The sequence below is a fragment of the Marmota monax genome, unplaced genomic scaffold, assembly GCF_021218885.2.
Source record: "Marmota monax isolate L192 unplaced genomic scaffold, Marmota_monax_Labrador192_F-V1.1 WCK01_AAM20220418_F8-fsc00001, whole genome shotgun sequence".
NCBI lineage: Eukaryota > Metazoa > Chordata > Mammalia > Rodentia > Sciuridae > Marmota > Marmota monax.
In genome coordinates, this window is record NW_026693777.1 from 47,151,897 (window position 1) to 47,223,985 (window position 72,089).

Genomic DNA, 72,089 nt, shown 5'->3' on the forward strand with positions numbered 1-72,089 from the left:
TGGATTTCCAGTTTCCAGCACAATTTGTTAAAGAGGTTATCTTTTTCTCCAATGTATGATTTTGGTGCCTTTATATGAGATAACTGTATTTATGTGGGTTTGTCTTTGTGTCTTCTATTCTGTACCATTGGTCTATGTATCTGTTTTGGTGCTAATACCATGCCAACAATTTTTTGTTATTATGGCTCTGGAGTGTAATCTAAGGTCTGGTATTTTGACGCCTCCTGCTTTACTTTTCTCGCTAGGAATTTCTTTGGCTATTCTGGGTCTCTTATTTTTCCAAATGAGTTTCATGATCACTTTTTCTATTTCTGTGAAGATTGTCATTGGGATATAGGAACTGCATTAAATCTGTACAGTGATTTTGGTAGTGTGGCCATTTTGACAATGTTAATTCTGCCTATCCACGAGTGTGATGCCCACAGATTCTTAACTGTGTTTTTAATCTGGGGGCTTAGTGAATGTCTGATTCACAGGAATGTGGAACATACAACCAGGGGATCTACATCAAGTGAAGGAGGTATGGTAATGGGTTATGATCATGGGAACCCTGGTTTTCATGAACTATACAATTACCCAGAGGTGACTGGTCATATATATTGTTGGAATGGACTTCTAAAATCATAACTCAAGCACTAGTCTGAGAAAGGATCTGAAAGAGTGGAGTGCTGTCTTTCAGTAGATGCTGTATTCATTGTCAAACCAATGAACTCTATCTATATGGTTCTGTGTCTCCATAAGGAAAAATACAAGTGTTTGGAAACCAAGTGTGTAGAAGCAGGAGTTGCTCTACATTTACCATCATTTCCAAGGACTACTGGTGAATTTTGTGTTTCCTTTCCCAGCAACTCTGAGTTCTGCATGGTTGGAAGTGCTGTTCCCCAAAGGGAATGCACTCTTTCCAGGGACACAAATAAAGGACTATAAGATATGGTGCTGACAATATGGGACACTTGTATTTTTTTTTGTCCAGGGCCAGTAGGCAAGGCAGGATTGCTATACTAGCAGGAGTAACTGATTATCAGGAGGAAGAAAGCTGTATAGAATTCAGGAGATTCACTTGGGCACCTCCTGTATCCCTTGTCCCATATAACTGTGCATATACACATATAGTAAACCCAATCTGAGAAGAGTATGATTAAAGTTTGAGTCACACCACTGGGTAGGTGACCTGCTAAGGGGATAGCTGAGGTTGAAGGAGATTTTAAGTGGGAGAATACTAACTGCATCTCTGGGATAAACTGTCTGTAATCTATTCAACAAACTTCCTCTTTTGAGTGGTTCCTCAGGAAGGAAGGGCCACAAGGACTATGGAGGTTCTGCTCCTTGAGTGTGTGTGGAGATTAGATTTTTGTGCCTCAAGAGGTGGACTGTGGTAGCCATGAGACCACATCTCTCAGACCAGCCACTGCAGGGAAACTAACTGACCAAAGCCCCCAGCTGCTTTACTGAAACCCATCAGCACATTTGTGCTGAGGCATGCTTACCCCTGGCTATCCCAGCCAAGGATTGAGCTCAGCAGGGGTTCTAAGGCAGGTCCATTCCTGATGGCGGGGCTGGCTGCATAGTTTGTCATATCCATTGCAAGGTGAAAATGCAGGGCCCCTTGTTCACATATTATGAAGCATATCAAGATGGAGTTGCAGAATGTTAAGCCAAGTATGGCCCAAGTGACTGTACAGGTCATATTCTCATTAAGCTGGTTCTGCCTGGGAAATATGGGGCTTGTTTAGTGGCTGGCTACAGCTCAAGGACTCCTTGATGGTTTTGCTGAAACTTCCTTGGACTACACAGCCATCTAGGAAACTTCCACTCAACCTTCCTTTCTTCCCTCCTTTGGAGTCAAGCTTGTATTGTAGTCTGATGACTATCCCAACCTTCTTGATCTCTTTCATTTTTTATCCTAAGAGTTTAACCACAAAATCCTTGCATGTTTAGTTCTGTCTTGCTGTCTGGTTCTCAGAGAAGCAGATCAACACGGCCCCTTAATTCTGTTATTCTATCACATGCATTATGTAACAAATGCAACAACATGCCTTTGAGTTTCTTCTTCCCAGTGAGAAAAAACAATTCCAGGTGCCTGTCTCCTGGGTCTTGACTAGATCCTGCTTATTCATATAATGATTTAATCAGTATGGCGGGTCCTCAAAAGACTAGGCATGGAACTACCATATGACCCAGCTATACCACTCCTCAGTATTTATCCTGAAGAATTAAAGTCAGCACCCTATAATGATACATGCACACCCATGTTTATAGCAGCACAATTCACAATAGCAAATTATAGAATCATCCTAGGTATCCATCAACAGATGAATATGTAAAAAATGTTTTACTTAGCTATAAAGAAAAGTGAAATTATGTTATTTGCAGGAGTGTGGATGGATCAAGAGACCATCATGTTAAGTGAAATAAGTCAAATTCAGAAAGTCAACGGTTGTATGTTTTCTCTCATATGTGGAAGCTAGAGGTGAAAAAGGAAAAGAAAGGTGGGTTGTGGAAGTGATGAAAACCAAAGGGAGAGGAAAGGGACCAAGAGGAGTGAGAGGGATAGAGGAGCAAAGTGCCCAGGAGTGATATTGGCCCAATTATATTGCTGATTGTGAATTGTGTGATCTAACAAATATGTAACAATGAATTCCATCAGTATGTACAACTATAATACACCATTAAAAATGTTTGTGTATGTGTGTGTAGTCTCAAATGGGAAAAAAGATGACCTGATTTAAAATGTAATGTGCAGATCACAAGGAGATTAAACTTCTTTTATAATTACATTTTTATCATAGCTTCTCCCCTGGCAAGGCTGACTGTATATGGGGCATGCAATCATAGTAGAGTTTCCTGGGAGAAGAAGAAATATCTGGGAAAACAAAGTGAGAAATTACTGAGAGGAAAGGTAACAGAATTAAAAAAAAAAGAGAAAAGTAAAGGGTATTTGAGAGGAAACAAAGAAGTGTAAAGTGGCGTTTGTTAGAGAAAGAATCTGGGTAGGAGGCCTTTCTGGACCTTCATGTGGGCAGCCCCAGGGTAAATTCTATTGATTGGCAAATTCTGACTAATTGTGTCCATTCATTTGTTGCTTTTTTTTTTTGGTTTCCAGTACTTCTTTTAGTGTTATGCCCATTGCCCAAATATAATAGAGATATCTAGACCCCATCCTAGTTCCTTCAATTCTTAATGTTCCACTTGGAGCCAACAGAGTCCTTGGGCCCTCCAGAGCAATGATTACTGCCCAGAACCTTGACCATGGGCTCACAGTTATCCTGGGTTCCCTTCCAGACTGACTTTCCCTGTGTTCAAAACATGCATAGAAAAGAGGTAGATGAACTAGCAGAAGAATTGCTGCTACCTCCTCCAGGGTACAGGAAAGCCTTACATCCCCTTACTTGCCCCCACTGCAGAATTTTTCATTGAATACTCACCCTCAAGGCACCTGTCCAATGTGAGTTATAAATTTACTGGATTTTAAACAGTCTGGTGAGGCACCCTGTTTTAACTCCTTTTTAGCCCTTTACTCCTATCTCAGGACTGTTCTGTGAACTCAACACACTTTTATCAGGTAAAGATACAGTGTCAAGCCCTTGGGGTCAAGGATGAAGAAGACACAGTTGTGGGAGGCCAACTAGGAAGTAACCGTGTTTGTCTCCTCTTCTAATTGGTGTGGCATCCTTGTCACTTTGTGATCTGGTTGCCTAGGTAACCCAGACGGGGCAATCTTTAGGGTCCAGTGACTGGGTCTTCATGAATGGGCATGCCTTCCTACAGCCCCAAGGGTGGAGCTATGTTCACCTGTTCCATTGTAATATTAGCCCTTGCCCTGTTTGGGATAGAATGTTCCATGGAAACGCCCTTTGTGTGTCCCCTTCTCTTGCTCTGCCTTTGGGTGTGGCCTTCCTAGATGCCAGTCAATCTGCTGACAGCAGACATCATGAAGCTAGACTCAGCCCCTTGAAACCTGACCCCTTCTCATTTTAATGGCTTCTCCCCAATAAAGGGGGTCAGCATGTGCACACTCTCTTTCTCTTTCTTAAGGTTATAGGAGCCATCACAGCACTCCCAAAGAAAAAGATATTTCTGTCTCTTGTGTGGTTATTTCACGCAGCCCAGTTCCCCTGGAGTGACCCCTGAGTGTTTTAGTCGCTTGCAACCCGGCAAATGGCATCCCTGGGTATGCAAAATGTCTGAGTGTTTATGTCACCAGGTTGTGACACACAGTTCCTGCTATTGATTGATGGCTTTAGATTTTCCTTGGAGAGTCAGGATTTGTCACATTATACATAACTATAAGTAACCATGATATAAAGAACTAAGAGAACTGAGACTGTGAATTCTGAAGCAGGTTGGGGAAGAAAGAAGTACCTTGAAGGGACCCACACAGATAAGGAACCAAACATCAGCTACAAAGGAACCCCTCCCAGTCAGTAGCTCTTGCTCTTGAAGCAAAGGAAATGCCTACTTGTGTTTATTTGCCTGAAGAAAGATGAAGGGTAGATTGGGGCTTCCTCTACTTTTTGCTTCATCTCTTATGAATATTGCTCCCACTCTTAGATTTACCTTTTTGTTCCCACTGTGATACTTGGGATTGAATCTAGGGATGTTCTACCACTCAGCTACATCCCCAATCCTTTTTATTTTTTTTCTTCTGTTCCTCAGATTTGATAATTTCCATTGTCCTATTTTTCAAGTTCACTGATTCTTTTGTCTGCTCAAATATGTCTTTGAATTTTTCTTTTCAGTTTAGTATACTTTTGAGCTCAGAATTTCTTTTTGGATTCTTTTCTATCTTGTCCATACATTGATGATTTTCTCCGCATCTTCCTTTAGTTTTGCTGAATATTTTTAAGAGAATTGTTTTACCATCTTTGCCCAGTAGGTCTTCTATCAGATTGTTTTCAGGGATGGTTTCTGTTGATTTTTTCCCCCCTTTGAATGGTCTACTTTACCATTTCTTTGTATGCCTTGTTATTTTTTGTTGAAAACTGGATTTTGTATCTAATAATGTGGTAACTCTAGAAATCAGATCATCTCCCTTCTCCAGACATTTTTTGTTTATTATTGTTTTCGTTCATTATATGTTTTCTTGACTGTTGTGACTTGAGCTTGAGGTGACACCTAAAGTCTTCTCAGTTTTTTTCTGGGATTTCCCTTTCCCTGATCATGTTCAGATACTTTCTAATTTTTCTCATACATATAGTTGCTTTTGAATGTTTTAATCTTTAATATTTGAATCCCAAAAGGTAAAAAGAGAAAAATGAGTAGTGTGGAGGAAGTACTGCTTTTTAAATAACGTGGCAGTCACTTCAGCTGGAGGGGAAGGTGCTTGCAACAATGGAAGGAAGTACAATCATGGCCACTTGCCACTTCATCCACACCTTTTTGATCAGAAACACCAATTGGTGACCAGAACACATATCCCTATGTTTGGACAGTGTCCTTTCTGCCCACCCTATTTCTGTTCCTACAAACTGTATGCAAAGTTGCTCTTGGCCCATATGCATAGCTGCTTATGGTGGGGTTGATAGGCAAGGGATGGATAGTTGCTACTGTTCTAAGAGTTGGAATTGACCAAAATTAACCCCAATTTATGGTCCAAGCCTTTCTTTGAGTTGCAGACCTTCAGTAGATTTCAGAATTCCAAAATGGTCATATGAGATAGATTCTGCCAATGGGAGTGTGCACTTGAAGAGACAGATTCCTACTCTCTGCCTTCTCATAATTCTACTCTCAAATCTACTTTTATTAAAATTATTGTTTGCAGCAGAGTTCATCTGTCTATACAATATTAAGTTATCTTTCCCACATCTCAATCGCCTTGTTTGAGAATCTAGACCCAATGCTCACAAGCAGCCCTGAGGTTCATACTATTCCATTCATCTTAAGGCAGGGAGGTTAAACTTCTTTCTTTTTTCTCTAGTGGAACACTTACTGGGACATTTAATAACAGCAACTTTAACTGCTTTTTTTCTATTCTAACAACATCTGAGTCTGGGTAATTTATAATGAACAGAAAATTTTTAAAGTGCAATTCTTAAGGCTGGGAAGTCCATTATCAAGGCACCTGGCGAGGGACTTCTTGCTGTGTCATCACATGGTAGAAGGCAAGAGGACAAGAGAAGACAAGAGGGGCTAAACTTGTCCTTTTATAATGGCATCAGTCTCACCCATGAGGCTGGAATGCTCGTGGCCTAATCACCTCTCAAAGGTCCTACCTCCTAATACTGTTACCATGGCAATGGTGTTTCAACATGAGTTTTGAAGAGAACAAATATTCAAACCAGAGCAGTAACCATAAATATAGTACTATCACCTACCACTCATAGAATACTTATTCTATGCCAGGTACAGTACCAATCACCTTTATGTATTAAATCATTTCATTTTTACAAGAATCCTATGAAGTAGCTATTTTTAAAATCACCAATGTATTGATGCATTTAATTGAGGTAAATCAGTCATCATCATTGAAAGTGGTGGTGTGCAAACACAAAAATAAACTTTGAACTTCATGGTCTCATAAACTTTGTGGTATTTATGGCACAAGAGATAGTGTTTATTCTTCTAGCATATCCTTGAGGTAGGAAGACAGATTTTATCTCTATTTTATAAATGAGAAAATTCAGATGAAAAGAATTGCCCCAAACTGAGTTTGCAACTAAATTTCTGATAAAGACTTGGTTCTGGGTCTGTATTCTCTTACACTGCATGAGATCCGTCTGGAAGGAGAGTCTAAATCATCCTGAGCCACACTTCTACTCTATAGCACTCTAAAATATCTGTATTTAATGGAACACTTTGGGACTCTAGGACTGAAGATTTTTCACTCTGATACTGCCTTCCTTATATATACAGAAAATGATATATGGTAATATGATATTGCATGTATGGAGCCCATAGTAGATATCTTGCACCCTCACGGCCTATATTCAAATCCCTTCCCCATTCTGGATGGAGCCCCCCTCATAATAGTCCTGGTGGAAGTCAGGGGGATCAGGTAAACTCTCTCCCTGCTCCAACATCTAGGATGCTGGCCTGTGACAGCAACTGAACACATTCCCTTTTGAGGACTTGAATTCTCACTCCCTTGGTATATCTGTCACTCACTCTAGAGTTATTTATGATGGCAGTGGGAGTATCCTGGGAGCAGTCAGTCTGTTCCTGCTAAAAGATGGTGTTGTGATTTCTGCTTTTTGATTCTCCAGGGCTCTCCCAATTCCGTTCCACTTTTCCTGCCACCATTACCTGATGGTTCTGGAAACCCAAGAGTCATTTAATATTCCTTTTCTACTTAAAGTAGAAAAGCTGGTTTCTTGTTTGCAACCAAGAATGTTAACTGATACAGAGTGCTTTGTATCTGTGAAACAGCTCCATGTATGTTAATACTTCTGGTCTAAAACACAACTTGATCTTCTATTACACAGGATATACAAAGAAACTCTGGCTTGTAGGATCACAGCGATTTTAGTTATTATTTGATAAGCAGATTGGCTCTGAGGAAAACAGCAATTTGGGAGGCACTGGAGCTGCCTTTTAAAAGGCAGGCATAAAATACAATCATTATCTTCTGTATGACTGCCCATTTTCTCCTGGTTCTGATACTACTTGATCCTGGTACAGAACAGAAGCTCATCCCCATCTTCTAAACAGCTGTCATCAGAAGCTGTCATAGTGCGTCACTGTGACAAAATAACTGAGACAATCAGGTTATAAGAAGGAAACATTTATTTTGGTTCATGGTTTCAGAGGTTTTAGTCCATGCCTTCTTGGTGCTGTTGCTTTGGGCCTGTGATGGCATAGTACATCATGGCAGGAGCACATAGAGGAAGAATCCTGTTTACCACATAGCAGCCAGGAGGCAAAGGAAGTGTGTGTGGGAGGGGCCAGGGCTTCATATCCCTTTCGAGGGCACAGATCCAATGACCTAAGTTCTTTCCTCTAGGCCCTACCTTCTAATAATGCCACTGACTGTTGATCAAGCCTTTAGCATGTAGACCTTTGGGGGACATTTAAGATCCACACTACAGATCCAGGCATGGTGGCACATTCCAGTCATCCTAATGACTTGGAAGGCTGAGGCAGGAGGATTGCAAGTTCGAGGCTAGCCTCAGCAACTCAGCGAGGTCTAAAGTAACTTAGTGAGACCCTGTCTCAAAATAAAACATAAAAAGGGCTGGGGATGTGGCTCAGTGGTTAAGTGCTCCCTAGGTTTAATACAGACCCAGAACCAAGTCTTTACAAAAAAAAAAAAAAAAAAAAAAAAAATCAAACTATGACACTGTGTTTTCTTGGCTGGGTTTCTGTCCCAGCTAGGGAGAGTTTGCTGAGGCCAGGGTATAAGCCACTTCTCTAGCTACTCACTTACCCAAGGAAGCTTTGACTGCAGTGAAGTGAGGCTTGCTGAATGTACAGGAAACAGGTACTGTTTAAAGCTACATGCTGGTAGAGTCAGCCTCTTTGTAGGATCAGCCTCTCTGCCATGCTCTTTCTCCCATACCTCTCATTTCTTGTTACATAGAGGCTTCTTTCTTTGTTCCATTCTTTATTCCTGACCCTTCCTGTTGCCAGGCCTTCCTACCCTGAATCTGCATGTCTTCCAAGAGCCTGTTGGTTTGCTTTTTCATCTCCTGAATGTTCTTGAATTAGAATGTGTTCCTCTTGCTAGGAAAATTGGAAATCCTTATGTAGTAGAATGAAATTGAAATTCTATCTCTCATCCTGCACAAAACTTAACTCAAAGTGGATCAAGGACCTAGGCATTAGACCAGAGACCCTTCACATAACAGAAGAAAAAGTAGGCCCAACTCTCCATCACGTCAGCTTAGGAACTGAATTCCTCAACAAGACTCCTAAAGTACAAGAAGTAAAATCAAGAATCAATAAGTGGGATGGTATCAAACTAAAAAACTTCTTCACAGAAAAGGAAACAATCAAGAACATGAAGATAGAGCCTATATAATGGGAGAAAATCTTTACCACATGCACCTCAAATAGAGCATTAATCTCCAGGATATTCAAAGAACTCAAAAAACTCAGCACCAAATACCCAAATAACCCAATCAATAAATGGGCTGAGGAACTAAACAGATACTTCATAGAAGAAGAAATACAATTAGTCAATGAATATATGAAAAAATGTTCAGCATCACTAGTAATTAGAGAAATGCAAATTAAAACCACACTGAAATTCCATCTCACTCCAGTCAGAATGGCAATCATCAAGAATACAAGTAACAATAACTGTTGGCAACGATGTGGGGAAAAATGTTCATTCATACATTGCTGGTGGGAATGTAAATTGGTGCAATCACTCTGGAAAGCAGTATGGAGTTTCCTCAGAAAACTTGGAATGGAATCACCATTTGACCCAGTTATCCCGATCCTTGGTTTATACCCAAAGGACTTAAAATCAGCATACTACAGTGATAGAGTGACATCAATGTTTATAGCAGTTCAATTCACAATAGCCAAGCTATGGAACCAACCTAGGCTCCCTTCTTCAACTGAATTCCTCAAAAAGACTCCTAAAGTGCAAGAGTAAAATATGTAGTAGAAATTTCATTCTACTACATATGGATTTCCAATTTTCCTAGCAAGAGGAACTCATTCTAATTCAAGAACAGATGAATGATAAAGAAATTGTGGTACGTATACACAAAGAAATATTTCTCAACCATAAAGAAGAATGTAACTAAAGCATTTGCTGGTAAATTGATAGAACTGGAGAATACCATGCTAAGTGAAGTAAGACAGTTCCCCCAAACCAAAGGCCAAATATTCTCTCTGACATGTGGATGCTAACCTCCAACAAGGGAGGGTGGGAAGGGGAATAACAGAAGTCCATTGGATTAGACAAAGGGGAATAGAGGGAAGAAAGGGGGAAAAGGAAAGATAGTAGAATGAATTGGACATAACTTTCCTATTCTTGTATATGAATACATGACCAGGGTAACTTCACATCATGTACATCCACAAGAATGGGATCCTAATTAGAATAAGTTTTACTCCATGTATGTATAATATGGCAAAGTACACTCTACTGTAATGTATATCTAAAAAGAACAAATTAAAAAAAAGAATGGGTTCCTCTTGTGTTCTACCTCCTATCATGTCCTCTTCCCACCCTTTAATGTTGCTTCTCTTAGTTTCCTACCTCCCTAAATGCACTTTCACTACTTTACAAATTTCATATAGGTAGAAATCAAGTCTGATTTTTTTCCAAGTGTATGCACAGATAGCAGACACAGTGCTTGTTTGATCCAGAGCCAGAAAGGACTCAGAGAATATCCATCAAATAAAAGAATGACTACTAAATGAGTAAATTCTCAATGGTCTTCCTCACTATCTGATGGGCAAATTACAGCCTCTGTTCTCTTTTGAAGTATTGCCTTTTGTAGAAGAAGGAGGTGTCTTGGGTAAAACGATAGAATGAATACATGTGAAATCCCTAACTAGTGGGATCAGCTCAGGACACATTTCTTAATTCTGAATCTGATTTGTAGTCACTATCTCAAAGTACCCAGTAAGCATACATTTCCTGAAATTCCTTTTATCTGCATCCTGCCCATCCCAATCAGAGCTTCCTAACTTAGATGGGGAGGATGGTGGAACTGGGAGGTGGGATAAAGCATTTTAGAAATGTAGGAAAGGGCATTTTCATTTGTCAGCAAATGGGGACACAATTTATTGACATTTAGAGGTTGGGAAGCCTGGAGACCAAGTGTCTGGGACAGTGCCATAAAAAGCCCTGAAGAAATTTTGGTCCCCATCCTTTGCCCCAACATTCAAGTATGCAAAAAATGCTTTTGTTTGTAAAAAGAAATTCAGTTTTAGTTCAAATAATTGCAAACATTAAGCATTTGTGTGGGGTTTTAATATACTGGAATTTCCAGGAGTGGATTTCTTGGAAAAACCCAGAGCTCCTTTACTAGAGTTGCTTAGCACTGCATAAAGTCATGCCACCCAAGCAATGCTTCCTGCAGGTGGAATTGAGTTGCTAATAAGAATCTACAGTCGTTTTTGTAGCTGTGGTGTTCATGTTGATTTTACCATGGATGTAATCAATTCTTCTGACTGAAGACAGAAAATTGTAGATTGAAATGAAATGTTTAAAAATTATTAAAATTCACAAAAAAGTGCAAAAGAAACATAATTAAACTTTCAAGGGGTCTTCAGAAGTGCTAAATGCTAAAAAGGAGTTGAGCATTTGGCACTTCTGAAGTTATTAAAATTTAAAACCGCAGTAAGACTTTTGGGACACTGTATGATAAAAAGTGTTCATTGGATTTGATATAGTGGAGAACCGCTCACCTACACTTTGCTTTCATCTAAAAAGAACAGTTCATTGGAAACGTTCAGTCAAGCTGGCGCCATAGTACACACTTGCAATCCCCGTGACTCCAGAGGCCGAGGCAGGAGGATTGCAAGTTGGAGAGGGTCACTGACCAAAAATTAAAAAATAAAAAGCGCTGGGTATATGGCTCAGTGGTAGGGCGCCCCTGGGTTCAAATCCCAGTACTACAAAACCAAAATAAACAAAAAAAGTAGAACAAAGCGAAAAGAAAATGTCTAGTCAAGAAAATGGAACTGAACGGGAAGTAGTGGCCAGTGGCTGGAAGCCATCTGACCCCAGACTTCACACTCTGACCGAAAGTCTAAAGTCGTTGAGCTGAGCAGGAAAAGCCGTTTCTCGCTCTCGTGGTGAAAATCAGGTGAGAAATGCAGCGCACACGGGATGATCCCACAGCACACTGCCAAGGCTCTATCCACAGTGCCATGCCTCTGCCTTTGCCAGTCCGGATCGCGCAACTCTGTTGGCACCCAGGGGCAGGAGTGTCAGGTGGCCTTAGTGTTCTCTGCTGACAAACGCAGACAGGGCCTCACTCCTGGGCACTCTGGGGGATAGGTGTCCCGAGGCCACCCTGCTGGCAGAATCTGGGGGGACTAGACCCCCCTGGTGGTTCTGTCCTCAGTTCTTCCTCAAAGCCTGGGTGTGGTCTCCCGGGGTGCCCAGCTGCGGTTCCAGGCGTGGCTGCGGAGAGCCCTTTCTTTTCCTGGGGGGAGCCTCCCTCTCCCCGCCTCCAGGCGGCCAGGCGGGGCTCCAGCCGAGGTGCTCAGTCCCAGCAGGGAGCGGCAGTTTTTGCAGCGCCAACGCTGTGGCCCGAGGCTTCGTTCACTTTTGGTAAGAGGCTTCCCACAACCTTCTGATCTCCAGATCTCAGGTTCTCCGTGGGGGGAAGGACAGAGGGCACTCCTGGAGCTGGTTGTTGGCCTTACTTCCCACTATCAGCTGGGAGTTCGCAGACCCGGCTGCCCCACCCTCCACACAGCTTCTCTCTTCCTTTCCCGATCCCCGGGACAGCAGCTCGCGCTGCGTTTGTCTGGAACTTAGCTCCTGGGACTCTGGCTTCTTTCTTGCAGTGTTGGAATCTCCGGGACACCGGAGAGGCTGAGGGACAGTTAAAACCGAGGTGTCACTCTTAGCCGAACCCTCTCCCTCCCCCGAGGTATCCGTGATCTCGGTGTATGGGAATTTCTGGTGCCTTCCACTGTTGACTCACTTCCGAGTTGGAAGTTGGTGCACAGCCTCAGGTGGTCCTGGATTGATGGATGTCCACAGTTCTGAGACATTTATCCACACTGGCAGTGAGACCAAGGGGCGCTCAAGGGGCAGCGGCCTGGGACCAGTGGGAAGAGGGAATTTAGATCATGCGCTGAACAGGAAATTAGTGCAAAGGGGGATAAAGGGTCTTTGGTGGAATTGGGGCTCATTCTTTTCCTCTTTATTTTCTTTTAATTAGCAAAATTCTAACCTAGCTTCTTTCTCAAAGACACAATGAGCAGAAAGCCTCTAGCAATGGGATATGCCCATTGCTATAATGCAGGGTTTTGACCCATTTTGTGTCACTATTCCTTGGGTAGTTCTGAGAAGAATAAGGACCTTTTCTTAGAACAATACTTTTAAAAATGTAAAATAAAAGGCAGAGGATTATAAAAGAAGCCAGTTGCAATATACTTGTCAAAATATTAAAAAGAATTTATGATATAATATGTGCTTTAAAATTAATGAATTATTAAATTATAAGGTCTATAAATTTTTGAATCTAATAGCTATCATAATTTAGAAATAGTAGAGAATGTAAACAATATTTCAAAATATAGGTGACACCTGTAATAAAAGAAAATATCAAATTTCTATTGCTGACAAGGTTATAGATAACTGCTAATACTGCTGTGGCTTCTGCATGCATACATAATTGAAGAAATATTAAATTTCAATTAGGTATTAGTTAAAATTAAGTTTTTTTTTTTTTTTTTTTTTTTTTAAATCCAGTCCATGGGTCCCAGGTTGAGATCCTGGGATAGTACAAAGCATTATTCAGAAAGTTAGGTAACTTAGCTTCTAGCCTTGATACTCCATTAACTAGCATCTTGATGTTAGTTTTGAACTTTTTTGAGCCTTAGCTTCTTCACTGTACAATACAAACTGGGTACCACCTGGCACAGAGGTGTGAAATAAGTACCGTTTATTAGAATCTGTCTGTCTCCTTCCCAAGCTTTGACTATCACCATTAAATCCAAACCTGATATTTGGAAGATATCTATCTATCTATCTATTTTTTTTTAATTTTTTATTGTTGGTTGTTCAAAACATTACAAATTTCTTGATATATCATATTTCACACTTTGATTCAAGTGGGTTATGAACTCCCATTTTTGCCCCATATACAGATTCTATCTATTTTTTTTGAGAGAGAGAGAGAGAGAGAGAGAGAGAGAATTTTTTTTTTTTTTTTTTTTTTTTTAGTATTTATTTTTCTGTTTTCGGTGGACCCAACATCTTTATTTTTATGTGGTGCTGAGGATCAAACCCAGCACCCTGCACATGCCAGGCGAGCGGGTTACTGCTTGAGCCACATCCCCAGCCCATCAATAAATATTTATTAAGTGAATAGGTGGGTTAGAGAAGGTTGCTTGTGACTACAGCTAAAAAGAAAATTCATCAAAGAGACAGCTGGTGGTTTGGGAATTGACCCTGTTTAAACTGTAAGATGCTGCTTTTTTAATTCACTGAACAAATATTTACATAAACACACCTGGAACTAGAGTGCTTGAAATGTCAGCCAGAGCCCATGGGTCTCTGTGTGGATTTGTGTGGCTGGTGTTCTGCCAGAGAAAATGAAATTGAGTGTTGATTGAAACCAGGATTCTTTTGCAGAAGTTTCTTCTCCATCTTGACTGCATCTAGGCTTGTTAATATGATGTGTTCAAATACAGGAAATGTCTTACAAGAAATGGAAACAGACTCATGAAGAGATGTTTCTGGACCTAGATATTATACATTCTTCTATCCTCTGTTCCTTTTCACCTTTCCTTGTTCACTACCAACTACAAATTTCCTCTCTGATTCTGAAGAGTTGGTAAATAGGAGCAGGATTGGTACCTTGCTAAAAGCTGCCTAGACTACACCTGAAACCAATTAGTCACTTTTTTTTTTGGTTGTTGGTACCGACACTTGAACCCAGGGTCACTCTACCACAGAGCTACATCCCCACTTTTTGTACTTCTAATTTTGAGACAGCTAAGTTGCTGAAGCTGGACTTCAACTTGGGATCCTCCTGCCTCAGCCTTCAAAGGTAGTGGGATTATAGGTATGTGCCACCACACCTGGCCCAACTAGTTGCTTCCTAATTCCTAGCCTTAAAAGTGTATATAATTCAATAAATATAGATGGTAATAATACTCCAGAAAAGTGGGTCCAGCCACCATCTCTGTGAAAGTACTAAATTAGAGTAGAGGGTGGGGAGACAACTTTGTGAAGAATAGGAACTTTAGAACACACTGGGGCTAGGTGCCTATAACTTTGTGAAGGGCAAATACTGATGTTATGTGCTGAATTGTGTCCCTCTCCCAAATGTATATGTTGATAATCCTAACCCCTAGTATTTTAGAATGTGACTGTATTTGTAGATAGGGCCTGCAGAGAGGTAATTTGGCTAAATGAAGTTATTAGGGTGGGGTCCTAATCCAATATAAATGGTGTTCATATAAGAATAAGAAGAGACATCAGGGGCATATATGTACTGATAAAAGGCCACATGGTAACACAAAAAAGGTAGCAAGTCAAGGAGAGGGGCCTTGGGAGAATCTTGTCTTTTTGGTACCTTGATCTTGGACTTTCAGCCTCTAGAACTGTGAGAGTTTAAACCACCCAGTCTGGGGTATTTTGTTACGAATTCCTAGCAAATTGTCACCCTCTCTTTTAAGTTATGACTCTGACACCTCTGTCACTTGCTCTAGGCTGCCTCGCCTACTTACTCACAAGAGTCTAGTACAATTGACTTTCTGTAGTTGTGTGTAGGTTATATGAAAGTTGTGTGTAGGTTATATGCAAATTTTATGCCATTTTATATAAGGGACTTGAGCATTAACCAGTTTTTGTATCAGTGGGGGTTCCTGGAACCAGTCCTGCATGGACACAAGAGACGACTTTACTCCACACAGACACTCTGAATGGTCCTTTGGATCCTGTCTGGTGTCATTAAAGCCTTACTCACCTTCATGATTCTGTTAGGAAAAGAAGAACTTGGCATCTTCAGTGAATGATTCAGGCTAGCTATCATGCTCTGTACATAATAGGTGCTTTATAAATACATGGTGGCTTCTGAGGTGATGGTGTTAATGACCATTTTTAACTACCGGAAGGAAACTCCCTCCTACTCATAATGAATTTCCAAGCCTAGCTCAGCACTCAGGGAGCTTTTATTTGGTCTATTTGGGAGCCAGCAGCCCCAGCTTTATCTACATCAATGGAGAGGAAATACCTGTAATTATCTTGAGAGCAAATCCTACCCTCTGGAAGGGATATGGTGATTGTATTCTATGGTACTTTCTTGTTCTTGGCTATTTGTTCCAAAGTGGCCCATGGTGTCTCCATAGGAAAACAATGCGTCTTAACAACTACGATGTGTAGAGTTGAGATTGTAAGTGTTCCCCAAGAAAGTACTGGGTCTTGGATATGTAAGTTTGTGCTTCTGTGAGCACCTTCATGATGCTTAAGGTGCACAAGGAGCCATCTCATTTTCTGGCCATCTGTTTTATATGATAATGATGGGATTTTCAAGGTCTAGGTGATCAAATCTAAGCTTGTTTTGAATCACAGAGCAAGAAGGGCCTTTAAAGTCAAGTAGACACATCCATTTATTTTAAACTCAGAGAAATGAGTCTCACAACCTCTATTTCCTCATTTATAAAATGTTGATGATAGCTGGGCATGGTGGCACACACCTGTAATTCCAGCATCTTGGGAGGCTGAGGCAGGAGGATTGCAAGTTCAAGGCCAGCCTGGGCAACTTAGGGAGACGTTGTCTAAAAATAAAAGCATATAAAGGATGTAGCTTAGTGATAGAATATCTCTGGGTTCATGCCCACTACCACACCAAAAAAAAAAAGTTGTTGTGAGAAATTAAATTGTGCACTATAAAATGCCAGCCATGTATCAAACCTTCTGTAAATGATTTTTTCCTATGTTTTTATTATGCCTGGGATCAAACACCTATCCATAGCAGTTGCCCACTGAATCATAGTGGATCATGATGCAGGTGTGGAATTTGGGCAAAGAGACTAGGAAGTATATTTTCTGTTCTGATTATGTTGCAGGTTTCGTAACCCCTGACATTCTTTGCCATAAAAATTCACAGCTCATTGGAACAATTATATTTGTTACTATAACAAGTATTTGAATGCCTGCCTATGAACCTCCATTTCCCTTTCTCTCCTTGAGAGGCACATCAAGTTTTAGAGAAGGAAGGGAATTTCAAAGCTATCAAACTCAGCTCTTTCTCCCATTGATAAAGATAGCATGGCCCAGAATGATGAAGGCCAAGCCCTTTCTGGAACTACCTGGAATGGGAACCTGGGACTCCTGACTCCTGACACACCCTCAGACAAAGCTGCACCACTAACAGGAAACTGTGTCATCTAGTTGGACATAGGAAAGGTGTGAGCTATTAGGAAACCTGACACACCTGTTACATCTGTACATCTGTCCTAACCAGTGAAGGAGTGAACTTAGCGTCTCTCCAACCAGGTTCAAATAGCAGATGTATAATTTGTAATTAAAGAGTCTTTCCTTATTGTGGTAAGACCTCACACACTGCATTCTAGGGAATGATATGCTTGAGTAGTTATCCTATTTCTGTTTACAATGACTCCACCCTTCAAAGCGTCCTTATGTGTGAGACTCTGAGAGGGAATCCTAATGTTCCTCAGGCTGATGAATAATTTTCTTGTGATAATTTAACAGATTCAGAAAACCAAGGTGCAAGCTGATTCTTGCTGTGTGACTGGGAGCAAATTAATTTCATAATAAGCCTGTCTGGTGAGACTGCACATGGGCACACATAGGCTTATGCAGACCTTGCAAAGAAATTGGAAATATACTTGGTTAAAAGCCAGCTGTGGGCTGGGGCTGCAGCTCAGTGGCAGAGCACTTTTTGCCTTGCAAGTGTGAGGCACTGGGTTGGATCCTTAGCACCACATAAAAATAAACAAATAAAATAAAGGCATTCTAAACAAACAAACAAATAATTATATATATATTTATATTTATATATATATTTATATTTATATATATATATTTATATTATTCAATAATAAATAGAAAATAAAAGCCAGCTGTGCATGATGGAAAGAGACCCAAGGTGTGCTTACTCCTACACTAGAACATGAGAAGTCAAGTTCCCACCGCAAGCAGAAAACAGGCTTTTAACAAAAATTTAATTCAGTCAAAACCCTTAACTTTCAAATAAAATAATCTAATTCACTAACTTATTTATGTATTTATTTTTGGAGTCTTAAATGTGAGTTTTCCTTATGAAAATATAATTTTTGTTATCTGCTTAGCAGTTGTATATTTGTTTGGTGAAATTGTCAATCCTTCCATTATAATGCTTTCTCTGATTATAAAATAGTGTAGTATAGGCTAAGGAAACTCAGCAGCAAAGGGAGTCACTGCATCATTGCAAAGTCCTCATTAGTAATTCTCAATCAGTAATTCTTTGAAGAAAACTCATAGTTTGTCCCTAAAGAGTTGGGGAACTAAAGAAGCCCAATGTAGCTCTAAGCCTTTAATCATCAGAGAGTTGTGTATGATTGTTTCTCTTTCCTGGATGATCTAGCACTGGTAAAGCTGGATGATCTAGCACTGGAGAAGCTTAATGTTTAAACAAATGTTTGGAGTGGTAATAGCTCCAGAGGAAGAGCTCCATGGTAGCATTGCAGGGCTAAGTGAAGATTGCTTAGTTTTCTTTATTTGCTAGTAATATAGTAATCCAGTTCCTGAACGCACAGGCAAGAACAGCATTGTTGTACGCAAGGGGAGTTGAGCCAAGAGGAAGGGTGCAGCTTGCATAATGCTTTCAAGATTTTCAGGGCAGGTCCTTTCCTTCTCTCTCACCATACTTTGGACCTTTACTTTGAGTAATCCAATATTGCTGCACCCTAAGCTCATTGTATCTACTTGTACAGGAAGGTAATGTGTCATAGTTCACATTCTTTCTTCTTTTTTATTTTTTTGCAGTACTGTCTTCAGCTGTTATTATTATTATTATTTCATTTCATTATTTCATTTTTAGACAGGGTCTTGCTGAGTTACCTAGGCTACCCTCAATCTTGAGATCCTCTTGCCTCAGCCCCTCAAATAGCTGGGATTATAGGTGTGTACCACCATACTGGGCTTTCTTCCTTCTTCTTTATTCCCAATAACTAATTGTTGCAAATTTCCTTCAACATGTGTGTCATATTTATTTTCATTTCTGTTCCCATTGTCTAGATCCACTACCTGCATTTCTGAAGCAGAAACTTAACAAATCTTCATATTCCTGATCATCTCTTTTAGACAGACTCTTCTTTATTCTTTTTTATTTTTGGGATACTGGGGTTTAAACCCAGGGGCACTTCACCACTATATCTAGTCTTTTAAAAAATTTACTATTTTGAGGCAGAGTGTCACTAATTGCTCAGGGCCTTGCTAAGTTGCTGAGACTGGCCTTGAACTTGCAATTCTCCTATCTCATCCTCCCAAGTTACTGAAATTTCAGGCATGTGCCATCACATCTGGTAGATAGATTCTTCTCACCATGGACTCTGCAGTGCCTAGCATAATGCCTGGTATATAAACACTCAAAATGCTGAACTCAACCAAATTTTTCCAGTTCATTCCCTCAGCTTTCCTCGGGGTATCTTTCTAAATTAGTTTCATTAAAAACTTCCAGGAATTCTCATTGTCACTAGAGGGATTACAGGTTCAAATCCACACCAGGCCTGGGCAGAAAACTTCCATGAGTCATTTAGGCAGGGTGTGAACAGGAACTTTGTGCAGGGCAAAGATGGCTAGTAACTACTCAGCTCCAGCCAAATATTTCCATGTGAGAATGTGGGCCTGATATTGTCAAAGAGGCCAAAATATGGAAATTTTGGGGTGACAACTCCCAAATATTTAATGCTAGCAACTAATCCAAGCTTTAAGAAAACACTGTGAGTCAAACAAAACACAACTTGGTCTGCAGGTTTGGTGGGCAGGTTGCTGCTCTGTGAGCCCTAGGTGGCAGTATGGTTGTCTAGGATTAAGCTCAAGCCTAATAACTGTTAATAACCTATGTCTATCCAAACTTCCTCTTCTCAGAATGCGCCTGCCCTAGGATGTCCTCTTACTCTTTGTTCACAGGCAATTTCCATACCAAATGATTCTACTTCCTAAATCTCTAACCCAAGTAGCAAAATTAGCCTAATGAGGGCCCTTATCTATTGCCCCTATTTCTGCTCACATAATTCTTCTTTTTTTTAATTATTATCTACATTTCTAATGCTGGCACACACTTATCACTCATGTTCACCACTGCAATAGACTCTTAACTGATTAAAAGAACTAGTTAACTGATTTTGTTTCTCGTCCTGAATAATTTTGCTTCGAGATTGGATTTGTCTTCTCCAAGCTACCTTCTGTTCTCTCCCTTTCAAGAACTTTGTCTTTTCCATGAAAAGTCTCAGTTCCCTAGTATATCTCTTTATAATCTGGTTAAGATATTTCTTTCTTGTCTAGTCGTCTCAGTTTCACTCAAATATGGTTGGCTTGCCATTGCTCAAACACATCTGGCCCTTCTCACTGTATCAGTTGAGGTCTCTGGGAAACAGTTGGCACACTCAGTGTTTAATGAAATAACTATTTACAAAGATGCTAGCAGGTTCAAGGGAAACCACCAAAGGCGGTGAAGCGGTTATATTGGTTTGGGGAGATGTTAAGTTAAGGGAGCAGTTAGTTGTTAGGACGGCAGCTGAGGAAAGGGCTACCCTACAGGAACCCAGGATTTCAGCTGAAGAATATATTCATTGCTCAGGCTTGGGTGGGGCTTGGCAGGCTGGGAAAGGGCTGGGAAATAAGTATCCTGACCTCTCTCTTTTTTCTGTCCTCTAATCTTCTACTGGTGCTTTCTCTTGGATGAACTCAGTGGGAAGCCAGAAGATGAGGGAGATCAGTCGAGGCATACCTTAGAGATCTGCTCTCAGGGCTCAGAGCACCCACAGAAGAGGGTGGAAAAGTTCTGACAGGCAGGTACTCCCTCTCTGATTCTTTTACTTATGCTACTCCCTTCTCTTGGGCAACTCTCCCACAGCATTTCCACTTATTGAATGCTTCCAGTCTTTTCTTTTCTGCTCAGATTTTACCTGTTTTGCCAAGTTTTTATTGATTACTCTTTTTCAAATCCTGAGCATTTGGCTCATATTGGTTGCATGGCACTTTGCTTCTTCCACTGGAGCTAAGGGTAGTTAGAGGTAGTTAGATGTGTGCACATCTTTCTCTAACTTGAGTGGGGAATGTGTCCTAGTGCTTTGTATTTTTCTCTGCACTTAGTATTTATTTGGAATGAAGTTCTACCTTCATTCAGTGTGTAGGATACATCTGATATATAAAGGTATTGAATAAACCAACCCATCATTATTATATATAATAATTATTATTATATAATAATAATTATTATTTTATTATACAATAAATAATATATTATATAATATATTATTATATAATATATAATAATAATTATTATTATTTTAGCAAATATCACTGAGCTCCTTCATTGTGCCAGGAGCTGTGCTAGGTACAGCATCAGGTCTCCTATCACCAAAGCTTGAATCCCAGTTGAAAGGAGTACATGTTGGTTCCCCTCCCCTTACAATTATACCTTCCTGAAATGTCTTTTGCTATTCCTCATCTTAGCCATGGTCCAGAGTCCAGCCGGGTCGCAACTTTTCTAATCCCCCCAGCTAACATTGATTCTGTAAGTCTTATTACCTATTTGTCTCTCTTGGAAATTCCTTGTGGTCACTCAGTTATTTGTTGACATTTTGATGCATCTAGTTTCCCTGAGAGATTGAAACTTCATCATGGTTGCAGACTCTGGTTCCAGAAACTCTGATTTCTTCTATCACTATGGTCACTTGTGGAGTATCTGGTCATTTGTGCAGTATCTGGTATTTTGGTCATTCCTGGGGTGGTTCGGACAGTTGGTGATATAGGCAGAAAACTTCTGTAGTCTACCAAGAGTGTAATAAGAGCTTTTTTGGTCACGTCTTCAGGAGTAGGTGCCCAAAATTTATGAACTTTGTTAAAACTTTAATAAATATTAATATTATAATTAAATTGATTATTTAATTATTTATTTTTCAACTCCTCCATCACCTTTAGACTAGTAGAAAAAGTATTGGGCTTGGTTTCCATAAATATAGATTTTCATTCCAGCTCTTAGATTTAGCTAGCATGCCATTTAACTTCTATGAACCTCATTGTCAGTATCTTTTTTGGGGGTGTATGTGTGTACCAGGGATTGAATTCAGGTGCACTTGGCCACTGAACCACATCTCCTGCCTGATTTTATATTTTATTTAGGGTCTCGTTGAGTTGCTTCGCGCTTTGCTTTTGCTGAGGCTGGCTTTGAACTCGCATCCTCCTGCCTCAGCCTCCCTAGCTGCTGGGATTACAGTGCCACCCCACCTGGTTTATTGTCAATACCTTTTTTGAAACTTTTTTTTTTAGTCATAGATGGACATAATACCTTTATTGTTGTAGATGGACACAATACCTTTATTTTGTTTATTTATTTTTATGTGGTGCTGAGGATCAAACCTAGTGCCTCATACATGCGAGGCAAGTGCTCTATTGCTGTGCCCTAGCCCTAGTCCCAGGCCTTGTCAATGTCTTTTAATAACAGTACTTAACTCATAAGACCATTATGAAAATTAAGATGATGTATATTTCCTATTGCTGTTGTAACAAATTACCACAATTCTTATGGCTTAAATAATATAATAATTTTTTTTTTTTTTTTTTTTTTTAGTGCTGGTGATTGAACCCAGGGCCTTTTGCATGCTAAGCAAGCACTCTACCACTGAAGTATAGTCCCAGATTCAACAATACAAATTTATTATCTTACAGTACTATATCAGAAGTGTAGCACAGGTTTCACTAGGCTAAAATCAAGGTGCTGGTAGAGCCATATAACTTCTGGAAGTTCTGTAGAGTTCTAAAGTTCTAAAGAATCTGTTTCATTGCTTCTAGAAGACTTTCCAGCTTCTAGAAGCTACCCACATCTTTGGTTTACTATCCTTTTCCTTCATCTTCAAAGCCAGCAACATTTCACTTTTCTGACCATCACCTCATGGTCACGTCTTCCTTTGTCTCCAGCTGGAAAAAGTTCTCCATTTTTAAGGATCCAGGTGATTAGATTGGGCTCACTTGGATAATTCAGGATATTCTTTATGCATCTTAAGGTCCTTAACCACATCTATAAAGTTGCTTTTGCCACATGAAGTAACATATTTATAGGTTCGGGAGATTAGGATATATTTGGAGGAGGTAATTATTTGGTTTATCATAGTCTATATACTGGTTCCCAAAGATTCATACCCATTCCACATGCAAAATTTGTTCACTCCAGTCCAAGTTCTTCCAAAGACTCCATTCATTACTGCATCCAAATTATAATCTAAGTCTCATTAGCTCAAAAGTCTCAATTTCGTCATCTAAATAATCTAAACCATGTGTGGGTGAGGTTCTGGACATGGTCTCTTCTGGGACACAATTCCTGTCCATCTGTGGATCTGTGAAACTAAGGATACAAGTTACCTGCTTTTAGAGTACAATGGTAGGTTAGTGTAGGATAAAAGTTATAGAGTTAAGAGTTATAGAGTTAAAAGTTATAGAGTTCTAGAGTTAAAAGTTCTGGTTAAAAAGGGGAGAAAATGGGAGTAAAATAGAAGTCACATGTCCCAAGAAGTTTCAAAATCTGGGTGGACAAGTTATATTAGGTTTTAAGGCCTCTGAATAATTCTCTGTGGTTTTAAGCTCTGCCCCCTGGGACGCCAGTCCTTTTTCATGAAATGTAGTGTGTGTTTGCAACAGAGCAGTTAATTTTTATTTAGCATTTATTCCCTCTGTTTATCTTTTTTCTCACATTTTCTAAAACCAGCTCGAAGAAATCAAGCTGTGTCTTTAATACGGAGCTTATAAATCTTCTCAGCTAGATGTTCAATGCCATCTTTTATAAGTTCTATTTTTTATATCACTGTGATTCTGTTAATCTTTCTGTCACTATATAACAAGGGTCCCTTTGTTCCACTGACCAATAGTATTTTTCTTAATTTATTCTGAGCCCTCGTTGAAAAGTAATATCCATATTTCAACTAATAGTGTGTTCATGTTGATTTAAGTATTCTCCAAGATTAATTTTGTTTTGTCTACCTCTTTATCAATTTTCACTAACAGTCATATTTTTACAGTATACTCAAGACAATCAACACCTTTTAAAAATTGTGCTTCTCAACATTCCCTTGGCCTCTGACTACTGTCTAATTCCAAATGTGGCCCAAAGTAGCAATGAAATAGGAGGAAATACCCGCAATGCACTTTTTACCCCCTCTGAGTTCCTGCTAACACCTCCCACTAGTTGGACCCAGGCAGAGGTCAGAGGACAAGGGAGACCAAGTGATGTAGTTATCAGGGACACAGCCTGATATCTGTGCAAACTAATTACACCCCTAAAAGAGAGTATATAAATATATATAAGTGTATATTTGGACCTATAAAAGTCTAAACCAATACACCCCTACGTGGGCTGGATGTAGGATGAGTGGGAAACAGAGAATAGCAAAAAAGTTCAAAATATGTTAAATATTCAAGTCATTGATCTTTTCCTTTCTGATTTATACCTTTAATGTTGTGCTAAGAAAATTTTTATCTTACTCAGGGATGACATAAATGTCTAGTTAAATTTTCTTCTAGCATTTTTATGGCTTATTTTTAACACTCAAAAATTTAAATTAGACCTACTAACATTAAAAAAAGAAAAACTTTCCTTGTAATTTGGCCTTTGTTAGCAGCAGCTGGCAAGCTCAGCTATTCTTTCCTCAGCTTCTAAAGCCAGAGATTAGGAGTGGGACCAGGACAAGGGTGAGGGAATTTCTGTCTATCAGCGTAGGTCCTTATTAGATGCACAATGAGTTTTTTGTAATACTTTGGAAACATAATTGTGACCATATATATTTCATGGAATTTATTCCTTTTTTTTTTATACTGGGGATTAAACCCAGTATAAAAAAGTAACCACTGAGATACCCCCCCCCCCGCCGCCCTTTTTATTTTTTATTTTGAGACAGGGTCATATTAAGTTGCTTAAGTCCTTGCAAAATTGCTGAGGCTCTGAACTTTCAATTCTCCTGCCTCAGCCTCCTGATTAAGGCATGCTCAATCCTTCCTGGGATTAAGGCATGCTCCATTGTGCCTGGCTTATTTTTTCATAAAGATACTCTTATGCATTTGGCATAGCTAAATGTTATTTAATTTGTATACTTTTGTTTATATTTATATTTCTTGATTTCAGTTCTGAAATTTTAGCCACTGTTTGATTAAGTTCAGTATGCATAGAAAGCTGAATTTGCACATATACCTATGTTTGCAGAAAATTTATTCCTTAAATACCTTTCTGAACACTTCTGGTGAATGGCACTTTTTAAAAAGTTATTATTAGTTTTTTAGTGATGAAAACAACAACTTTATTTATTTATTTTTATGTGGTGCTGAGGATTGAACCCAGTGCCTCACATGTGTAAGGTAAGCACTCTACCACTGAGCCATAATCCCAGTCCTGGATGCCACTTTTTAAAATCAAGGTTAAATGAATAAAAGAGATGTGAAGATTTTCATTGTTGGGAAAGATAGCTCAAGTTTCAATAGGGCAGATCTTAGGGTGTGACAAAGGCAAGGAAGGCCAGGTGCCACATTCTTTCAGAGTGATTATTGTATTAAAAAAAATCAAAGTGTAACTATGTTATTTATTTGCAAAAACTTGGCCCAATCACCCACAAAATTACAGCACTCTTCAGTAGCATGTAATTAAATTGCTTTCTAAATGCCACCTGACAGTTCAGCAGATACTTAAGGAGAATGAGCAGAGCAGAAATTTGTTAAACATGTAAAATCTTCCATCTGACTGAACAGTTGTCACATGCATTTTAACGTAAGTGTATTAAAATGCATCCAGAATTTGTTTTACTTGGTTATGGCAAGGCCAACAGATCAGGAGATGACTGCCATGAAGGAATGGATTTTTACTCAGAGTTCTTAAGAGACAGAAGGCCCAACATGCCATGTAAGGGCCATATGGGGAAACACCTGGGTAGGTCAGGAGGCAGGAAAAGTGAAGGGGAAGCATGGGCAAATGCCTATATGATGGCTTTTATGAGGCAGGGGGAAAAGGCTGACTAGCTTTGGAATTGGCTGGTTGGAATAATTTAGTGGATTCTAGGGGTTAAAGGGGCTGCCCCTAGTTGTTGGATACCTGGCCCTGGTGAGATTAGAGTTGAAGAATATTCCTCCTGGGATATAAGGGCCAGATAAAGGAGGTAGATCCCAGGATGGGCTCTGGATTGACTGGTTTACGTATCAAAGGTATGCTGCAGGCTAGTCTTCACTGTCTCCAGGAGTTAGCTAGGTCTGGGAGGGGCGATCCCTCTAGAATTATTAGCAAGGCCCCAAAATGTCAAACCAGCATAAATGAAGGAAAAGTCCAAACCAATACACCTGATTGTTAAATACCAGGACTCAAAATGTCTCCAGGAAGAGGAAGCACCAGCTTCTTCCTGGTTTCATGAGGTGTCAATGCAGTGCCCTTGACAAGTGCCATGAATAGTTCTGCACAAGCTACCTGCAGGCACATCAGATTAAAATGAAATCATGTGAAGAAAACATAGCCTTCGTGAGGTAATGTCTGACATTTTCTTGGCGCTCAATGTAGTGATAAATCAGTGACAGAAACAATTTCCTTCCTGAGATTTTTCTGGATTTAGATCTGCCCTTCTGTAAGTCAGGGGATGTGATTATATTTGTGTGTCAACCTGAGTGGGCCATCTAGTGCTCAGGCATTTTGTCAAACAGTATCTGGGTTTGTCTATGAGGGTGTTTCTAGATGACATGAATATTTTAATTGGTAGATGGGGTAAAGAAGATTGCCCTTCCCAGTGGGGATCATTCAATCAGTTGAACAAAGTAGAACAAAAAGGTTGACTGCCCATGAATCAGAGAGAATCCTTCTTGCCAGAGTGTCTTGAGCTAGAACATTGTTCTCCTGCCTTGGGACTCAGCTGGAATACTGACTTCTCCTGTGCCCGAGCTGGCCTTTAGACTGCAGCTATACCACAGGCTCTCCTAGGACTCTGGCTTGTAGACCACAGATACTGTTGGCCTCCATAACCATGTGAGGCAATTCCCAAAAGTGTCCTCCATATGTTAGGGAAGGTGATAATGTTTATTTTTGGTGTCCTCCCTCATTCTTTTCTGCCTTCTCCAATTGAACCTTGGTTTTAGTCTCTTTTGACTATGTGGCCTGGAGGATATACCTGGTTTCCTTCAGCCTCACTTTTTCCCCCAGTATAAAATGGGAATAATATCCACTGTGAGTTGTTTGCTGGCTGCTGCTGATGCCTGTACTGCTGCTGCAAAGGGCATTCAGAAAAATATGCTTTGTATAAAAAGAGCTCATTCTAGCTCTGGCCCTGCTGCTGATATTATGTGGCCTTTGGAAGATCATCTTGTGCTCTGAGCTTCAGTTTTTAAATGTTATCGAAAACTTCAGTGTGGGTCTGGGGTGGGCCCCGAGCAATTGGAATTCTCTTTTAAGATTCTCTGCACATGGGAGGGGTGATTTTTAAGTCTTGTTGCTATTCTTTGTGTTGCTTTTATCTTGTAATCACTTGAAATATATCCAGAACATTTCAATGACAGGAAAGCAAAGCTAATGTCCATTCTGATACTAGGGTTTTTTTTTTTTTTTTTTTGGTTGTTGTTGTTTGTTTTTTCATCATTCATTTTAGTTTTTTTTTTCTGTGTGTGTGAAAACTATGAAATATATACAAAAATAGACTACCACAAGGAACACCCATATATCCTTATCAGTTGGCTTCAAATTATTAACTCATGACCTATTTTTATCTCCACCAATTTCCAAATACTGTAATATTTTTGAGCAAACACCAAGGCATTTTAATCATAAGAATCTCAGTATATATTTCTAAAAGGTAAGGACTCTTAAAAATTGTATCAATAGCTGGGCATGGGAGCTCTAATACCAGCGGCTTGGGAGGCTGAGGCAGGAGGATCATGAGTTCAAAGCCAGCCTTAGCAAATTAATGAAGCCATAAGTAACTCAATGAGACCCTGTCTCAAAATAAAATATGAAAAAGGGCTGAGGATGTAGCCTCAATGGTTGAATGCCAGTGGGTTCAAAAACAAAACAAAAACAAAAAACAAACAAAAAACCAAAAAACCCAATACTATTATTACATTTCACCCCATCCTTTTAAAAACTTCTTTTTGATTTATTTAGTAGGCTAAAATTTCATACTATTTACTCCGTTTTACCTCATTACTTGGGATACAATTAAGCCAGTGGGCATTTTTCTGAATTGTTGAAGAATTAGTTTGAGTTAAACTAATGATGTAGTGATGTAGTTGTCCTAGTTTGTTTTGCACTGCTATAACAGAATTCCTGAGACTGGGAAACTTATAAAGAGCAGAGATAAGCCTTAGGGCTGACTGAATTAAATGAGCTGGCAGCCCCGTGTGGGAAGAACTAGTTCTGGAAGAGCAGTTTTCCAGAGTCTCATCACCTGGGCAACTAGGCAAGAGCCTGACTCATGCTGTGTAGACAAAGCTCACTTGTGTCTAGACTCTGGAGCCCACAGGGATCTAGGCCACTGGAACTCAACTAGTAGTTCAGTGCCCAGATCTGGTGAGATGACAAGGTAGATGATGAGAGCTGGAGGCTATTTGTCATCTGTTTTCCTCTTTGGTTTTGGAAGTGATCTACAAAGGTAATCTGTTAAAGGTTGACCCTGAGGAGGTATGTGCCTAAAGTTTCAGCTACTCAGGAGACTGAGGTAGGAGGGTCACTTGAGCCCATGAGTTTGAGACTAGCCCATGCAACACAGTGAGGCCTTGTCCCCCCACCCCTAATAAACAAACAAACAAACAAACACTCAACCCAAACCAAAACAAACACACCACCACCACTACCACCACCAAAGAGTTGGCTCTGGGGTTATTGAAACCTAAAGCAGAGCGGGGTCAGCCTGAGTAGGCCTAGAGATAAAACACTCTATAATGAATCACACACTCTCCTCAAAAGTAAAATAGCAAAAGAATTTTGACTACAAGCTTTCTGGTTGGTGAATCTGTATTTAATAGCATAATACAGAATTTACGAAAAAAAAGAAGAATGCTCTTAATAACCCTTGCTTAGATGCCAGCTATGTTGGAATTCAGCTGGGTGTTCTGGCTGCTTACAACCCAGCGGGTGGCCTGTCACATGACACAAAATTAGGGCGCTTTGGACACAGGCTGTCTGTATTGTTTATTCAGGAAGGGCCTGCTGTGGACTGCGGAGACCAGACCCTGGAGCCAGCAAGTGATGTAAGTGGGAGGGACCCAGGCAGCTGCCTAATCTTTCTATCAGCAAGAGTTGTACTTCACTTATGCTGTAGATATTTCAAAGCATTTACTTTGATCCTTTAAGAGAGGCACTAAATTGATTTAGGATTAATTGAGGGATTTTTGTCTAACTTAAAAGCATTACATTATTTAATTTTAAAATATATTGCATGTGCCACTTGTTAAATGAAAGTTAATTTTGGCGTATTTAGTAATTATTTAATGTGTGTTTCACATTTTAAGAATGTAGGGATAAAGTGGCTGGATCTTTCTGTGTCATTGGTAGTTAATTTTTTCTTTCTTTCTTTTTTTTTTTTTTTTTTGAGACAGAATTTCACTATGTTATGGAGGATAATTTGAACTATTGGGCCGAAGTGATCTTCTTGCCTCAGCCCTGGAGTAGTTGTGACTACAGGCATGTACCACAATGCCTGACTTTATTTCTTAAATAAACAAGAATGTAGGTTTCTGGGATGATGGAGAAGTCAAATTAGTTTCGTGCTTCTGCCTTGTTTTTGTTGACAGGGGTTTCTATTTCTTCTTGGCTGATTTCAGGGTTAGGTTTGGCCTTCCTTTCATTTATTGCCTTCTGGTTAAGATTGTGTGGCTGTCACTTCCATAAATTGTCTGTTTTTTGGGTTGTTGCTGTAGACTTGCTTTAGGTTAATGTCAGAAATTCTTGTTGGTTGCTGAGTGATGTTGTCTGATACCACTTCTAACAGCAGATGCCTGTTTTGTTTCCCTAACATCAACCATTTCTCCAGTACCAACAGTTCAGTTCAATTTTGACATTAACTCCAGGAGTTAGTATAGACCCCATGTGTTCAAGGCTTAGTCCCACAAGACTGCCCCTGCTTCAGACACTTGCCACAAATGAGGCCCCAGGACCACACTTGTGTCTGGTCAACACAAATTCAGGGTTTCCCATGATCCCCCTCGGGTTTGATAATTAGCTAAATTACTCCCGGAACACAAGAACACACATGTTTCCTGATTTATTATAAAGGACATGACTCAAGAATGGCCAAATGGTAGGAATATGAGGGGCACAGAGTTTCCATGTCCTCCCAGAGCACCCCGCTCTCCTGGTAGCTTTGAGTGTTCTGGAAGTTCATGGAATCTTATTTATTGTTCAAGAGTTTTAGTAGAACTGAGAATGCAGTACCTCTTCCCTCTTGAGGGTCAAGGGCGGGGCTCAAACTTTCAACCCTCTAATGACAACCTATGTTTGGTTTTTCTGACAACCATCTCCATTCTGAAGTTATCTAGAGGTCCTACCCTGAGCTACCTCAATAGCATAAAGTTAGGAAATTTCAAGGGTTTTAGGAACTTCATACTATAAATGGTGAATGAAGACCAAGTATATATTTTATTATACCACAGTTCCAAAATGGGATATTAAAATTGTGATTAGGCATTATTTCCCTGGATTATTCTTTTGTCTTTGATGTTATATCATACTCTGTCTTCTCCACAAACATTATATGGACCTGGGGTTTCTGATCTGGATTTTTAGATAATGTTACATTGTTAGAATGAGAGAGTAGTTGAGATTTAGGGCTATTTTGAAACTTGAGACATTTATTCTAAAGCATTTGTGGTTTTGAGATTGTTTATAGTTAAAAGGTGAAATACGACTGCAAAGGCTAGGACATTCTGCTTGATGGCTGATATTAATGAAGGCGATAAAACTGGTACAGAGTACTTTGTGTTTATGCTGAAGGAATAAGCTGAAAGAAATAGCCTTCTTGACTTAGGGAAATATTTGTGTACATTTTGAGAGAAGACGGAGGTCAAATAACCTCAGCTGGAGTGGCTGGAAACCAGAAACTCAGCCTGGCCTCCTCCTACATTGTCTTTTTTTTTTTTTTTTTCCTTGAACAAAACAAAATTCTTTCCATAGAGCTAAGTAGTGTTAGAGCCATGGAAAAATGTTTTCCTTTTTCTGAGAAGTGAGGAGTTTTGCTGTGATTCTGTCATTCTGTGAGTGTGCAGAAAGAAAGGCCGCATGTGCGGACTGTGTATTCACCGTGTACTCACCATTTTCTTCATTCCCTCACAAACAGCAATATCCTATTTGGTGATTCTCTCCATTCTTCAATCTAAAAGAAAAAATAATCTATTTGAATAATTTTGAAAATTTAAAATGTAGGGTTCATTAAAGAAAACTTGAAAAGTACACACCAAGAAAAGGAAAAGTGTATTTGTAGTTATACCAAAACCATTGCTAACATTTAGGTGTCAGTATCATGAAAAATGTTTTCTTTTTTTGGGGAAGTTGTGTATAATATCACCCCCCTCCACCATTTAATAGCATCACACAAGCATTGTTTTGTTGTTGCTTGTGTTAATACATTTTTTGTTGTTGTGACAAAATACCTGAGATAATCGATTTGAAGGAAGCAAGATTTATTTTGGCTTATGGTTTCAGGCCATGGTTGCTTGGCCTTTTTGCTTTGGGCCTGTGGTGAGCAGCACATCATGGTGGGAGCGGGTGGAGAAGGAAGTCTATTTACCTCTTGGCAGCCAGGAAGCAAAGGGAGTGTGGTTCCGACATCCCCATCAATATCCCCAATAACCTAATCCTTCCCTTTAAGCCTCCTTTCCTACAGGTTCCACCACCTCTCAACAATGCCAAGGCTGGAGACCAAGCTTTTAATACATGGGCCTTTAGGAGACATTTAAGATCCAAACTGTAACATTGTTGATGTATAATTGTCCTAAGATCATAGAAGCAGTATAATGTAGTGGTTTAAAGTTGAAGCTCTGATACTGAAGTACCCGGGCATAACTTGAGAAGGTTACTTAAGTGCTACCTGCCTTAGTTTTACATTTGTCAAATGGGATGATAATGGCAACACACTCCTAAGTAAAAAACTATGTAAATGTTACACTTCAATGATAGTTATTATCACTGAAATAAAGATTTTATTACCATAAATATACTTACAAAGTTGAAATTTTTATAACATACAGAAAAGCAGGAAAAATAAAAATCACCCATTATTGTAAAATTCAGAGAGAAACAGTGTTAAGATTTTGGAGTTTCTTTCTTTTTTCAGTGCATTTTCTTTTACACAGTTGAGATAATATTGCATTTCCATTTGTATCCTTATCATAAGCATTTTATATACTCTGTAAACATAATTTTAAAATATTACATGAATCATCTCATCATCATTACTTGACCTTTCCCCCAATATTTTGACATTTAGGTCACTCTTTGCCCCCCTGTTAAACTGAGATAATTATAGATTAACCTCAGTTAAAACAGCCAGGGACCAGAATTGTCCCTGACCAGAGTGGAGCCTGCAGTGGTTCTTTTAGTCCCAAGATATAACGAGGTCTAATCCACAAATCAGTTAACAGAAGGTTGACCATACTATAAATAAGTGAGAAACATTTTTATAACAGTTTTTTGTTCATTAGAATTAGAGGTTATTTTCTTAGACTAGATCCCCAGGATCAGAAATGCAGGGTCAAGGGATAATAAATGTTATTTTTTTGAAGATCATACTGATTTTAGATGTACAGCAACAGTGTATGAACCTGGCCCAATTTCTGGGGACCTCCAAATACTCCTCCCTCCATGCCTTCCTGCCCCAGCTCTGGGTCACTTCTTGGATCTGAAATATTGAGGAATAGTTGGCATCAGGGGTGCCCAAACTCTGAACTAGAGTTAATTCTAATTTAAATTAGCACCTTTGCCTCCTCCTCCTTACCCCTCCTCTTTCTTCCTCCCTAGCCCTTTCTTTGCTTCCTCTAATCCTCTTATACAGCTTTCCTCTTCTCCCATCAGAGAGGGTATGATGGAATTAAGTCATGGCCATTAAGAAGTTAGTGACCTTAGCAGCTAGAATCATTGTTCCTCAGTGGGGTATTTGCATTTTAATAAAGGGTTCATGAAGTAGTGTTGAACTCAAATGACTGAACATAATGTTGACATTTGGGCACCCAGAGAGGGTGATGTCTTGGGTTATACAAATTATGCCAGTCTGTGGTATCCTAGATGTAGGCCAGTGCTGTGGATAGGGTGAAGTGAAGGCCAATCTCTGAGAAGCCTCAATTTCCTCTTCGCCAAAGCATTTACTTCAGAATAGAAGTATGTTTTCCTAAAGGTAAAATGGGTCTCTCAGAGGAACTATTAAGGAAAAATTGTTTACTGAATTGGATATAATAAAAGACTGGTCAGCAGCATGTGCAGACTCTTTACATAAAATATAACTTTATGATACCAGGCAGGGCTCCTTTTATGGCTTTTTTTTTTTTTTTATCATCTGGTTGAAATTGCTAAAGGCGTGGAGGACTTTTGCTTGTGCATCTGTAGCCAGTGATTTGATTAAATTGCATGTCCCTGGGCAAGCAGAGCCAGGAGGTCTCTGCATGGGGCCGAGGCTCTGATTAGCATGCTCAGACCTCTGAGTGGCAGAAGGTGGGTTAATTGATGGACTATTTCTACTTCAGCAAGGTCACAGGTATCTTTTAAGGCAAGGAGTACTACAGTTCTCTATTTGTGGACTTTCACATTTGTTTTAATGGATTGAAAAGTCAAAGAAAGAGTGTGTGAGAAGAAAATGGGAGGCACATGGACACAATGAGGTAAACTCTAGTTTTTACAGATGGACAAGGATGAGTAGAGACAAGTTCTTAGGAAGCTCTTAGAGGGCAGATTATAGCCCGTGCAACTACAGCCCTAGTTGGTCTGAAAGTAGGAGGAAGGGGAGACAGGAAAGCTTAGTCAATTGTCTGTTTTCAGCCATGTGAGCTTGGAGGCTTCAGAATCCCAGTCAGCAGAGAAAGTGGTCTTGAGAGGAGATGGCGGGTATCACTGGGGGCTGGTCAGACATCAGCCTCCCCTTGCTCTATTCCAGACTGGTCCTTCTTTGTCCCTCACCACCTCATCTCTTTCCTTCTAGCCTGATCCAGCCTGATGATGGCCCCACTGGTCACTGTGGTGTCCAGCCCCCGTGCCCGGCTCTTTGCCTGCTTCCTCAGGCTAGGCACTCAGCAGACTGGCTCCCTCCAGCTGCATACAGGGGCCAGCTGTGCATCCAAGAACCACTATGAGGTGCTGGTACTAGGTGGGGGCAGTGGTGGTATCACCATGGCCGCCCGCATGAAGAGGAAAGTGGGTGCAGAGAATGTAGCCATCGTGGAGCCCAGCGAGGTAAGTCTCCCCTTTTGAGTACACCAGTGTGTGTGTGTGTGTGTGTGTGTGTGTGTGTGTGTGTGTTAGGGATGTGGGTGTGACTGTCAGGCACAGGTTTGCATGTCTTCACGTTAGGCTGCTTTTTTATAACCAGGAGGAGAAATACTATCTGAAAGGATTGGGAGAAAGTGGAGGGAGGGAGAGAATGAGGACAGATCTCTTGTCTTTTTGTGTTCCTTAGGGTTGTCATAACAAATGAGTACAAACCAGTTGGCTCACACAGCAGATATGTATTATCTCACAGCTCTCAGAAGTCTCAGACCAAATTATTGACAGGGTCACACTCCCTCTGAAGGCTGGGTGAGGGACCCAGGCAGGGGAATTCATCCCAGGCTTCCCTCCCAGCTTCTGGTGGTTGGTGATAGTTCTTACCACTCCGTGGCTTGTAGATGCACCACTCCATTCTCTTCCTTACCTTCACATGATGTTCTCTGTGTCCCTGTGTCTTCACTGCTTGTATTTTTGTTGTTCTTTCTTTTGTCTATTCAAGTATGACCTCACCTTAATGTGATTACATCTGTGAAAATTCTATTTCCAAATAAGGTCATGTTCACTGGAACTGGGGTTAGGACTTGAATGTATCTTTTTGGGAGACACAATTCAACCATGATGCCCTCCTACTCCAACTCACTGTTAAGAGGAAAATCAATTGCCATTGTACTTTTCTATCTCTGTTGCAGTCTGGAGAAGGGATAGTGATTTGAGGGGCAGATAGGCCTCTGGAAAGCTGTCAATGGGTTTGAGAAATTTAAGTGTAAGTGGATTATAAACAGATTATAAGTGAGAGAAGGAAGTCGATATTAGGAAGCAATGAAGTGAGGCAATGTTCCATGAAAAACATTTTAAGATTGTACAAAAGCTTGGGAAAACTATTCAAAAATTTTGGCTATTTGCACAACATTTCCCAAGGAACTGAGTGTGCACCAGCTGGAATCTCTGTTCTTGGGAGAAAAAAACAACATGAGTCCATGACCTGGTTTGACAGGGAGGGTAGGATGGAAAGACATACTTCTTAAGATGTCTCCCCAACCAGAAATAAGGCTATCCAGGCCCATAATGGGAGAGAAGACTTTGGAGTACTCTCTGCCACTTTCACTTTTAAAGTGACTTCAGTTAGGGACACCATTCCAAGTGACAGAAGTCTGGAAACTGTATCAGGTGGCTGTTCTCTGGTGCATGCTCTATTGTGGCTAATCCATGGATGGTCTCCCACTGGCTTCTCTTTGTAATTAGACTGGTTCTTCTGGGGACTGGACACACTCAGAAGCCAGAATCGTGTCTGTCCTGCCTCTCAAGGAAGTACAGTGCAGGAGCCTCTTGACGAAGCTGCTAGTGGTTAGGCTTTTAGCACCTTCCCTTCTGTGTCTGATTGAGTGATTGCTAGAGCTGATGTTTGTGGTCTAAAAAAATCTGAGCTTGCATTTTTGTTGTTCTTTCTGTTCATGATGGACTTGAAATTGATGCATTCTCACAGTTGGAGACTGCTGTCCTCCTTCTCCTTCATCACACTCATTGCTGGCTATAGGGAGATTGCAAATCATTCTGTGTCCTCTTCACCTCCTTGTGGGTTTTGGCTGCTCTGGCCAGCCAGTCTGAAGTATTTTAGCAATACTAAGAACTCTTTGTCCCCTGGTCCACCCTATGAATGCATCCTCAGAAGCCATTAAATCAATCTGCCCTTTGCCCCTGAATCTAGAACTTTCACAACTAACTTATAGCAAGACTGGACCATCTGAAACAAAAGGACTCCAGAAAATGGTGAAAATTTGGGCAGGCAGTGCACTGTGGGATAGGATTTGGCACCTATTGACTTTGAGTGGCTAATGTGAAGTGTCTTCAGTGCTCCATGGGCTTGGGGAACACAGTTTGAAGTTAGTGAAGTTTCAAGGCTCCCCAGAAGTGGCCCAGACTTAGCATTGTCTCCATATACTTCTCAGGAAGGATGTATAGGCTTCTGGGTTTAATTTTTCTTTAAATTTGTGCACATAAATATATTCATAATGTGTGTTCATATATATGTGTATATATACATATACATACATATATATGTACATGTATAATATATATATATATATATAGAACACCAAGTCAAACTTTAGCAATGAATAATACAGTGGTCATTAAAGATAGCTTATGCCTTTTTAATGATCTTGGATGAATTTTTGGGTTGGGTGGCTATCCTTCAGAGTTTAACATAATAGAATATAGAAACAGGGCAGAACTAACTTTCTGGACTAAGAAATTTACTTTTTAAAAAATATAGTGCTCTAACAATCAGGAGGGAGTAATTGAGAAAGTCTGGTTCAAACACTTTTAACTAAGACCCTTTAGGTCAGGCTCAAATTGAAATAACTCTCCGAATGCTTTGTTTCGCAGAGACATTTCTACCAGCCAATTTGGACCCTGGTGGGTGCTGGTGCCAAACAGTTGTCCTTCTCTGGTCGTCCTACAGCAAGTGTGATTCCATCTGGTGTAGAGTGGATCAAAGCTAGAGTTGTTGAGCTGAACCCAGACAAGAATTGTGTCCACACCGACAATGGCAAGGAGGTAACCTTCTGGGACCTTTGGATTATTTTGTTAATCTGGTGTCTTGTATTGATGCACAACCATTCTCAAACTGGACAGTTTTCTGGTGAAAGAATGGCATATGTGTGCGTGTATGCAGGTATGTATGGGTGTTAAACACTGCACAATATGTTAAGGTGCATGGCAAATGGAAAACAGATGGAGGGACTTACTGATGTTAAATTAATAAATAAACTACCAAGACAAGTATTTGTTGAACATCTGCTGTGTACCCTATTGATTAATATAGCATCTTGCATCTGAGTGCTTATTGGACAAATGCTATTGCTACATGTTAAAAGGACAGGCATCTCTTTCCTTTGGAAGCAGTTGTCTTTTCTACTTGACACCTGGCCTCCCAGAGGAAAGGGATGTAGGGAAATAGTCATTCCATGAACTTGTTGCCAGGGGAGTCCTGCCTGCTGCCAGAGCTGGAGACTCACAATCACTCAGCCCCATTTAGAAATCTCTTCCTTTGCCCACCACTCAGGAGTCAAAACTTTTCAGCAACTTTTGCTGAAGAGGGTAGTGAGATTACAGGCATCGAATCCATCTACAACTTCGTGTCTGTCATTCGCTGCTGAGCCCAGGATGCTCTCTTCCAGTCTCCTGGGGTCCTTGGGCTCCTAGGATGTTGTCGACCTTCATATCTGTACCTTCTCCCTTCACATTGGGGTCTGGCACTTTTGGAGTTTAGAATCTAAGAGCTGGTGAGAATCTGAAAGGTTTTGAGTCCAACTCCCCCTTCTTAGCAAGGATTCATTTGCTATACACGTTCTTAAGCTTTTCTTGGGCCATGCATGAATTTTTCTGAGTGCCTTATGAAAGCCCTTGCTAGAAAAACACATGTGTACCATAGTTTGCATTTAATTTCAACAAGTTCAGAGATTCTCTGGAGCCTTTCCTTGAACCTTGATTAGGAGTAGCTACCTTATGGCATTTATGATCCAAGGCTCTCTGGTTTCCATTCATCACTCTACAAATATTTATTAAACACACCTACAAGAAGCTAGGCACAGTTTTGGGCATTAGGAATACATGAGTGGCCAAAAAGACAAAAAATCCTGACTATCCTGGATTTTTTATCCTAGTGTAGGGAGGACATAATAAATAAATATAATGAATAATAGACAAAATAAGCAAATTATATACTATGTTAGAATGTGTTAAGCATTATTGAAAAAAAATGGAGCTGAGTTATTAGATTGGAGCCCATGGGAGTGGGGGTTGAATTTAAAACAAAAGAACCTCTTGGTGCCTTTAGGCAGGCAGATTTTAGGAAGTTCTGCTCTTGCCAGATCAGAATCTACCTTCCTTTAATCTTTTCCTTATTTTTTCTTGGGCCTCCATGGTATTATTGTTCTTAATATTTTACTACCTTTATAATCCCTTTCTTACTCCTTGGTCTGCCCACTAGTGTGTAAGAAAAAGCTTCTTTCTTTTCTGTGCAGAAACCCTTCAACTCTATTAAGATGGCTCTTATATTCTGTGTGAGTTTTTTTTTCTGCAGGTAGACTTATCTCCTGTCCTCATGTCCCTTGACTCTTCCTTACCTTTCATGGTTTCTGGTCCCCTCAGTCCCCTCTTTGTCCTCCTTGGGACATCATCTGGCTTGTTAATGGCCCTGTGAACCAGGAGTCTAGATGAGAAGGAAACTCCACAGAACAGCCCAGAATGGAGTGGGATTGTTCTCACCCACAATCAGATGCTTCCTAAGCTGCCTTTGCCCTTTCAGTGACAGTCACCACAGTGCTGATTCATGCTGAGCTTGAGGCCGGTTCACATCTCTGGGTCCTTTCCATGTGACCCACTGTCAAGTCAGGCCTCTCATGCCCTAGAAGAGTGCACTTGTCATTAATTTTACTTAAAAACAGGCAGGTTATACACATATAAGTAAATATATATGTGCATGTATTTTTTATACACTTATACACATATAAGTAAATATATTTGTGCATGTATTTTTTAGTTAAAAATATAAATGTATACAAAATTTAAATGTATAAAAATATTTTCCCCTGTCAATGGTTCAGAAATTCTTTATTTTTCTGTCACCAGGAGGCCAGACTGAATTACATAGATTCTTTTTAGTTCATGAGATTGAGCTCAGTTACTGGTTTACCTTTCTAGTCTTCTGTTCATAGAGAGGTCCTCTTGTGTAACATATGTCGCCCTTGGTCCAGCAGAGCCTGCCTCATTGAATAGACCCCTCAACATCCTCTGTGGTTGGGCTCACATTCCTCTTAGGACCATGAGCTTGTCTTATCTCTTGAGATTGAGAGCACTTGTCAGCATTCTCATAGTTGTGCCCTACTCATTACTCCTAAGGTTCAGACACTTAGGAAAGTTGTAGGGTCTTGGTTTAAGGTTGGGGAAGAAGGTGGTGGTGCAATGTGGTGAAACTTTTCTTTCAGGATTTTATTAAGCAAAAGTATTCATAGATAGATGGTCTCAGAAGTCATCACATAGCATCTCGTGTGAGATATCATCTTCTTGTTTGAGTTCATCCTCCCAACCGGTTGGGATCTTTTGGATTTATGAATCTGTCACCCAATTAGCAAATTTTCCTAGCTGTTATCCACAGATGGCTTCATTTGAAGTTTTAATTTTATAATATATCCCTAGAGAACTTATTTTAGATTGCATAAATTAATCAACATTCTTTAGCAAGTATTATTCAATTTACCAGTCATTCCATTCTTAGTTTGTACTTTTCTTATCTTATCCACTAGGTGAAAGACTGAATTGAAGGAACCATGGAAACCAGACTCTGTGTCTCTGACTCTTCCCCCACACAGTAATTTATTTGGAACAGTTCCTATAACGCAGTAGTAGGCTTGTTCCTTCTCTGGACTTTACCTGGTTTTATTCTCTACATTGTTCTTGCTGCACTGGCCTCTCATTTCCTCAAATGTCTTTGCCTCCTTCTTACCCCAGGGGATTGGGTTTTCTCCTCTACCCCTAGCTGACACCTACTCAGCTTTATCTTAGAAATGACCCCTTTGGGCAAGCCTTCCTTGACATATCATACTGGGTCAAGGTTCCTCTTATTGTGCTATCACAGCATTCTGTGATTTAGTAATTATCTGATAACTTTCTCTTTCCCACTAGACTTCTCTTTCCCTGGAGGGCAGATACTGTGTCTGTCTATTAGTCATTGTACACTCAGGACCTAGCATGCTATTTGGCACATGGAAGGTGCTCAGTAAATATTTGTGAGTAAATAGTGTTTCTGTTTCTTTATTTGTAAAATGGAAATAGTAATATCTACCTTACTGGCTTATTATCAGCTTTGAAAATATGAGTATTCTATGAATGGAAATATGGAAAGCACTTAGAACAGTATCATGCACAGGGGGAATGCTCAAGGACTTTTATTATTTTTATCTTTTTATTGGTTGTTCAAAACATTACAAAGCTCTTGACATATCATATTTCATACATTAGATTCAAGTGGGTTATGACTTTTATTATTTTTAAAAAGAATACAAGAAAAGAAGGAAAAGGAAATATTTCCTGCGTGTGCACTGTATGCAGCACAGTCTTGAATGCTGACTTAAAGCAGGTGGATCATCTCTGAGCACTTGTCGGTGCTCTTCTTTTTCTAAATTACCATGTGGCATCTATTTAGTAGATGAACTTGGAATTCTGCAAGGGATTAGCAGTCTAATTTACTAAATTATCAGTGTCAGGATTGTCCTTCCCCAGTCCTGAATGAGGTGAGTATAGTTGTCCATATTCAGCCTTCTAGTGAGGTCCAAACTGTTCTCTGTAATTGCTCCAAAGTCTTGACTGCCAGATTTTGCAATCCTTAGGGTTTAGGTCATCTGGCCCAGAAACTTAAACTCATTCAAAATACTTAAAGCTTTTATTTTATTTTTTTTTGTTCTCTTACTGTCCAGGGCTTATTCTCCCTAATGATTCCACATCTGCCCACTCCCCCATAATCTTAAGGTTGTCTGTTCATAGTCCTTGGAAATAATCACTGTTACACTCTAATAAATTTATGAAAGTATGCACAATTGACAGTGTTCCTGTATTTCATCTTTAGATCATCAACCCCAGATCCCAGGCCACCTCTCACCTCACATGCCCTGATGACGTCACACAGTTCAGTCAGCCATTCGATGGGCCTCTTTAGAATTAAGGAGTTCAAGGCACCAGTTGTCTATGGATAGGAAGAGCATATGAATGAAAATAGTTATATCATCTGTCTACTTTGATAAATTGTAATTTGTATAAGCAACTTAAATCATCCATTCATCTATCTAATAAACATTACTGATTTCCTCACTTTAATTTATTGACCCTGCTAGATTCTAGCAATACATGGAATAGGAAGTAAACTTTCATCTTCTACAAGTGTTCCATGTAGTGGGAAGGGGAGAACTCCTGTGTTTCAAAGTGAGTACTATAACATCTGGCATACCGCACTAAGGGAACCCCAGGAGGGTCTGGGGTCTGGTGGCAAGGGTGACTAAGTCATAGGAAAGCTTGGTGACCTCAGAGCTGAGTCTCCTGGATTCCAGGGCAGGACATTTTCAGCCACTTTTCCCCTCTGGCTTTCCAGATGAACCTGAGCATTCTTGAACCTTGGTGTCCTCTTTCTTTATCCAGGCATTCGCTCAGCCTGCCAACTTTGCTTCTCCACTTGGTATGAGATCATGGCCATCATAACCTATTGCTCCTTGCTGGGCTCCCAAGTCCCAGTTTAATCATTTTCCAACTCTGGTGTTTTAGTGTTCTTATACTTTTCATCCTTTTTACATACTTTTTGTCCAACCTTTTTTTTTTTTCCTGATCCTAAAAACCTGCATTTTCATCATAATATTTATGTATATTATTATCTTCCTAATGAATAATCACAACATCTCCATCTGAAGAGGGGACTTTTTCACATATAGATCATTAAGTAAGAACAAATACACTGTATCACATCCTTTTCAATGATTCTCAAATAGCAGTTTACCAATTATGATATTGGTCCAATTCATGTCGTTAGATTTAAATAAAGTTGATTAGGAAGTCATTCTCTCACCCCTAAATATAAAAAAAGCATCAATACAAGCATTGCACAAATAAGTGTAGCATTTATTATTTTTCAATCGTGTAAAACCTAGGTGGGCTTTCAGGGGTCAGGCAGGTTACGTAGTATTTGTGAAGCAGTCAGGTGAGAGGCCATAGATAAGGGGCAGGATGGCCAGTCAGAGTGAGCATCCCTCCCTGCCATTCCTACCCACTACCCTCTGCCCCAAGACATTCATAGTGACAAATGGAAACACAGTTCTGACCACACACATCTGGGGCCAGAGTCATTTGTTGGGCTGCTGCTTTTTGAGGCCTGGTCTAAAATAACATCTTTTTGTGTTGCAGATCTTCTACAAATATCTTATTATTGCTCTCGGAATCCAGCTGGACTATGAGAAGGTACTGTTTGAAATTGTTCCCGTGTTACAGTGGCCTACTTATGCCAAGATCAAACACTGCATTGGGTTGCTTTGTATTTATTTTTAACAAGAAAGAAGATCTAATGAAGCCTCTCCTAGTTTTATTTCCCAGTGGTCCTTTTATGGTGTAAAAAGTCTTTTCTAAGATTCTGTCAATGATAACAACGTGCTTTAGCTTTAAGCTTTAATCAGAGTTCAGCATGTGAGTGCCCTGATAGTAATTCTTGCCAAATAGCAGCCATGTCCACACTTGTGGGACTGAGTTTGCTGTATTAAAGATTACATTTTACTTTGGAAGTAAGATTTAGATTATGAATTCTTAAGCAGACTTTAAGGGCAGAATATCAGCTGCTGGAAGGACATCTGGGTTTTGTTGTGCAGAGGCTGGATTTTTTAATATGAAACCATAACATAGTAAAAACACTACCCTAGAAGGTCCTTAGCTCTTTTTTCAGTGAGCTTGGGAACTAGATTCTAACAACCAGATTCAAGTTTATTTTTCTAAAACACTATGTTATAAATCAGTAATTGCTATGATTTCCTGAAATTGTTGGGGACTGTGGGTAAATAGTTGAAACACATAAAGCATGGGTCACAAGCTGTGGGAATGTGATGTTGCAAGAGTCTCATCTGAGGTGGCCTAAGAAAGGTCTTTGAAGTAAAAAACCCAAATCATTCCATGTGGGGGGATGAGGGTGGCGAAAATGTCCTCAGGTGTTTCATGCAAAGATAAGTGTAGCATTGGCTACACTTATAAGTGTTTCATTGGCTTCTCATTGGAGAAGCCAATGGTGAGAATGTTGCAGGACGATTTTGAGTCATGGTGTCATGGGTCATGTCTAATATAATAACAGAAAAGTTGTGGAATAGACTGTATGGAGAAAGATGTCAATTGCAACTACTTTTGGGAGGTCCATGCCTCCCCTACAGCCCCACAGTGTTGACTTAGCAAAGGCTGCACATCTCTATAGTACTGGTTCCCCAGCGGCCCCCAGTGCCTTATGAGGAGGACTGAGAAACTGGTGCTGAGAATTCTTAGCATTTTGAAGCAGCTATTATTGTGGAATCTCTACAGTGTGCCAGGAACCATGCTGGAAGTGTGACACTGACTCTTTACAACTTCTCATGAGGGAGATGTTCTTATCATTATGTAAAAGATGAGGAAACTGGGGGTAAGAGAATGTGAGTAATTTAGCCATGGCTAGCTTGCTGCTTGGCACTCTTGGATGGTACTAGATAACTATTCAGATTAGCGTAAACCAGAAAAGAAGGGGGAGTTATTTGATAAAAATATTGAGATGTCTGTGGCACTCTAGGGCAGAAATGTGGTGGGCCCCTGGGCAGGGTGGAATCTTTGGTATGGGTTCTCTTGGACCTCGGCAGACTCTCTCTGCCCATCTGTCTCTGCGTCTTTCTCATGCCAGCTTCATAGGGTATCTGCACTGATCTTCGCTGTGTGACAGGACAGTCCTCAGCTTCCCAGAGCACAGCCTGTTACTGTTCAGCCAAAGGGCAGTTCTGACTCATCTCTTTGCTGACTCTCACTCCTTCCTTCTCCTCCCTTCTTGGCATCTCTCTGCTTCAAAGTCTCCAGGAAGCAACTCTGATGGATGAGGGGTCATAAACCTTCCTGAAAGGAACTTGGTTACCACTTTATGACATCTTTCCCCTTAATAACAGCTTCTTCAGACTAGAGAAAAATAATGAAGGTGATAAGAGGTTAGCTGTCTAATTATCTCTTGGAGAGTAGTTTTGCTTGGATTTGGGAGGTGTGGAAGTCCTGGGGGAAGACCCCTGGGAGGGTGGTCAGAGGGCTAGGTGTCTAGTTAGGTAAGATTCTGGGTTTGTCTCTTAGCCTTACTCTGCTTCAGTTTTCTTATATATTCTAAGGACTATTCCCTATCTCCCTCAGAGGTATAGTGTGTGGTGAATATCTGTGCCAGCATAGACGAGAAACTCTGTAAATGTTAAAACATGAGATGATTTCATAATCATGATAATGGTTATTATTATTGATACTGCTAATATTATTATCATATGAACTGTAACAGGAATGATCAGTAACAAAGGAATAGTTGTTCTTAACATTGAATGAAGATAAGTAAAGAATTCAGGACACTGCTGAATGACACGGTTTCCTTGAGATCCGAGGGTGTGTGGAGCGACCAGCCCATTTTGATGACTGTTTCTTGATGGTTGAGGTTGAACCTGCCCTTGCTGAGAACAGGTGCTTAAGTCTCCCTAACTCAATCTTCACTACAGTCTATGAACCCTCTAACATTTAGAGTACGCATCCAGTCAATCCTATTGGCAGTAATAAACCATTTATGGGGCACTGACTGTGTGCATGTTATTTTCCTAAGCCCTTTGCAAATGCATAGTCTCATTTACTTCTGCCAACAACCCTATGCAGCAGGTTTTTTTTTTTAAATCCCCATTTTATAGATGTTAAATATAAGCTTTTCAAACCTCAGTGTGCCTCAGAATCACCTAGAGGTTGATTTGGGGGCCTGCTATCAGAGTTTCTGATTTTAGTAGGTTTAGGGTAGGGCCTGATAATCTGCATATCTAGTAAGTTCCCAGGTGGTGCTGGTGCTGCTGATCTTTGAGGCCCATTGGCTTAGAAATATTAGATAATTTATTCAGGAGAATAATACTATTAATTGGAAACCTAGGACTCAGATCAGGTCTGTAGGATTCTAAAGTCCATGCTTTAAAAGTCAGTTACCTGACTTTATTGCCTTTACCTTTACCAAGAATTTGATCTGGTACAACTTAAGGGAGGGTAATTTAAGTTTCGTATTATCGGCAATATAAATAAATGGCTCTTGGTCCTGCCTATCCTCCTTCTTCCCAGTTAGGAAACTGCTTCTCTTTAAAGGAAGTATGGCTGCCATCCTGCCCTCACTCTGAAGGTGGGAAGAGCTACATTCAAATCATAGTCCCAGGCTAGGGAGATAGAGGGCTCCTGCAGGCTGGACCCAATCTGCAGTTGGACAGGTGGCTTCAGGTACCAAGATTCTGATCTGAGAACCCTCACTCACCTGGCTGCTCTGTGTGTGTGAATACTGGGGGTTAATAATAGTACTAGAATATTTGAAAATTTGTAAAAATAGCAGAGAATAAGGGCTCTAAAGGTATTTGTACTTTTGTTTAAAAACAATTTTTCTATGTGCTTGGTTGCAGATTAAAGGCCTACCTGAAGGTTTTGCTCATCCAAAAATAGGGTCCAATTATTCAGTTAAGACCGTAGAGAAGACATGGAAAGCTCTGCAGGACTTCAAGGAGGGCAATGCCATCTTTACCTTCCCAAATACTCCAGTGAAGTGTGCTGGAGCCCCCCAGAAGATCATGTATTTATCAGAAGCCTACTTCAGAAAGGTATGCTTCCTCTCCAGCACAGAGGGGAGGGGTAGACAGTGACAATACAGTGATCACCAGAAATCCATATTTGTTCCTATCATAGAATCTTTTTTATTTCTAAATTTTTATTATATATGTACAGAATTATATAATTGGAAGTTTACAAGAAAAAAGGGAACAGTCACTCATATTCCATTTGCTCTAATAAAGCTCCTGTCATCAATTTGACATGTCCTTTCAAAGATTTTACAATAGGCTTTTAAAGAATATGATTACCATTATACTGTACCCACCAGTTCAGTTGTATTACATATTATTAGTCTTTATGACATACTTTTTAGTATGTGTATAAAAATCCACTGAGGAACTATATTAGAGATTGTTTAAATACTTCCATATCTGTAATTAGACAATTAATTGCAAATCATTCACTTTTCTATATAATGCCATCCTCAACTGCTTCCAATCAGATTTAAGGTTTTGAATATTTTCTTGCTCTTGATATGCATTTTTGCAAATATAAAGGCAAAATGCCAATTTTAAAGGAAAAAAATGTTCATATGAAACTTTGAACTTTTGTGGAAAGAGATTTTGGGTGGGGGCGGCTTTCTCAGCTTTTTCCCAACACCCTTTGTGTAAGGGTGGATGTTTGCAGCTCAAGTTATGCCTGGCATGAGATTGTGAGGACAGCTCTTCTCACCCACTGTGCCCATGTCTGAGATGGACACTTGGGTCATCAAAGTGTGGTTTGACTAAAGACACTGATAGGACTCAAAGAAGGCTGTGGTTCTATAAAGAGACCCACGGGGAGAAGGGGTATGGAAGCTGGGACTGAAGATTTGTTGCATGTGCATTCGGAACTTGGCACTGCTCAGGACTCACCTGAGTTCTGTAAACTGCAACAACCCTGTAGGGTAGGGAATGAAGAGATAGCTCCAATTATAATTTCTGACTCTAAGAAAGTTTATTCTGGGTCATAAGGGGTTGACACAACCTTTTGAGGTTCTTACCCACCTATCTTCTTCATATGGTGAGATCCAGGTAAGTGAATCCTAAAAAGAGTGGAATAAATGAAAGGGCAGGAGACCAGCTGTTTCTTCCATCCTGGGAGTTCCCTTTTCAAAACTCTTTTCTCCTATGTCTTGGAAGTCCTGGGAGGAAGGTTCTCTCTCAGGTGCCATAAGATCTTAGAATTTGAGAGAATACTGTCCTCCTCAGAACACCAAGGCTGTAGGAACTTTTTTATTCAGTGTTATTCCTACAGCACCCAGAACAATACCTGGCCAGTTCAAGGACTTCAGTAAATATTTATTGAGTGATGGAATCGTGAGTATATGAATAAGCAGTTCAGCTCTAATCTTTCTTTACCTGGACTTGACCTTCACCTCTATCCTTTGGTGGAACAAACCTCCAACTCAAAGATGTACTTAGTTGTTGTGTCTTGGGCAGAAAATAAAAAGGAGGCATTGGATCAACCCACACCTTACCCTACTAGGTTACAGAGATGTAAAGATGCAAAAAAAGCTGACAAATTTTCTTCTGAGGGTTTTAATTCTTATCTGGGTTTAAAAAAAAAAACAGATGGCTAAAGTATGCTCTGGTATTGGTTGTTTGTCTTCTTTCATTTTTTTTTTTTAGACTGGAAAGCGATCCAAGGCCAATATAATTTTTAACACTGCTCTTGGAACAATTTTTGGGGTTAAGAAGTATGCAGATGCCCTGCAGGAGATCATCCAGGAGAGGAACCTCACTGTGAACTATAAGCAAAACCTCATTGAAGTCCGAGCTGATAAACAAGAGGCTGTTTTTGAGAACCTGGATAAACCTGGAGAGACCCAAGTGTTTTCAGTGAGTGTCAAGGTCAAGGTGACTGCCTGAGGTCTTATCTGCTGACCTGAGGGTGGATGTAGACTCTGAGTCCCTTTCTACCATCATCACATGCCAAGGAAGAGTGGTTAAAATGAGCATCTGAGGGCACTGATAGGCTGAGGAGGTGGACCAAAATGGGTTGGGAAGAACAAATTGGAAGAGGCTGTGTCAGTGGGAGGCAGAGGGTTTATCTACTGGTGGCAAGTGAACTTTTATCCCATTCCTTTGACTCTACTTTTCCTGGAACCACATCACTGGAAGCAGCCAAAAATATTTCACCACTTGATTGATTGACTGATTGGTACTAGGGAGTAAACTCAGGCACTCGACCACTGAGCCACATCTTCAGTCCTATTTTGTATTTTATTTGGAGGCAGGGTCTTACTGAGTTGCTTAGCGCCTCACTTTTGCTGAGGCTGGCTTTGAACTCATGATCCTCTTGCCTCAGCCTCCAGAGTCTCTGGGTTTATAGGAGTCCACACCACTTTAGTTATCACCTAAAGAGTTGAGGGAGGGTTTCCTGAAATGCAGGATACGATGGTAGTCTCAACTTGTGGCCCGTGAGAAAGAGCCCTTCTTGTGAGCAGGAAGCAATGCTGGAGTACTTCAAGAGTAACAGAGGTGTCTTTCACCTGTGGAAGAGACTGTTAATGTCTTTCACTTGTGCATAAAAGTCAGCATTTCAAAGTCCTTCTTGAAGAATCTGGCAGAACTCCCACCTTTTCTGGAAAGATCTAGCTTTTCTTTATGTGTCTCAGTTTCTTCTGTGAAGTGTTGATAGTACTTTATAGAGGCATTACAAGGATTAAGAACAAGATGTAAGGGAACCTGGAGGAGAATATTAGTTTACACCATTCTGGCAAGAGCTGTTAGCAGTGAGGAAGCATTACACAGTCACAGATTATTCATTCAGCATTTAAAGAATGAAGGGTTCCATAAAAAGGAATTTTGAGGTGAATCAAAGATCAGTCTTCTGAACATGAAAATTTCAAATTTTAAGCATTTTAGTTCAAAGTCTTTTTAAAATTGATTGCCCATATCTTCCCTTTCTTAAATGAAGTGCACCGAATATCATTAAAAATGCTACTGATGACTCAGGGTCATAACCTCAAAAAACTTTTATTTGGAAATAATTTCAAATTTAGAGAAGCTGCAAAAATAAAAAGAACATAAAGAAAATTGTATAAGTTTTACCTGGATTCATTTATGGTATTTTATGCCATTTGCGTTAGTTACATCATTTGAGCTCTCTTTATCTATCTATCTATACACCTTTATCAATTTTCCCAAAGATAAGTTAGAGACAGATATCAAATATTATTATGTCCCCCTTACCCCTAAATACTTTAGAATACATTTCCTAAGTTACGGGAATTTTACTGCATAAACCATAGAAGTTCTCAACTTGGTATATTTGGCACAGATACTTTTTTTTTTTTTTTTTTTTGATACTAGGGATCAAACCTATGGGCATCTGTTTTTTTTTTCTTTCTAATTTCAAGACAGGGTTTAACTAAGTTGCCAAGGCTGGCTTAGAATTTATAATTTATAATCCTCCTGCCTCAGTCTTCCAAGTCACTGGGATCACAGGTGTGCACCACCACACCTTGCACAGATACATCATTTTAATCTACTATTTATATGCATTTTTTTTGTCAACCAACCCAATAGCATTGACTGTACTTTTCCTCTCCAGTACAGGACCTCAGGGACCTAATATATAGTTAAGCATTGCATTTAATTGTGATGTCTGTTTAGCCTCTTTTATCCTGGATTTCTTTGTCTTCTATAACATTCACATTTTGGAATAATACAGTCCCCCTCCACCACTTGTTTAAAAAATACAATCTTCCACATTTTGGGTTTGACTACAGTTTCTTGTGATTAGTTTTGGGTGATTCTTTCTATACTGGACCATTGCATAACCAAGGTTGTGTCCTTCTAGGGAACCTCATTTATATTCACACAATGTTCATTGTCCTTTTATGGATGATGTGTATTTTGTCTTTCCACATGTTCATCTGCCTGTACACTCAAACATTTTTCTAATACCTGCTCATTGCCATCAAGTTATAATCCAGTTTTTCCATTGAATAGTTACTATTCATTTTCTACCCTGCTAATATGAAAGTCTGTGGGGGGATACTGTAAGACCATATAAACACTGTACTCATTAAAGTCTCCCTGTAAACAAATAGCAACCATTGATGACACTTGCCTAGTCTAGTCTTTACTGTGGTGGTTAGAAAATTATTGCTTTCTAACTTCAGAATTCCATCTCCTCTACCAGTAGGTTCTTGGCATTCTGTCATTAAGAGCCTTTCTTCTCTTAATTACTGGTATGGACTCATGAATTTTTATTACTCCCCAATAGTTTATAATTCATTTATGTCCTTAATTATTTTGGTGCCCAGATTTGGTCAGTGGGAGCCTTCCTGCCAGTTCCTGAATCACTTGTTTTTCAGCACTTTTGTCATAGGATGTCCCTGGTCATCTGGTTCTATCAGTTCAGAGTCATCATTTTGAAGGGCTCTCATATAGTGATGTTCAGAGGGCCAACTGGAATGAGAAGGGCTAGTTATCATTTTACAAAAGGGTCTGTGTTTTTGTTTCCATCTCTATCGTTTTTTTAAGATCGTTGTGTTTTTTTTTTATACCTTTATTTTTTAATTTATTTTTATGTGGTACTGAGGATTGAACCCAGTGCCTCGCACATGCTAGGAGAGCGTTCTACCGCTGAGCCTCAGCCCCAGTCCCTGTGTCATTTTTTTTTTAAAGTATTTATTTTTTAGTTACAGGTGGATATAATATCTTTTTATTTTATTTTTATGTGGTGCTGAGGATCAAACCCAGTGCCTCACGCATGCTAGGCAAGTGTTCTACCTCTGAGCCTCAACCCCAGCCCCCATCTGTATCATTTTTGTAGTTTTTGTGGCTCTCAGAAAATTGCAACTTTTAAAGATTGATTCCTCTCTCATCAGCTCTTAAATGTTATGGACTGGAATATGAAAGAACCAAACTTGTTAAAAATTTTATATAAAGTAAAAGTGAATAAAATATGGGAAAAAGGATTATATCTGTAATACTGGAATAAGTTACCTGATATATAGTAGTTGATTGACAAATGTTGAATAAATACAACTCCCATTCATCCATCAAGGCTCAGCTCAAAGATCCCCAAACTGGGATCAGTATCTCTTTGTCCGAGTTCCCATAATACTCCCCTTACCTATTCCCTTGCAATGCAATTGCATTTATTGAGTTTCTGGTCTGTTTCTCCAGCTAGGTTCTGTACTCAAGAAGGCAGGAGTGATGGGTCTTTTAATTATATATCCTCATTACCCACACTAGCATCTGGCAATGAGTAGGTATTAGAAAAATGTTTGAGTGTACAGGCAGATGAACATGTGGATTGACAAATAAAAGGAGTAAAGAATGGAAATAAAAAGTGAATGGGGGCTGGGGATGTGGCTCAAGCGGTAGCACGCTTGCCTGGCATGCGTGCGGCCGGGTTCGATCCTCAGCACCACATACAAACAAAGATGTTGTATCTGCCGAAAACTGAAAGATAAATATTGAAATTCTCTCTCTCTCTCTCAAAAAAAAAAAAAAAAAAAGTGAATGGACTGTGAGTGAGGTAGGTGCCCAAAGCATATACACTTGGGTGAAGGAACTTAACTTTGTAATTTGTTCTCTTTTACTTTGGTTCAACTATGCTCTGGATAGTTGAGTTTGCAGGTGGGGACTTGGATAAATGAATTGTTATTGTTCTTCTAGGAAATTTGTAAAGAAGGAAGATATTTGTGTCTCCTTTGATTGTAGGATTTTAGGTCAGCTATTCTTTCATTTCTACTCTTAATCTGAATTTTTAAAAATCCTCCAAAAGTCTTGTAATCAGTGGTTTTCAATGCTGGCTGCAAGGGAATCACCTGGGAAGCTTTTGAAATGTGCTGACACCTGGGTTTCCAGCAGAGATTTTGATTAATTGGTCTGGAGTGCAGACCGAGGCCGGGGAGTTCAAAAATTCCCTAATGATTATAATGTTCAACCAGGATGGAGAACAAACACATAAAAAATTAAATGTACTCAATAGCCTAATAATCTTGGATCCTCAACAGAGAGCTTATGAACTGATCTAGGTTTTCTATGGTTTTAAACATATAAACCTCTGTTTTATATCATAAAGTCTTAGAACTGGAAGGTAAGGAGTAAAGAGGGTGTGTGGGGGAGAGCTTGTGGGGCTCTAGAGTGATTGAAAAGATGCAAATTTGGATGTTCTCCTTTTGCATAGTATGAAATGCTGCACGTGACACCGCCGATGAGCTCACCAGATGTCCTCAAGACAAGTCCCGTGGCTGATGCTGCTGGCTGGGTGGATGTAGATAAAGAAACTCTGCAGCACAAGAAATACATGAATGTGTTTGGGATTGGGGACTGCACCAACCTTCCTACGTCAAAGACCGCTGCAGCAGTAGGTAGGATACCCAGCTCTGTATCTCCTCTCAAATTGACGTCTCTCCAGGTCTCCATTGTAACAGAAACAAAAGTTTGGCACAAACAGTGTTATATTAATAATGGAAGGCCATTTTGTGGCCTAAAAATGACTTTGACCTCTCTGAGGCTGAAACAAGTTGTCAATGAACCTAGTGTGGTATGAAGAAGTAAACTTTTGAATGCTTTGTCCCCCAAAAGTGTGATCTTGTCTGCTTTTTCTTTTTCTTCCTTTTTTCTCTTTTGAAACATTTTCTTTTTGTCCTCAAAAAAAGAAAGGATTAAGGATTAAACCCAGGGACACTCTACCACTGAGCTTCATCCCCAGCCGTTTTTATTTTATGTTGAGACAGGATCTCACTAAGTTGTTGAGGCTAGTTTTGAACTAGCTTCAGCCTCCAGAGTTGCTGGGGTTAGAGTGTGCACCACAGTACCTTGCTTTATTTGCCTTTTCCAGGTCAGAGGAGTTGTTTTTAGGGAAAGAACCCTAAACTTTCTAGCTCTCTAGAATTCTGGTACTTCTTATATTGCCATACTCAAATCCCTGGCCTTCTGAGCCCCTGACACCAGACAGGCTGGCTATTATTCTCTTGCCTGAAACACCATAAAACTGGAGAAGCCTTTGTTTCCCTAGAAAACACATGCAAGTCAATGAAAGCTTGCAGACCAGAAAATTGTTCTGTTAAGACAAACACAGTGGAGCATGCCCTGATTGGTACACGATTAAGGCCTCAGCCTGGAAAACTAAATTCTTCACCTCCATGTTCTGCTCTAGCAGTGATGGGGAGAATTGCCTTTTAGATTGTGTCCTTTACAGACAGGAACTGTCTTCTCTGGATGTTATAAAACATGGACCTCCCTGCTGATATGTATGGTTGTATTTGTGTGAATTCCACACTTGTGGAACATACTGTACTACTTTCCCTTCTTCAACATTAACCCATTTTGTCCCACCTATAAAAAACTTAATTATATAATATGTATGTATAATCACACAATAATAATATAATTCTAATATTATAATATTAATTAATATAATTATAGATAAGCTCTAGGTTATGATTTCCAATCTATTTTAATACACCTGTGTCATTTGCATTGAAATATCCACAGAATTGAAAACTTGGGATGTAATGGGTTAAGATAGACTTTCTAAGAAAACCTCTGAATGTCGTTTTCATCATTAGAGGTAATTTGATGGTTTGAGATTTTTAATTTTAGAAATCTGAAATTTTTAATTTCAGAAATCTCAAACCAATGAAGAATTTGAAGGCAAGTACAGTGAATACTCACATGCCATTTAGGTATTAACCAGTTATTAATGCTTTTGACATTTGCTTTGTCATGCTTGGAACTTTTTTGCTGAGTCATTTGAAAGCACAGTTTAGACATGGTAATATTTTACTTTAAGTACTTCATTCTGAATCTCCTAGGAGAAAGGACATTTTCCTCCATATCTATACAAGACTATTATCATGTCCAAGAAATTTAACATTACTTAATGAAATCATGTCATATGTATAATCCAGTTTGAATTTTTCCAATTTTCCTAAAAATGTCCTTTGTAACTCTCCCATCCCCTTTAAGTCCTGTCAAGGACCACACGCTGCACTGGTTGTCACAACTCTCCCGTCTCCTTTCATCTGGAACAGGCCTTCTGAAATTTGTATTTTTGCTTTAATGACATGAGCAGTTTTGAGGGGTCTACACATCTAGACTGGTTATCTTGTAGAATATCCCACAATTTAGAAATTGTCTAGTTGGTCTAGTTTTTTTTTTTTGATTGAACATGGGGGCCTTGGCCCTGCTTGGCAAGTTCTCTTACTGCTGACTTACATCTCCAGCATTGTCTAGTTGTTTTCTTATGGCTAGATTCAGGTTAAGTGTTTTGGTGGGAATCTTTGTATCTCCTCTGGCCCTGCAGGAGCCATTATGCTAATTTTGTCTTGTTTTTGGTGAAGCTTGATCTTATCATTGGGTTAATTAAAGGATATCCATACCTCCCACTTCCTGTGGCCAAACCACCTTTTTTCTTTGTAATTTATATGTAGTTTCAGGGGCAATACTTTTAATTACATTCACTTAATGCAAGCCTATGCATTTGGTAGAAATACTGTGACTAGAGGCCCAGATTATGCAAAATTTGGCTTATTTCAAACCAACCAACCAACCAACCAACCAACAAACATGCATTTAATTCAATATTTCAGGTAGATGGTATTAAATATGGTTGAACAAAAATTACAGTTTGTTTTGTAATGGGCAAAGCCTTGCTCTCAGGCCTGTCTTCCATTGGCTAAGCTTCTATATCCCTCCAGCCATGAAGAGATCATCCCTGTTGTTTTTATATCTGCTTTCTTAGAATCTATATTCTATTATATGGTTTTTCCAGATCTATTGTACAAATCCACTCTTGGTTTGTATTTGGGTTCTTTTCAACCCATTTCATATCTAACAGTATTGCAGTGAATGCTGCTGTTTGTCATTTCACATCTGTGAATATCTATTCCAGCTTTCTCCAAGGAGGTTGGCATTTCTCATTAGGTTCCCCTCTGCCAGTCCTCTGAGTGTCCCGAGGCAATGTTCACACTTCTTCTGCAGTCATTCCTTCCCAGACTCTCCAGACCATTATGCTATTGTGAGTAAGACCTTGTCTTGCTGTGTTGAATGTGGCTTTCTTGGGGCTTCCCGCCTTTCTCTGCTTCTCTCTGCCCTAGGAGTCTCCTTTAATTACCTATAGCACAGCACAGCCAAGACTAGGATGTGGCATTTAACAAAGATTAACTGAGGGCTTTGGCATAACAGAAGGAGGTTGTAATACAGGGAAGAGCACAGCTCATGTTTGCCTGTGCACTTGCACATTGAGCCTGGGTGTGGAGTATGGCTGCTTACTGGGGCCATGGGCCTAACCTCTCTGCTGTGACACCAACTGGCCATGTTGCCCTGCAGCAGGGGCCTCCTCAGATCTTCTCAGTATAGATTCCAGACTCCTTATGGCCTGAAAGACAAAGTTTTCCAAAAGGGAAACATTATATTTAGAAATATTGCTAATATTGAATATTGAATAGTGGGCAATGAATAGTGGGCAATTTAATAGTTTTAAGTGGAGTTGTTTCCTTCTCTCTCTCTCTCTCTCTCTCTCTCTCTCTCTCTTTTTGAACCTCTTTATTCTAGAGAAAAAAGAAAATCTTCATTGCTTTTTAAATTTGAGCATCAGCAAACTAAACTTTTCAGGCCAAATAGAGCCTGCTGCCTATTTTTGTACAGTTGGCTAAGAACAGTTTCTATGACAGAACAATTAATAATCAGTTCAATGATAGATAGCAATAATGTTTTACTTATTCTAAAAAAAATCATTATTCTATTAGTGAGAATTAGTAGACATGTATTATAAAAATTTATTATATTTTGAATTTCATCAACAAGATTTTTGTGGAAAGTTGTTTTTCTTTTTTGTTATCTAAAATCTCTGCTTTTTGTGTCTTGACCCACAAGATGTAAATATTTTCTTTACAGAAAAAAATTTCTGATCCCTTATTTCCTGATTAATGTTACTTTAATGAGAGCTTTGTGATATAAAAGTAATATATGTTTCCTTGAAAGGTAAACCTAATGTTTTATCTCTGGGTACTGCTTATTTCTTTTGGTAGTCTTAATTATTCAGAATTGAACACACAGTGGGATTAGATGATATTAAGTAATTATCGATAATATTTTTGGGTATAAAAATGCTATTGTTCTTGAGTTAAAACCTCATACCTATCAGAGATACACAGAAATATTTATGGTGAGTTGGTATGCTGCCTGCTATATAAATATTACATGTGTGCGTGCACATGTCTGTGTGTGCACACACACACACAGCATTTACAATGGGTTAGATGAAATAAAAATGGCAGTGTTTAAACATTCTCATAATAAAAAAGGCAGCTGTTCTGCTCTTGTCATTGCAAAACAAAAACACACATCTGTAGGTATGCTAAGAGAGAGAGGTCAATGTGTAGATGGATGCATATACATCTACATCTGTATCCATCTGGTCCAGCCTCACCCTGCAGAGAGGAAGGCCCAGTGTTTTACTGAGTCAGATATGTCTGGGGCTGCCAATCTAGGATGTCTGTGAGCAGGGACACAGGGGTATCCTGGATGCCTATGGGACACAGGGCACGCAGACCAAACTGACAGCCATCAGCCCCCAGGAAGAGAGGGAACAGGGTTGGAGTAAGACCATCTTTATAATCCTGTTGAAGAGAGTTAGTGTTTTAATTTCTAAACAATAGAGACTTCCCTGTGGACCTCTGATGAACTGAAGGCCCCCCCCCCCCCCCGCATCCCCACATACACACCTCTGCCTCTAGTAATAGAACTTCAAGATCTAAGGAGGGTCTTGTTCCACTCTAGGGTGATGGGAAATAGAATCTTCTTAACTTGTTTACATTAAAGTCATTTGCAAATTAGTTTTCATGGAAAATCTAGACGCTTGTATTTTTTTCTGACTTTTCCTTTTCTCTTATAGCTGCTCAATCAGGAATACTTGATAGAACAATTTCTCTGATTATGAAGAATCAAATACCAAAGAAGAAGGTTCGTATACCTTGCAATAATCAGTCTCAATTATCACCTTCTGTTCTGTGTGAAAGTGGTGTTTTCCCACAATTTTGCCACTTTCTTAATTAGTTTCTTCAGTACAGGTACTTTAGTTTTTGCCTTCAGTACTGTTTTGTGGTGACACATGTATTTTTCATTATACAAAAAATTAGGATACACCCCCCCCCAAAAAAAAAAAAAGAAAAGAAAAGAAAAGAAAAACATTGTAACTACTACTCAGAGCAAATAATAAATTCTATAGTTCGTATATAATCCCATAAAAATGCTACTTCTCAGTCCTACAATCTCATTTCAATTTTAGTATGATGGCTATACATCCTGTCCACTGGTGACTGGCTACAACCGTGTGATTCTTGCGGAGTTTGACTACAAAGCTCAGCCACTGGAAACCTTCCCCTTCGATCAGAGCAAGGAGCGACTTTCCATGTATCTCATGAAAGCTGACCTGATGCCTTTCCTGTATTGGAATGTCATGCTAAGGTAGGTGCATCACCTGGTCCTGGTGTGGAGGGCACCCCTTTTAGCAACTGCACCACCTTATGTAGGGTCATGATTTCAAAGAGGCCTTGCAGCTTCCACCTAAAATGGGATTTGTTAATGGCCCCCCCCCCCCACACACACACCTGCCTCCATGCTGTGCCATTTCTCATCAGTGATGGCAGCCCTGAAGGATTCAGAGCCTCAGCCACATTAGAAAAAGAGGGATGTCCTGGGTGAGGAAAGGGGTTGGCTCTATCACCCATAGGGAATGCTGCCTCTTTTCTTCATTATTGGCAGTGAACATGACTTCTGATTTTCATGTTTTGGTCTTTTTTTGTTGCTGGGTGAATAAATAATAACAGTCAATCATTTTCACATGCCACGTTACTATCTCATCTGCTACTTTACTTTTGTTTTTATTATGTTTGGGGAAAAATAAAAATGATTAGGAGCACAGACTTTGGAGTCCTGCCTCTATTTGAATGATGCATCTGCCACTTACTAGTTTTATGTCCTGGGTAAGTTGCTTAAACTCTGTGTTTAAGTTCCTTATCTGCCAAAAACTGCCCATTTCCTAAGATGGAGATTAATGTGATAACATATGAAAGAGCCAGGTAACAGTAGGCATGTAATAATAGTAGAGTAATACAAATTAATAATTCATATTCCAAAAATTGATGATCTTTTTTGACTTTTCTAAACTCAGATAAGATTGGTAAGTCAGGATATCTATATCAGTGGTCATCAACCAAGAATAATTTTGCCTTCCAAGGGACATGTGGCAGTATCTGGAGACATTGTTGGTTGCCAACAACTGGAGGGATGTTACTAGCATGTAGTGGGCAAAGGCCAGGATACTGCTAAGCATCCTACAATGCATAGGATAGCCCCCTGTAATAAGTAATTATCTGGTTCAAAATTTCAATATGGCTAAGGTTAAAAAACCCTGATCATTTAATTCATGAGCAAGTGAAAGCAGTTTGCATGTAACGGAGGCTTCATACAGGTTTGCTGAATTGAGTCAGCATGTCCAGGCTCATGCTATAAGTCAATGTCAAAGCTAGGAATGGAAGTATGTTGTCTTCTCCTAGTTGTGGGATCTTAGTGGACAAATCTTACTTTGTGTGGTGATAAGAATGCTCTGTGAGCATCGCCTCTCTTTTTAACATCCTACAGGCTGAGGTCATCCCATCTCTTTTACCTCAAGTAACTTCTGTATTATTTCTTTTTTAGGGGTTACTGGGGAGGACCAGCCTTTCTTCGGAAATTGTTTCATCTGGGTATGAGTTAAGGATGGCTCAACCTTGCTCTCCTTGGATGGCTTCTATATCAGAATTTCAGATGCTGATTGACCCAGAATGGAATGAAAGACTAACCCTATAAAGAGTTTCTTGCTGGATGATGGTAACTTTTTCAGTACCTCAGAACAGCCACTGTGTGGGCTGCCCAGGGTGGGCTTGGTTGTTTGGAAATATTCAAATGAAAGAATAATAGACTTTTATTTTCTAAATAAAATTTTGTCATTGATTTGATTTTTCTGAGATATTTCTATCTTGACCAGTAGGAATGAAAACTTATAGCGTTTGGAAGAGAAAAATGGTGTTGGTAGAATAGTTTACTGCTAATCTACCATGCATATTCAATTTATGGCTTCACAGAGCCTATTCAGGGTCACAGAAGAGTCATTTTTAGGGGACAACATTGTTTCAAACACAGTGCATGGCAGCCTTGACTCTTCCTGTTTCAAGTCAATGTGAAAGCTAGGACTTGAAGTGGATTGTCTTCTCCTAGTCATGGGATCTTTCTACCTTAGCAGATAATCTTACTTGTGTGCTGATAAGCATGCTCTCTGAGCATCCTGGCCTCTCTAGAGTCCTAGCTTTGACATTGACTTGTAGACTCAGCAGGTGGACTGGTAGCTCAGCTGCTGCCCTTCTCAGTCCTCTGTGCTGTTTGTGCTTTCTCCAACTAATGAGCGAACACTATGGGGCATGAGGACCAGCACATTACTTGGGATATGGGACTCCTATACTGGGAGATTTATGCTCTGAGAGTCCCCATCAGCCTGGCTGAAGCTTTCTTAGAACTAAACTGTGCTGAATTTGAGATTTCCTGCTCAGTTCTCCTTCCTTCCTGCTCTCCTTTATCAGGATTTCAACATGCATCATGGTCTGAAAGCACACCCCACCTATTCCCATTCTTTCTCCTTTCTCCTTCACCAATGTTTCTCCCACTAAATCTTTTGCAAATCTGATTCTCTCATGGCACCTGTTTCTTAGAGAATGTCCACACAGTGAGTTGGGTTAGAGGACTCCTGATGCATGTGGCAAGCATTTGCTCATTTCAGCTCCAAATTTGGTGAAAAAGGTTACAAATGAGTTTGCACTGGAGATATTACAGGAAATATTCCAGTTTACTTAAAGTGCAGTGGTAGCTTCAAAATAATTTGCTCCCAATCCATTTATTGTGGAAGTTTAGTTTTAGTTTAGTATGGCTTCTTGAAGCCATGTACATTTCATATTTATAAATGCTCCCAAGGGGAAAGACCTAACAGTCTCTATAATGCCTTATTTTTATAACACTGATTTCTGCATTTTCAGAGAATGGGGCTGCAATTCCTGGGCATGACTGAAGCTCTGGGTGGAGTAACTTTGAAATCCTTACAGAGTTAACTCAAGCCTCCTGGGTCTGTTTATGACAAAGCATACTACCTTCAAGCATCAGGGAATCACTTCAGGGAGCACATTATTCCAGACAGAATTAATTGCGAAGGCTGGAGGGAGCAGTGATCACTGTTGGTCAGCACAATGGGGCTCTGCTCTCATTTCTCTGAGCTAGGAAAGATAGAAATTGTGCTGAAGTCCAGAAAAACTTAGTCTCTGAAATCTCATCACCTTATCACAGATGTGGGGTTTTTCCAGGGAGAGGTCTTCCCTTGGGACTGCCTTTAAAATTAGGAGCAGATTTTAGGAAAAGGGGTGGGAGCAGGGTTGGGGTAAGGGTGGTGGTTTCTCTGAGGGTGGTGCCTCAACATAGGGGTGAGGTTGAAGCTCTCACTGACAGATGTCTTCAGAGTCCCGAAGTGACAAAGTGCTGGGCCTACCGACTCAAGGAATTCCCTTTAAATTCTTCACCACTGTCTTCCTTGTCACTCATTCTTTTAAAAAATTTTTATTAATGCATTAAAGTTATACATAATAACAGGGTTCATTGTGACATAATCATACATGTATGGAAAATAATTTGCTCCATTTCAGTCCCCAGTTCTTCCTCTTTCCCTCCCCTCATCCCTCCACCTGTTCTCCTTCCTCTACTCTGCTAGTCTTCCTTCTATTGATTTATTTATTTTTAATTGGAGCTTTATAGATAGGTATAATAAAAGTGGAATTCAGTGTGGTACATTCATATGCATACATAGTATAATCTTCTCAGTTTCATTCTGCAATTTCTTCCTTTTCCTTTCCTCCTCTCTCCCCCTCATTTCCCTTCCTCTACTCCACTGATCTTCCCTCTGTTTTTATGGGATCCACCTCACTTTTTTCCCCTTTGCCTTTTTCTTAATTCTCACTTTGATGTCTGCCCTGGTGAGCTGTGGTGTAATAATAGACCTGAGGTTGAAATTCAGGAACTGCCAGGGTATGGGGAAGGAAGCTAGACTTCAGTCCACTGGGAGAACACAGGGTTTAAGATGTAGAACATTTTTTGGAATTAACATTTGAAATGTTTTTTTTTCCCTCATGTCTAAATTTTTTTTTTTAGGAAATTTAAAGAACAGAGATCAACAAAAGGAATAAAAATGCCTCCCAAATCTACCATCTTGTTGTTATAACTAATAATGTGTGGGCATATTTTTCTTTTTCAATCTAATATTGTTGCATATAAAGTTATTTGAAAAAAATTGAATCATATTGTAAGTGTTGCTTTATGATCTATGTTCTAAACTAATATGCACTGAGGGCTAGTGTTGGTTGTAGAGAGGAAGCGATTAGTGTGCAGTTACTTGAGGAGCACAGGACATGTGTGCCAGCTGAGACAACTGCTAGTTAATGAGCCCAAGAAAGGTATGTACCTAGTAGGGTATTGATACAGAGCTGGAACTAGGTAATTTTCACATATAATTCTTGCAACAACCCTGTGAATGAAATTATTAAAGACAGAGAATATTATTTTTTTTTGAGGAAGGTGACTTTTGTAATGTAATGCTTAAAAGTGGCTCAGTTGATTAAAAAATTGCATTGGATAACTCTGGTCTGATTCTAAAAGAAATTCTCCCTTTCATGCCATAAGACCATAGATATTCATTCAGAACAGAAGTATTTTGATCATCTTAGGGAGGGAAGAAACAACAATAACAACAACAACAACAAAAACAGAAAAAAAATTCTTTGGGTAAGATGAGGGCTTCTGAATAAATTAATAAAAACTAGGTCGGTCAGGTTTGTTAACTGCCAAGGAGCTAAGGAAATTGCTTATCTATATGCTGGAAGACGTCAAGATTAATACTTGGCAATAGATAGGCAGAAAGGTACCAAGATGCAGTTGAGAAAAAGATGGATGGTGAGACAATTTTCTACCCCAATATTGAGTTTTAAAAAGTAACTTCCCCAGTGTATAATATGCCACAGACAATCCTAAATTAGTATAACTTTCCATATTTGCATGTAGTGGGACTCATATGATTACATCCCTCAGGTATAATCTGAAAGCACTCCCAGGCCTGCAGGGAACAGAGGCTGAAGAAGGGCAAGGGCTGAGGTGCTGTGCTAGGCATGAGCTGGGTTTGGGTCTTTTCAAGGGATGACCCAATGGAACAGGCTTTAGGGTTACTAGAGCCAGATGGTGTCCAACTCAAGTGCATTAATCCACCATTTCCTCACTGGAAGAGAGGCTCATGATATCTTCTTCACAGAATCGTAAGAGGATTGAATAAATGGAGGTAAGGCTCTCAGCAGTTTGGCACAGTTAGTAGCAACTTTGTGGTTGACTTTAGGAGTAATGAAGTTTCTTCCCAGACTAAAAATTCCTGCCTGTGTGGCAGATATGGAACCATGACAAGGCTTTCTAGCATTTTTGTGCTAACTGAAGGGTGGGTGGATTTTCTTAATTTTGCCACTACCCCACCTTTCAATGTTATTTCAACAGACTTTCAGACTTGAAAAATCACCAGTGTCACAGATTAATTAGCCAGTGTTGGGAGTGGCCAAGTGCAGATCTGGATCCAGCCTTTCTGGGTCTGAATCTCAGTTTTGCCTCTCACTAATTGTATGACCTAGAGGAAGTTATTTAAACTCTCTGGGTCCCTGTTTTACTGGGTTATTGTGAAGCTCAAATACGACAAATACTTCTTACATATAAGAAATGCCAAGGATTGTTCAAGGTATAAGCTATTATTAATTGCCATAAGTTAATCAAAAGTTGACTGGTATAAACTACTATTAATTGCCTTAAGTCAATCAAAAATTGACTGGTTGGTCCCTTGTGACTACAATGATCTATCACCATAAATATGGATGGGTTCTTTCTTGGAGGAGTTCTGGGAAGCTGATCTGATTCATGGTGCATGGACTTCTTGTAGATTAGCTTATAGAATGTCCTTTGTATTCAGTCTTTCTTTATATCAAATCATTCCATCTGTCTATGGTATATAACTACATACCATAGGAATATATAGGATATACTGTTGGGTATAGAAGATCAATGAGCAGAAAAATTCCTTATTAATTGTTCCCATAAACATTTCATTTATTGAGTATCTAATAGATATAAGGCCCTTGGGATTCATAGATGAGAGTGAGTTCTGCTTGATTATTTATGTGTCTATCATGAGGATTGCCATGATGGATGTTACAGTATGTTCCCATTGTATTCAGAATATGCTTCTGACATATACCAGGCATTCAGGAAAATATCCAGAAGTATTACTTAGGTGCTGAATTAGTCAGGATTCACTTGGTTGCAAGAGACAGAAATCCATCCCAAATAATCCTGAACGAAAAAGGGAAATTACTGGCCCATGTAATCCAAGGGTAGACTTAAGGCTTGGCTTGATCCAGGAGTCAAATATAATCCAATGTGCTCTCTTTTTATTTCTCAGTTCCTTTTCCCTCTGAGCCACTCTTCTACTATAGAAAGGTATTCCCTTTGTGGTCAGGGAAGAATGCTATGTACATGTCCTTTCACCTTGACCTCCTCCAAGGAAAAAAACAACAACTGTGCTTTCTAAATGTCCCTAGACTAATTCCAGGGAAGAATTATAGTTACCACTGGATAAACAAATAAAGGTGTTTTCCTTATCTGAATGAGTGCAGGGATTTGTCTTCTTATGTCAAGTTCTTTATCAGTAGGACCTGGAATTTAGTACATAAGGCACATTGTAAGTACTCAGTCAAAATTTAGCTAAATTTTGGTCATTGCTCACTCCATATATAGGGGAATAGGGCTGGCAATACAAAGAAGAAAATTGATAAAAAATGTTCTAAGCATTTGCAAACCATTATTATCTCTCTGGTCCTGAGCAAGACTTAGACAGGCAGAAGAGTGAAAGGTCCCCAGGCATGGGATAGAGGTGAAAAGATCTGGGTGCTATGGTTAATTTGGTATAGATAAAATATTGGACCCCAAGGAGGTGGGGTGGGAAGTAGGTTGCTGGAGGCCTTTGGGATGGATCTTTTCTGTCACTTTTATTCCTTTAGCTCTATCCTCCACCTGTTGCCCTCTGCCCTCTACCCTCTGATGAGTATGGATGCTCTGTATCAATGGTCTTTCCTGCTGCCTGGTTTCTGGTTGGGTCTAACCAACAGGGGAGTGATAAGAGATGGGAAAGAGGGAGTAGACTAAGGTTGACCTTTTTATTCTTCTGGTTCCCTCTCTGCAGGGTTATCTTGACTTCATGATGAGGTAAGAATAGTAATTATGACTACAAATTTATTGACTTCTATAGAAATTTGATAGGTTAAACATGAAAATGTTATAATACTTTAAAATATTGGGCTTATATTTCAAAATATATTTTTGTGGCGCTGAGGATCAAACCCAGGACTTTAAGGGCTTTATTTTATGAATGTTTTTGCATCTCTCTCTCTCTCTCTCTCTCTCTCTCTCAGTAATTTTTTAAAATTGTATTTGCTGAAAGTGTCAGTCTGAGAAGAATTAGATTAAAAAATACAAGCAAAATGAAAATCAAAGCCCCAAGCTAGTTTCTTCAGCAGAGATTACTGGATTGCACAGTAGGAGCCCTGAGTGACTGCATGTTCCTGTGGTTCCTCTGAACTTGGGCCCCATATTGGTAAATAGGCCCATCTTGAGGTATCCTAATTTGACTGAGTCATCTACTTCTTGTTGGGAAGTCTACACCCTCTGTCCCATCTCTTATCACACCCCTGTGGTCAGACCCAATCAGAAACCAAGGCAGCAGGAGAGAAGGCCACTTATTTGTGATTCTAAAGCCAGTTGTATTTTTTTCAGCTATTTCTGTTGATACAGAGGTGAATGCAGAAAGAACAGAGATAGGGAAGCCTAGAACTTTGGGGTGATTACTGAGGGTAATGATTTAGAGGCTGAGATGACTCCCAGGAATGGATGACTGTGATTATTGTGCTGCTCATGGAGAAGAAGAGTAGAAAAGAAGGCTCTGGAAAAGAGCAGAGACTCTGTCAGCAGGTTAAATTCCCAAAACCCTGCCAATTATGGAGTGGAGTCATGGCCCTCTTCCCCAATGGGATTTTACTCAGATTTATTCACAGAGTAAAACTATAAAGTAGTTTTGACATACAAAGAAATTGGTATTCCAAGCCTGGGATTAACGGATCTTGCCATGGCTGATGAATATCCAACTTGTAGGCTAAAGCAGCTGTAAATCTTCCTTTGGGCAGGTTTAAAGGAGACCTGCCAGAAATTGGAAAACATTGGCAAACTCTTTGGCACAGGAGCCCTGTTTATAGGCACAGGCTCATGCAATGAACTGAGAATAATGGACTGGAGGGGTGGTGGCAAGAGGCAGAGGGTGGAGAGGAGAGAGAGTGGTACCCCTGTGGATGGGCCTCATTAAAATGGGAAGAAATTACTTAATCCCTGTATGAGAACAATGTGAAGATATGGGGAAAGGGCATTGGGACTGCACATGCTGACTGCCTTGGGCCTCTGTCCCCAAGTTGCTTACTGTCAGTCAGGGCTCTCCCTCCTTAGCCTTCCTACTGTTGACTGGGTACCATCTCTGAATTTTCACAATATTGCGGCAGAAAACTCTCAATATTACCCCATAGCCCTATTTGAGCAGAGATGCAAGGACTTCAATTGTAATCCTTTTTACTCTAGCAAAGATGATTTTATTGGCTTTACTCCCCCCATTTGGTAATACCTTACTCACAAATCCACATTTACATCCTACTATGACACCTTATATCCAACTAATTAGTCATTATCTTTAAATGAGAAATCCTTTCTAATGTTTTTTTATGTGCAAATACAATATCGAAAGTGCCTAAACATCAATGACTATAAAAACAACATAGCTAGACACTATGGACTAAATGTTTGTGTCCCCCCAATGTGGGAATATTTAAAGAGAGGGCCATTACAAGAAATTTTGGTTAAATGAGGCATAAGGGTAGGGCCTTGGTCCAATCATTAGTGCCCTTATTTCAAAAGACATCAGAAAGCACTCTCTACACCATGTGAGGACACAAAAGGCAGTAGTCTGAAAACCAGAAAGAGAGTCCTTATTAGAATCTGACAAAGCTAGAACCCTAATCTTGGACTTTTAACTACCAGAACAATGAGAAAATCAGTTTCTGTGTTTAAGTATATTAGTTTTCCATGACTGTGACAAAATATTGGAGATAATCAAATTATATGGAGGAAAGATTTATTTGCACATGGTTTCACAGGTTTCCAAGCATGACTGATTGGCTGGATTACTTTGGGGCTTTGGTGAGCCAGAACATCGTGGCATAAGCTTCTCAGGTCATGGTGGCCAGGAAGTGAAGAGAGAAAGAAAGGTATGCCCTTAAAGGACCTGGTCCCAGTGACTTAACTTCCTTCTACTAGGCCCTACCCCTAAAGGTTCCACCAACTTGCAATACACCAGGATCTGGGTATCAAGCCTTCAAATACATGGGTTTTGGGGGGACATTCCCACACCACAGCCTTAAATCACTCAGACTATGGCATTTGGTTATAGTAGTTAGAATTGAGTAAAAGAGAAATTGAATGGTGTAGTTAAGATGAAATTTTGTTTTTGAAGAAATTTATAAATTTAGAAAAGGGCAGTAGTCATTTATGACTAGGAACAATATATTCATTGTTAAAAGGCCTGAAGCATTTTCATGGTAGATGAATATGGGAGATGAGGAATGGAACTGGGGTTTGAACTTTGGTCTGTCCTCACAGTGTCTTGGGAAAATTGCCCATGTCAGGATTGCTTTGGAAGCTTTCTTCCAGTTCAGCACTGTCCTGTTTCAGCTGAAGGTATAAAAGAAAAGGGAAGACTGTATTTTTCTAAATCTCCTGTATTAGGTAGCTGTCTGTGACTGTAGAAAGTACCTGAGGAAAGGTTTATTTTGGCTCATAGTTTTAGAGGTTTCAGTCCATGACTGATTGGCCCCATTGGTTTGAGCCAGTGGTACACAGGGCATCATGGTGTAGTGTATGGTGACAGAAGCCTGCTTATCTCATGGCTGGGAATTGAAAGAGGGAGAAAGGATTAGGGTTCCATACCATTTTCAGGGCATGCCCCCAGTGACCTAAGAACTCTCACTAGGCCTCACCTTTTAAAGGTTCCATCACTTCCCAATAGTGCTATGGGCTGGATACTAACCTTTTAACATATGGCCTTTAGAGGACACTCCAGATCCAAACTATAGCATCTTTTCATTTGCCAAATAGCAAAAAAAAAAAAGAATTTACTGATTTAAGTATTTAGGAAGTCTTGAGAGATCAGGCATGGTTGTATTAAGAAGCTTATTTATTTATTTTTTTTTTTTTTACTTTCCTTTTTTTGGAGGGGGAAGGGGTACTGAGGATTAAACTCAGGGGCATTAGACCACTGAGCCACCTTCCCAGCAGTGTTTTTGTTTTTTTGGTTTTTGTATTTTATTTAGAGACAGAGTCTCACTGAGTTTCTTAGTGCCTTGCTGTTGCTAAGGCTGGCTTTGAACTCAAGATCCTCCTACCTCAGCCTCCTGAGCCACTGGGATTACAGGTGTGTGCCACCATGCCTGGCCAATTTCTTACTTTCTTGATCTCTCAGTTTTCTTTGGGATGATTCCTTTCTCAGATAGATTCACTTCACATGTTAACAAAAATGGGCCCTGGCAGGGTTAGACTTACCTGGTCTTTAGTGCCCATGGTCCCAGAGGCTGTGTCTTCTGTTTCAGAATACCTGATAAGAGCTTTGATGACCCAAGCTCTTGGTGGCCTTTCCTGGATCAATCACAGATCCGTCCTTAGGAGAGAAGATTGGTGTCTCAGTCCTGTGTGAGCTACAAGCTCTGAGACTTGGGGTCATAGGTCATCTCCCAGGAGACACTGGGGTTAAAAACCCATGTTTACAAGGATAAAAAGGTGGACATATCCTATCTGATCCATGATCAGTGTCATTTGCTCATTCTGCAGTTACAGATTGTGTGGGGCCTGGCTGGCTGCTGGGGGCCCTCAGCTAAATAAGAAGAGCTTGTAGACTAAAGGAAGTCAATTTCTGAAAGAGGGATCTTTTAGTCCTCAACACAGCATCGTTCTGAGCAGGCAGAGGAACTACAGCTCCTCCAGGGAGAGTGGACTCTGGCTTGCTGACACCATGGCTCCCGCCAGCACTGGCTTATCATAGCCTTTCAGGGCCTCTCTAAGGGCTTTGTGACAGAACCAAAGAAGTAATAATATGCAAAGAAGGAGCAGCAAGGGTCCAGCCCTCCTGGCTTACTGCTGGAGCCTGGGCTGTGAGTGCTCAGTTCCAGAAAACTGGAGCACCTGCCTGCCATGGAAACGGGGGTCCCTGTCCTTCCTCCTGACCTTATTTTGTAAACTATGCCTAAAGATGCTTGGTTCGACCAGTTAGAAGTCACGCCATGATGTGGGTGTTTACCTCTTCTGCCTGGTTAGCTGGCTGCTCAGTAAGCTCCGAGTAAGGAACCAAACTCACAGTCACAGAGAGCCCCTGGCTGTGTCTCCAGCCACCTTCTTAACAGCTTACAAGGAACAAGGATATGGAGGCTCCATATGTGACACAGGCTGTCTTTTGTTCCCATTTGCACACACTGTTGGAATGCCCCTGATTTTCTGTCCAGAGAGCTTATTCATTCTTCAAGACTCCTTCCAAGCACTAACTACATGCAAGAAAGATTTCTTCTGCATCCTCAGGGAATTGTCCTTAAAATCCAGCTCACACTGCTGTGTTGCTGGATCTCACTGGTCCCAGCCCCAGAAAGCAGAGGCCTTGCTTCCCCCTCACCCCTAAAGGTGCTCAATAAAGCAATGTATCAATGAGACAATGCTTACTGCTTTACAAATGTATACCAATGTGGGATTTTATTGTTTTACTTCAACCTCATGTTAAATTATAAGGCATTTATGGACAAAGTAGTCACAAGCTGACCCATTAAGTTCCAGATTTTCAATTCTGTGAATATTTCAGTGAAAAATTAAAAAAGGTGAGAGTTCAAAATCTGGAGCTTAGGGGCTGGGGTTGTGGCTCAGCAGTAGAGCACTTGCCTAGCATGTGTGAGGCCCTGGGTTCGATCCTCAGCAGCACATAAAAATAAATAAATACAATAAAGGTATTGTGTTGAACTACAACTAAAATTTTTTTTTTTAAAAAAATCTGGAGCTTATATATATATATATATATATATATATATATATATATATATATATTAATGTTATACTATAATTATGATATTATTATGATGTTCTTATTAGTTTATTATATATTATATGCTATCTTTATGTTTTTATGTGTTCCATGTCTGGAACAATGGGACAAAATGGGTTAACATGGATTTCTAATTTCTCTTCTAAAGTGAGACATGATACTTGGGAGATAAGCCAGTATTTTAAATATGACATGGGGCTTATGTTTTCAGTAGGTGACATTTAATGTACTTTAAGGGCAACAGTAGAGAACAAAACTAACTTGAGGTAAAATGTGGCCATTTTGGTAAAATTCTGTGGGTGCTGGGAGGAGGGCAATGCTATTTCCCTCTGAGCCAAGTTTGCTCAGTCACAATCAGTATCACAATCATAATCAAAATGATGCTCCAGGTCAGGAGCTTTGCATGCAGTTTCCTATTTAATCCTCAGGACCTCATTGAGGGAGGGCATTATCTCTTGTTGTAGAGAGGACTGAGGCTTAAAGAGAAGTAACTCGCTGGGGTTGTGCTAGGAAGCCACAGGTCAGATCAGAGCCACAGAAGGGCAGCCTCCCTTTTCAATATTGTCCTGTGGTCCTTGCTTTTCCTCTGGGTCAACTTGGATAAATAAAGTGTAAAACTTGTGTAAACACCAGATTTTCTCTTGTTCTCATGCTCTATCCCCTGTCCCCATTCCCTTTTCTGATTTCCTGGCTTCTTTGTTTATTTCAGGAGATGGGCAGCATTGGAAATACAGGTTGTAAATAGGATAAGGACATTTCTAAAACTGGAATTTAGGCTACATTGGTCTACTGTGAAGCAAAAGTTTTGAATTTTGGAGTCTTGTAAAATCTGCAGTGCTGGTTATCAATATTACACAGGGATGAAACCTGTAAAGCTATGAGAGGCCTTTACGAGCTACAGTTGGAGGATCACACTGTGTGGGCACACACAAGCTTGCACACTTACCCAGTGCTTCCTTGGGTTGCTCCTGGGTTCTCCCTTTCCCTGTTTACATTTGGGCTTGAGGCCTCATTCACCTCTGAGTGTTTTCTCCTGCTGTCCCTGGTGTTAACATCCCCAGAACTCTGTATATTTAAATTATTTTTATTCTTTGCAGAGGAGTCTTGGCCTTTTCTGATGATCTCATGTGTGAGTAATCACTCTAGTTTCTGTTTATCAATTGATTAAAAGTGATAGCTTTCAAACCTTTTCTGAGGCATTTTTGTATCCATCGATTTACCAGATTTTAGGTTTTTGGAGGATGAAGACCTGTTTCCTGTATGCATTGAAGTCTTACTTTGTATCTATCCTGGGCCTTAGTACTGGGTAACTGCATGTCTGTGGTTCCCAAACCTGGTGGTACCAATCAGCTTGTTTCAAATACATTTTGCCAGACCTTTATTTGAGATTCTGTCTAGCTTGGTTTGGGTAGAAGCCTGTGTGTTATGAGCAGGTGGCTCCCATCACTATGTCATCTACCTCTGCTGCAGTGATCTTTCCTCCAGCTCATATCATGGCTTCATGGGGGCAGAAGAGGGGGCTCCATAAGCCACTTAGAGAAAAGCTTGGTTCTGTTGGTAGGGGCTTAAAATGGATTTTAGCCTTACCACACAACTCAGTGGCCTGAGGTAGTTTAGCTGGATTGCCAGGTAGTAGTGAATGATTTGGTTAGGAGTTTGGAAAGAGCTGGAGTAGAAAATCTTGAGATCAGGAGTTTGGGAACATGGTTGAAGCTTCAGGAGTGGGCATAAAGCATATAGATCCTATGTTAACCACCTACACTCAGCAGAGGGTAAGCACATTGAAGGTGTCACCAGGTGGACAAAATGCCCTGTCTGGTAGATGGCTGTCAGCCTGTGTCATTGATCACCCAGCCCTCATTCAAGGTGCCCATGGATGGAGGAGACGAGTAAGGATATGGAGGATCTTTATGAACAGCAAGGGTTCCCTTGACAAAAGCTGGTCCAGTTAGTGGGCTGGTGGCAGAAACTAAAGACAAGCTCCCAGTATGGTACCACTTCTTGAGGAGTTCAGTGAGACATTTGCTGGCTGATTGATTCCATTAGGCCTTTTTCATCCTACAGCCAACAGTGATTTGTCCTCTTTGGAACTGACCCCATCAGATATCAGTTTGCCTTTTTTGTGTCTCTGCTGTATCATTTAAGGGTTCACAGAGTGTCTGATTACTGATATGGGATCCTACATTACAGCTTTTCAGACCAGAGGCCTAATTTTACAGTGAAGGAGGTGCAAAAATGGTTGAGCACAGGATCCTTGGACCTGCTAAATGCCATGTCACCTGGGAGCTGGCAGAAGTTGGAGAAGCCTATGGTGCTTTTCACCCCTCATCTGGAATCAGCTTGTTATAGATGCCCTTTAGACAAGGCCCCCCAGAGACACTCAGGCCTGCTGAATGCAGGTGTTTGCACAAGGAGGATGGGGGCCAGGTGAAGCAGGAGCTTGGGCTAGGAAGGATGTGCATGGGCCACTAAGACATCTAGGGTGGAGGTAATGTGGGAGTACAAAGGGGCAGAAGGAGGTGGCAAACAACTCCCCCAAACCCAGAAACTCAAGAGCCACTCTCTCTTCTTTCTGGTGGTTCTCACCAATGAGGAAAGACTTGGAAACCTGCATTTCTAAAAGCCCTTGAGGTAAATCAAATGTTGTCCCAGTCTTAGGAATTAACTGGGGGGTGGAAAGAGAGTGTATCATGAACTGGGACGAGACAGGTGTGAGTTCTTGTACCACTACCTCTCCAAGGTGACTTCCCTTGGGCTGGGGTGAGGCTCAGTTACTGACTTATTTATATCTACAATTTTCTCATTTATAAAACTGGGTTCAAGGTATCACATGGAATGATAGTGTGTGAATCATTAAATAAATTAATACATGCAAGGCATATAAATTAGTACCTGAATTGCTCAAGAGCATCATGAAAGTCTCAGCTATTTTTAAGCAAAATTTTTTTTATTATTATTAGCAAAGGTTGGGGCATTAAAAAAGAAACTGATGAAGTCCAAAAATACACCTGAACTCCTCTTGTCCATTGGCCTTTCAAGAACCCAGCAGTGGAACCAGGACTGGACTGTCATTTCTTTCTTTCTACTTTATATTTGGAAATAGCTTTAAACTTACAAAAGTTTGCAAACACCAAGTAATGCAAGGAATAAGTAAATGACCAT

General features: G+C 40.0%; 1 protein-coding gene across 2 annotated transcripts; it reads left to right on the top strand.

Annotated features, from left to right (window-relative positions):
* Positions 1-11,584: 11,584 nt before the first annotated feature.
* Positions 11,585-58,596, top strand: Sqor (sulfide quinone oxidoreductase). 2 transcript variants are annotated; one of them, XM_046461858.2, is made up of 10 exons: positions 11,585-11,708; positions 33,949-34,199; positions 36,618-36,788; positions 42,180-42,233; positions 45,440-45,634; positions 47,255-47,464; positions 51,777-51,960; positions 56,493-56,560; positions 56,886-57,064; positions 58,298-58,596. In XM_046461858.2, exons 2-10 carry the CDS (start codon positions 33,963-33,965, stop codon positions 58,353-58,355), a joined length of 1,356 nt encoding a protein of 451 aa, XP_046317814.1. In that variant the 5' UTR covers positions 11,585-11,708; positions 33,949-33,962; the 3' UTR covers positions 58,356-58,596. The 2 variants fall into 2 exon arrangements, with proteins under 2 accessions (XP_046317814.1, XP_046317813.1); XM_046461857.2 differs by lacking the exon at positions 11,585-11,708 and adding an exon at positions 11,853-12,178.
* Positions 58,597-72,089: the final 13,493 nt, after the last annotated feature.

Bases quoted from the DNA above. Each gene is read 5' to 3' on its own strand.
- Sqor (XM_046461858.2), top strand. From the start codon at position 33,963: ATGATGGCCCCACTGGTCACTGTGGTGTCCAGCCCCCGTGCCCGGCTC. The intron at 36,789-42,179 runs GTAACCTTCTGG...TTTGTGTTGCAG, and splicing joins ACACCGACAATGGCAAGGAG to ATCTTCTACAAATATCTTAT. The intron at 45,635-47,254 runs GTATGCTTCCTC...TTTTTTTTTTAG, and splicing joins CAGAAGCCTACTTCAGAAAG to ACTGGAAAGCGATCCAAGGC.